This window comes from Malus domestica, chromosome 17 (assembly GCF_042453785.1).
Source record: "Malus domestica chromosome 17, GDT2T_hap1".
Taxonomy (NCBI): Eukaryota; Viridiplantae; Streptophyta; class Magnoliopsida; order Rosales; family Rosaceae; genus Malus; species Malus domestica.
Window position 1 is genome coordinate 25,850,710 of NC_091677.1, and position 71,839 is coordinate 25,922,548.

The following is a 71,839-nucleotide window of genomic DNA, read 5'->3' on the forward strand; positions in this document are numbered from 1 at the left end:
GAAGCACAGAGGTTGACACACAGGGACTTTCCAATTATCCAGCAGTGGTACTGTTCCTTTACAGTTGTGGGTAATAATATGGTAGCTAGACCTTCAAAATTTATGTGTTTAAACTTTTGTTAGTGCTGTTTCTTTGCTATTCTTTTACCTTTCTTGGTCAGAGCGATGTAGTGGGAGCTGCAAGCTTCACGTGCTCAACTTTGGCAGAGAACTTTGGCAAAGTTATTTGTGGTACCCATGAGCTATTGTTGCGTGTGGGAAGTGGGTGATTGAACAGTAAGATTCATGTGCTTTCTACTTCACCAGAAGTCTTCGACAGAATGCCCATAATTTCTGCAAAGCTGAGTGTGCGTGTGACAGGTGCTGACAAGGCTAGAAAAGTAGGTGCCTCTTCGATTTCTGAGATCGGCCCTCGTGGTCTCTGAGCAGCCCAGCTTTTGAGAAAGCGAGCGCCTCTTCGATTGATTCGGAGAACGATGCCTCATCGATTTTTGAGAAAGCAATCATGCTGGGGGTCTGGCTCTCGAGATTCGGGGAGCAGTGTCTCTTCGATTTTTGAGAAAGTAATCATGTTGGGAGTCTGGCTCTCGAGATTCGGAGGGCGGTGCCTCTTCGATTTTGGAGCAAGCAATCTTGTTAGGAGTGTTTTCTCGAATGTGAGTAAAGGTTGGGCATGTTTGCTAGTCTACCTTGCCACGAAGCACAGAGGTTGACACACAGGGACTTTCCAATTATCCAGCAATGGTACTGTTCCTTTACCCTCTCTTCGATTTTTAAGAAAGTAGTCATGTTGGGAGTCTGGCTCTCGAGATTCGGAGGACGGTGCCTCTTCGATTTTGGAGCAAGCAATCTTGTTGGGAGTGTTGTCTCGAATGTGAGTAAAGGTTGGGCATGTTTGCTAGTCTACCTTGCCACGAAGCACAGAGGTTGACACACAGGGACTTTCCAATTATCCAGCAATGGTACTGTTCCTTTACCCTCTCTTCGATTTTTAAGAAAGTAGTCATGTTGGGAGTCTGGCTCTCGAGATTCGGAGGACGGTGCCTCTTCGATTTTGGAGCAAGCAATCTTATTGGGAGTGTTTTCTCGAATGTGAGTAAAGGTTGGGCATGTTTGCTAGTCTACCTTGCCACGAAGCACAGAGGTTGACACATAGGGACTTTCCAATTATCCAGCAGTGGTACTGTTCCTTTACCCTTGTGGGTAATAATATGGTAGCTAGACCTTCAAAATTTATGGGTCTAAACTTTGTTAGTGCTGTTTCTTTGCTATTCTTTTACCCTTCTTGGTCAGAGCGATGTAGTGGGAGCTGCAAGCTTCACGTGCTCAACTTTGGCAGAGAACTTTGGCAAAGTTATCTGTGGTACCCATGAGCTATTGTTGCGTGTGGGAAGTGGGTGATTGAACAGTAAGATTCATGTGTTTTCTACTTTCCCAGAAGTCTTTGACAGAATGCCCATAATTTCCGCAAAACTGAGTGTGCGTGTGACAGGTGCTGACAAGGCTGGAAAAGGCTGGAAAAGTAGGTGCCTCTTCGATTTCTGAGATCGACCCTCGTGGTCTCTGGGGAGCCCAGCTTTTGAGAAAGCGAGCGCCTCTTCGATTTTTGAGATCGGCCTTCGTGGTCTTTGAGCAGCCCAACTTTTGAGAAAGCAAACGCCTCTTCGATTTCTGAGATCAACCCTCGTGATCTCTAAGCAGCCCAGCTTTTGAGAAAGCAAACGCCTCTTCGATTTCTGAGCAGGCGCCTCTTCGATTTCTGAAGCTTCGTCGAGTGCAGATTTTTATAGGGGCTGGCATTAAGTTCCAAAGCACACTTGAATCTCCACCAGTAGAAGCTTCATTCTTGCACTTCTAAGATCTTGATTTGTCCGACCTCTTCTCTCTTCAACACCTTTGAAAATGTCTGGCCCCTCCGACCGTCGTTTTGACTTGAACCTTGTTGAAGAGGCAGCCCCGCCTTCTCCAGACAACATATGGCGCCCATCCTTCGTCTCCCCTACTGGTCCTCTTACCGTTGGGGATTCCGTGATGAAGAATGATATGACCGCTGCGGTGGTGGCCAGGAACCTTCTCACTCCCAAAGATAACAGACTACTTTCCAAACGGTCTGATGAGTTAGCTGTTAAGGATTCGCTGGCTCTCAGTGTTCAGTGTGCAGGTTCTGTGTCTAATATGGCCCAACGCCTATTTGCTCGAACCCGCCAAGTTGAATCATTGGCGGCTGAAGTGATGAGTCTCAAACAGGAGATTAGAGGGCTCAAGCATGAGAATAAACAGTTGCACCGGCTCGCACATGACTATGCTACAAACATGAAGAGGAAGCTTGACCAGATGAAGGAAACTGATGGTCAGGTTTTACTTGATCATCAGAGATTTGTGGGTTTGTTCCAAAGGCATTTATTGCCTTCGTCTTCTGGGGCTGTACCGCGTAATGAAGCTCCAAATGATCAACCTCTGATGCCTCCTCCTTCTAGGGTTCTGTCCAGTACTGAGGCTCCAAATGATCCCCCTCCGGTGCCTTCTCTTTCTGGGGCTCTACCGACTGCTGAGACTTCTCCTAAGCAACCTTTGTGAAGGCTCCCTCTTGTGTGCTTATTTTGACTCATGTATATGTACATATTTGTAGCTTATCGGGGATATCAATAAATAAGCTTTCCTTCATTTCGACGTATTGTGTTAAATACACCAAAGCCTTCTTCGCTAAGTTCTTTGAATTTTCTTTTGTTAAAGCTTGTATGTTGAAGCTTTCTGAGTGGAGCATGTAGGTTGGGGTAGTGTTCCCTTAATTTCCCGAGTGAGGAAAACTTCTCGGTTGGAGACTTGGAAAATCCAAGTCACTGAGTAGGATCGGCTATATGAATCTTAGAACGCCATTGTGCTCGATCCTGTGTCATGTCCTTCGTTAGATCTAAGTACTCTAAGTCTTTTCTTAGAGTCTCTTCCAAAGTTTTCCTAGGTCTTCCTCTACCCCTTCGGCCCTGAACCTCTGTCCCATAGTCGCATCTTCTAATCGGAACGTCAGTAGGCCTTCTTTGCACATGTCCAAACCACCGTAACCGATTTTCTCTCATCTTTCCTTCAATTTCGGCTACTCCTACTTTACCCCGGATATCCTCATTCCTAATCTTATCCTTTCTCGTGTGCCTTGTGGAAATCCCACTTTGTCTTCAAGTCTCAAGAAAAAGTTTGAACGGTGCATCTCACGAGGGGCTGGGAGTCCCACTTTATGTCTTCAAAACTACTTAAGGAAAAGACAAAATAAAACCCTTATTTCACAAAGCCTATTAGGCAAATACGAAGGTCATATGTGGGTTTTTAATAAATCCAATTGTCTTTTCATTTAGCCAAAGTCTGAACACAAATCCAAATCAAATATCAACAAACCATATGAACTACGCCGGTTTGATTCCATTAAGGATACGTAGGCAGTCTGATATCAAATTATAGACGCAACCGTGAAATCAAGACGAATCCCTGATTTATATAAACTAAATTCATTTCTGTTACTTTGACCAAGTAATTACAAATTCTATGAAGAGTAAAAGAGAAGCGAGCCGGTTCAAATTATGAGCCGCTTCAAATGGTACAAAGCCGTTTCACATTACAAATGGCACGAAGCCACATCAAATTTCAAATGGCATGAAGCCGCATCAAATCCCAAAAGGCATAAAGCTGAAGAAAAATCTCAAATGGCATAAAGCTGAATCAAAAGCTCCAATGGCTTAAAGTCCTTAACTGCAAGAGCCTAAACTGCACAAGGCACAAACACTTCAATGGCGCAAAGTCCTTACCCGCATGAGCGAAAATTGTACAAGGCATCAAATCCAAAAAAGTATCAAGTATACAAAGAACTACGAGTAACTTGATCCCTCAACGAGGGTACGTAGGCAATCTAGGGCTCTACCTAGACGTAGTTACACAATCAAATAAACACCCAAATCCCCAAGTTACGATTTATTCATATTAGAATCAAAAGGTATTCCTTTCCCAAAAGAAAGGTTGTAATTAATAGGCGCGTAGTCTAGAATGGGTCGAACTCGAATTAATAAAACCCTCTTCGAAAAAATGAATGAGGGTGAAATTGTGTCGAAAGAATTATGTGTTTACATATTATGTACAATTTTTGCTCAATAGTAGTTTACAAAATTAAAATTATCAAAATAAATTTTTTCTTATCATGTCGAAACAGGTTACCAGCGTGTCGCTCTCGTGTAAACTTGTTAAAGACCCGTTATTAAAGGGTTATTATCGTGTGACCCGATAATGACCCGAATAGTTATCGTGTGACCCAAAACTTGTTATTTTTGTGTCGTTTACGTGTTGTGTAAGAAATTGCCAGTCTAATCTTCCCTGTCCTTGAAAGGGTGGACTATTGTGGCGAAGCCACCAACTAGTCCCCTTTTCAAAAAAAAAAAACTATAATGTTGGAATTGTGAACCATTTGCCTTTTTGAACAAATGATTTAGGGTTTAATTGGCGCACTTCAAATATCAAAATGTTTGTACATTTCAGGTAAAAAGATTAAAACTCATTTTCCTTTTTGAACAAATGATTTATTTTTAATTTTTAATTTTATTTGAGGGGATGGAGTTGAAATCCGATTAACAAATGGTCTTTCTAGGGTTAACTTAATCGTCTTCTTCAATGAAAATTTATATAAAGTTGAAATTCGAAGGGGATGGCTGAATCTCAAATACATTGGGCTTTGTCTAAGATTGGGTGGTCATGTGGGCCTTGTCTTGCATTCCATTTCAGCCCATTATTATATTTATTTTTTTGTTAGAAAACCCATCTAGTTTTAATGACAAATAGGTTTTAAATTACATTATTTTTTCTCTGTCTTGATAAAAGGGTAGCTTCTAGAAGCAATAGCGTAGGTAGGTCAGTTTAAAAACGTTATCCGTAACGTAAGCATCGCGAACACGTGACAAGTCGCCCCTCGTCACATTAGTTAAATCCAAAACGAGATTATTAAAATAAAAATTATAAATTATAAAAAAATAATCATATTTATCCAAAAAAAACCCAGAAAAAAGTTAACCATTTTGATAGGGACAGGAAATTAATGAGAGAACTTTAATGAAAAACTTTCAGTACTGTTTACTTTAACGAAAAAATCATATTTTTACACTAAAAAGTCAATCATAGTACTATTCACTTTATCTTTGATTTTATCATTATTATTAAAACTTAAAATTTTCAAATTATTTTTATTAATTTTCCTAATTAATAAAGCATCACTTATCTAACTTTGGGAAAAATTTATACGAAACGCTTACATAACGATACATTGTTGAATCAAAACGCTATTTAACGGTAATTTCCTTTTTTGTTGTGGCTGGATTTTCTGACAGTTTCCTTTTTCTAGTTAAAATTTTCATGTCGGTTTTAATACCGAAAAGAGAAAAATAAATAAAAAATTAGAAAAAAAGGAAAGCGGAGGGACAAAGGAGGTGCAACCGGTTTTTCTCAGAGCTTCTAAAGTCTTAAAGACACACGTCCGTAGTCCGCACAATACACGAACAAACATTACAACTTCAAGCGTTTTAGAGAGAGAAAGTGTGTATTTAGAGAGAGAAAGGGAGGGAGAGGATAGGGGTTGAGTATTTGGGCGAATTCTGGGTTTAGGGTAGAGCAGCGGCAGACATGGAGAGCAAAGTGGATGAGGTTTCTGTTGAGCTCTCAGCTCCTCCTGCTTGGAAGAAGAAGGTCTCTCTCTCTCTCTCTCTCTCTCTCTCTCTCTCTCTCCTGTTTACTCACTCAAATTTTATATGTAGCTCTATTTGAATGCTGTATAATTTTGTTGTAGCTCTTTTTTGCTTCGAATCTTAGGGTTCTGCCTCTGGTTCTGCTTGAGCTGCTTCAATTTTTAGCTTTAGTCAGAACTTTGTTTTTGAATTGCTTGGTTTTCAAAGTTAGGGTTTTCACTTTAGCATTTGAATTTTTAATTCATGGAAGTAAAATTTGTGTGCCCAAATAAGTGCAGTAACTTCAATTGTTAAGATTTCCTTTGAAGTGCTCTGCTTTCAACTTGGTCTGTGCTGATTGTTGTTTTATAATTTTGCTCTTGTTAGTGTAAATTAGTAGCTAATTTTGGTGATTACCCAACAATTATATGTTCAAATATAGGAATTAGGAATATATAATTTTCTTCTGTAAGATCATATTTTTGTTGGCGGTTTGTGGGAATCTCTGTTAATTTGTTGGAAAACTTACTCTTGTAGAAGTAAAAATCGAGCGATTTCCAGATAAAGGAAGTGTAACTCTGTAAGTTCACTAATCTAAAAAGCTAGGAGAAATTATTAATAGCTGAATGTTATTAGCTGCTAATAGATCCTGGCGGTTTCCTTCACCGTTGCAAATTGCAAGTGTGATAGACTTGCTAGAGGTGGTTCTGAACTTAAGAGTTGTTAGTTTTTCGTATGATGAAGGAACCCCTATGACCCATTCCCTTGTCGGGTACAAGGTTTGAGGGAAATTATCCAAAAACCACGTATCCTTCAAGCTATAAATTTTTCTTCAAATTTAGGACCCTCCTGATATTACTGAACTCAAGAATTTTCTTCAACATTTGCACCCTGGATTCCATTTATATTGATAGGTGCTGTGAATGTTTCCAAAAGAAAGTTTAAACTATTTCCCGCCCCGACGGGTTTCTTTTTGTTATTTTTAGGTAGTTTTGATTCCACTAGGTCATAACTGATTTTTCAATCTGTTAACTGTTGTCCGTTAATGAATAAACTAGTGAGGTAATCTACCGTTAATGAATAAACTAGTGAGGTAATCTAATCACATCAAATCTTGTTTAGTTACTTTCGACAAAAAGAAAAAATCTTGTTCAGTTACAGTTGGCTCACTTAAGTCATGAATGGCGTTTCCACATGTCTCTGTTTTTTTCTTAGTCATTCTTGTCTTTGAATCATGTACAATGATCAAGTATGGAAATAATTTGTAGCCCCCCTTTGTAGAAACCGTTCTAACCCTACAAACCTAATGTTGCACTATCACACAGGTTATTTTACAAATTTTAGGCTTGGGGCAATTCCAATTTTTGTACACATCTCTATACTCTGGGTTGTTTAACTGCAAGGTCAGATAGAACCTTAACCTGGTCAGACATGCTTTGATGAGGAATCCCATTTTATTAGTGCACTAATTTAGTTTTTCAGTTGTATGCTACACTAACTTCAAAAGCGGTTTTGATTAGGACTTCCATCTGGTAGCCCTAGCTAGCAGCTTTAGCTTAACCTAATATCTGCTTTATGTTACAATTGCTTCTGTTAAATTTGTATTAGTATTAGTAGAAATTTGATGTGGGCCCTTTAGGTTGTGGACCTGAAGTTTGTAGACATTTGATGTGGGCCCTTTAGGTTGTGGACCTGAAGTTTGTAGACATTTGATGTGTGCCCTTTAGGTTGTGGACCTGAAGTTTGTAGACATTTGATGTGTGCCCTTTAGGTTGTGGACCTGAAGTTTGTCTACCAGTGTTCAGTGAACCACCAATACTGGATGATTTGGGTCCTATAAAAATAGGTTGTGTACCCTTTGCGTATATCAGAACTTGATTTATATTTTGTAATCAACTTCATATAGGATGTTTTAAAGGCAATATTCTGTAAGCATGGGAAAATCACAGTATATCTAATTTATGACACTGTTTTGTTTTGAACTAGCTGTGTGTTCCACTTTCTGCTGCAACCATCGGCTATTACAAGCTTGCTAAAGATAATAAACATTGATTTTGGCTGAGCCTTTTCCTTCTGCCTTTCATTTGTTTGTTTAAAAGTAAGCACATGGAATTCAAAATTTCTTCCTTCAAACTGCATTCCAAGCATGCTATTTTATTTCTAATATTGATAACTTATGCTGCTGCATGACCAAATTTTCTCTTGATTTACTTTCGGTAAAAAATATTTTGTTGTCAGAAAGTAATCAATTTTTCAAATGTTTAGCAGTTGGTAGTAAAGGGCTCTCAGTTGTGATTCCTAGTCTACTCTTCCTCTTCCTAAGGACAAGGAATGGGTAATATTGACATGGGGCAGAATGTGTCTAGGTGCGGAAATTCTGGTTTTTTTTTCTTTGGGTGACCGACCATATATTTCATTAAATTTGAGATCTATAACAGACAAACCGCTGCTACATTCTAACCATCTGGCAAAGAGTATTTTCTGGTTGGAAATATGACAGTGCTTATACCCAACACTGACCATTTAAAATAGGAATTTCATCTTGAACACCACTTAATTATTTACGATGTTGGAGAATGTGTTCAGTTGAATTTTTTTTTCCTTTTGGGTTAGAAAACGGGCACAAAGCGCAAACAACCACAACACAAAAAAGAAAAACTCAACCCCTAGAGCTAGATCATACAGCTCTTGGCTCCAACTAAATCATCCAAAACAGCAGCAGAAACTTCAGGACGAGAATCCTTAAAGAAAGAACAACCCAGTGTGGTAACCTGAATTTGAAATGAATACTGTTCTAATGTGCTGATATTTCCTGTTCTTTTCTTTCCTTTATATGTTTTCAATATGTACTTTACACTTGCACATAGATGCACATGTTTGATACAATAAGAAGAGGTGAAAAGTATAGCCAGTTATTTTAGTGCTAGATAAAGTGTGTGTGTCTATATATATAGACAAAAAATGAATGGTTTTCAGTTTACTGACATTTTTATCCTATAAACTGCACGCTTTATCATCATTGTTCTAGTTCTATTGATCTCAGAAGTTCCCCCATACCTTTATCCATATCATTCTTGAAAGTATAAAAAATACATGTGCAAACTAATCCAAACCTAAAATGGCTATGAAGTCTTAAAACATAGAGAAGAAAGATTTAGATAACCTTTGAAATTATTGAAGTTTATCCCGGTAAACCTACTCAAAACAGCTTGTGAAAGTTGAATGATATTCTGGTGACAATAACGATGTTCTGTTTCACATAATCACTTAGATTGCATTCCGCAGAACTATTTGCCTAAAGGATGTGGGCTTCTCTGAATCCTTTAATATGGTACATGCAAATATTGTTGGTAATATCAAGGACGGTCAATTGAATTGAGTCCATGTGGTTATTTTACATAATTCTTGGATATGGTCTTTGACAATTTACTTTCTTTGTTCTGCAGTTTTTGCCCAAGAAGGGAGGCACACCAAGGAAAAATGAAATCATATTCATTTCTCCGACAGGAGAGGAGTTTAATAGTAAAAAACAATTGGAGAAATACCTAAAAGCACATCCTGGTAACCCCGCAATATCAGAGTTTGATTGGAGCACTGGTGAAACCCCTAGGAGATCAGCTAGGATCAGTGAAAAGGTCAAGGTGGCTCCATCACCAGAGAGCGAGCCTCCAAAAAAGAGAGGCCGAAAATCATCAGGTTCAAAGGACAAAGTGGAAGCTTCTGGTGGAGAAGCTGATGCTACAAATGAAATTCAAATGAAAGATGCAGAGGTAGATGAGAAGAAAGATGCAGAATGTGAGAAACAGAAGGATGCAGAAGCCGAGAAAGGGAAAGATGCTTTGAAGGAAAATCAGGTTGGCAATGGAGGAAAAACTGAGGAAGAAACTGACCAGACTAAGCCAGAGGATGGTAAGGATAAGACCCTGACTGATGCTAAGGAAACTCTAGGTGAGGAGAAAAAGGAAGATGCAGTAGAGGAAAAACCCGCTGAGGAAGCAGCTGAAAACAACAAAGAAGATGTACCGCAAGCTGAGGGAGGAAAAGCAGATGGAACTAGTGACAAGAAACAGGATGACATAGCTACTGTGACTGTTGAAGCAAATGGGGCAGCAGAGAAAGAGAATCTGGATGGAACCGCACCTCCTATGGGCGGAGAGATCAAAATGAAACATGATGCAGCAGAGAACGATGGGAAATGCAATGCTCAAGCTGAAGAGAAAGTCAAGCCCAAGGATGGGGAGGTTGTTGAAAATGGTAAGGTTGAGCAAGTGGCGCAAGCGGATGCCCCTCTATAATTGAGCAGCTGAACATGCTCTACCACCTCTCCGGTGAGTTGTTGAATGTTCTGTACCATTTATTGCAGTTGGGATTCTGTTACATCTCTTGAACTTTGTTTCGCCCCCTTTGTTACAGTGACTCCGGGAGTTATGGATGATTGTAATGTTAATGTTGTTAATGTTAGACTTAACTGTATCTAGGGAACCAACCGGTCTGGTAGAATAGGTCTTACTTGTAGATTCTGCAACTATGGTTATGGAGTAGCTTAGATTGTAGAATGTAAGAGGTACTTATTGGACCGGTTGCGTTTTAGTCATCAGTAGATGGTCACTTGGTACCATTTGTTTGTTAACTTGTTCCTTTGTTAATGTGACTAAAGTTTTAATTACCTTGTTCTGCTTGTGTTCTGAAAATTGAAAATGTTCGGCTGCCGGAGTTTTTGTTTGAGGAGCGCTGTTCTCAGCTGTTTCCATTTTTTGGAAAGGAATTTTGTTTTTGCAAATTTTGATAAAAAGGCGAGGGAACATTAGGTACCATTAGGTACTAGATTTTGCAGTTTTGCTCTGCTGTGCAGTTTGTAGGGGTTCTGAGAACCACATTCACCCTAGATTGGATATTGTACAAGTTTATGCGATCGCATAAGGAGGGCAGGGGAAAAAAAAAGGTGTGTTGGACATTTTATCCTTTAGTTTGAGTCTGGCATTTCTGGTACAGTGGACATGGACTTACATGAATGTGTAAGCCCATTTCCATTAGGCAGGAAAATTTTAGACCCAAAGCATGGTGAGGGTCAAATGTAACACAACATTATGCGTTTTGTAACGCAAGACTTACACACATAAATTAGTTTTGCTATTTGAATATGTGCAAATATGTGCATTGGAGGAGAAAACAAGAAAACTCAAACAGACCAGTTTTTTTAACTCGTACGAGTTTGATCCGATTTGGAAAACCAGGACCACCATGAAAAGTGGCATTATTGTTTTTTCTTCCCTGCTCGTTATTGTCCAGATCTTTTATCTTTCTATTACCCACTTTTTCTTCTATATTTTCTACCAGCTTGTGCTTCAGCTTAGTAAAGTGAGCGGTCTTAAATTCAATGCACATGAATGATGATGGCATATTAAAGCTTGTGTTGAGTTAATACCCAATTAGTGAATGACTCTATTGTGTGACCTAACGGTCCTAACCTAATCTCATTCCCTCCTCTTAAGGTAGAATATTGTTGTAGCGAAACAAAGCCTTGATTTGTAATACATTTCCTATATTTTTGTTTCACTCTATCCGCAATATAATTTTGGAGTACGGACACCTCCAATTTAGAGAAATGTCTTTCGTACTCTTTTTTCTTCATTCACACTCATATTTGTTTCTGGCCTGTAATTTGAATAAAGGGATATTTTGGATGCGGTCCCTAATCCTTAACATTCTTTGACTAAAATCTTAATGGTATTCAAAGTTTGATCAAAGTCCCTTGACTTTATACATCTCATTATATTACAATTAATATTAATATTTTTATAGTTTTGGCAATAATTGTTTGATATTTTATGTGATTTATAATCCTATAAATTTAAAATCCCTCATTATAATACTATTAGAAATGGTTACAATAAAAAAATTCAAACATTTTGATTGAATAAATGGATAAAAACTGTGTAAAAATAAGAAATAATAAATGGCAAAAGAATGTATCCATAGTGTTAAAAAAATTGGTACATTTTACAAAAAAATTGGTACATTTCACATATAACAAAGTGGTACATTAATAATAAAGAATGGGTACATTATAAATAAATTAGGGTACAGATAAAAGATTAAAAAATTATGAGTACAAATGAATTTTTTAAAAATATAGGCGCTAAAAGAAATTAATACATGGGTACAAAATAAAACTAAAAAGAAAATACCACAAATTTAAAAAAAATGGTGCAAATTAAAAGTGGGTACAAACTAAAAATATAAATATATGATACAAAGTTTAGGCATAAAACATAAATATACCATATGTAATTTTTCTATCATTGATTAAATATACAATGTCACGTGACCGTATACACATGGATACAAACACAAATAAAACTTTAAAAAATATGGGCACAAAAAGAAACTAATATATGGGTACAAATTAAAAATGAAAAAAAAAATTGGTACAAATTAAAAATAGGTTCAAACCAAAAATAAAAATATATGATAAAAATTTAGCCATAAATATAAATATACTAATTGTAAAATTTTTAACACTAAAGGAATATATTTAAAAATAAAAATATTTTATTATTCAAATAATTAATGATGTTATTAATACCCAAGGACCTTGATCAAAAATTGAAAAATGAATAGAATTTTAATCAATAAAGTAGTAAAAAGAAGGATGTGAACCTAATTTTTCCTTAAATAAATTACAAGAAAATCGACTAAAAGTATACATGGTGTGCAGAAGGTGAAAATGAATTTGGAAAAAAAAAGATCATTTTCCCAATTTATGGTTATGCTCCTTTCCCACGAAAGGTACTACCATTCATCCCAAAGCATATCAAACAAAGAAAGATCCTTTAGAGAGAGACAAAAGCTCTCCGATGGAAACAAGACCAGAAAGGGGAAAAGGCATACTTACAATTTGAGATAGATAGTTTAAAACTCGAAAAAAAGTGAGAGTAAAGTAAGAATCTATACCATGCCCGCCCCCCACCCCCCAGAAAACATTTGTCACCTTTGTAGTAAAATTAAGGTTAAGAATCTTGGTATTCTTGTTCACAAGAATCACAGAATTGTTTGGACGTCATCTCTGGACCTAGAGAAGGCTAAGAATCTACCCTCTTATGGCATGCCTGAAGCAAAAGTATTGCATCATCCAAAGGATCGCTTATGGGCGGGGCGGTTTCTTGACTGAGGTTGCCGTCGTTGTTGGGTTACAAGATATTATTATTAGGTCATCTCCAACATTCATTTTCCACAAAAGGAATGCTTTCATTGTTAATAGATCATTCACAAATCAAATGGAGCTCTCTTTCTTCTGCTTGCTTCTTCTCTTCTCCACCACTACGTTTCTCAATGGTAATTTCTTCATCTTCTGCATGAATTTAATGTATACTGTGGTCTTTGATGAACTATATGGTCGCATAGAAATTATTCTGTGATAATGCAGCACGATCACGTAGTGTAACCAGTTCGCTTGTTATAATACAGGTTCCTCATGCTATATGAAACTCTTGATCTTATGTGCTTCAAAGATAAATCTTGTAGATGTTAATCAAATGGAATTTACATTCTTCGAATTATTTTTTGGATTCCAGTGCTCTATTGAACTTACATGCTTTGGTTCAAAGATCTTGTTTTCATGTCTCATGTCTGTTAAATGATGTGTGTGACCTTCTCTGGATCATGAATTTTTCTTTGTGTTTAGTGGATGCATCTTTTACCGGAACATACGGAGTAAACTATGGCAGGCTCGCTGACAATATACCGTCGCCTCACAGCGTGGTGACGCTTCTCAAAGCGGCAAAGATAAAAAACGTCAGGATATATGACGCTGATCATGAAGTCCTCACCGCCTTCAAGGGATCGGGAATTGAAATAATTGTAGGGCTTGGAAGTCAGTTCCTGAAAGATATCAGCGTGAACGAGGATCGCGCCACGGATTGGATAAAAGAAAATGTACAGCCATACATTCCGGGAACGCACATTACTGGAATAGCAGTGGGGAATGAGATATTGGGGGGAACTGATATAGAACTCTCCGAGGTCTTATTGCCTGCCGTGAAGAACGTTTACAATGCGCTTAGCAGGCTTAATATGGCGACCTCCATTCAGGTGTCGAGTCCACATTCGGAGGCTGTGTTCGCGAATTCTTACCCGCCATCTGCCTGCATTTTCAAGGAAGATGTTGCTCAATTCATGAACCCGCTTTTGGAATTTTTCTCACAGATTAATTCCCCTTTTTACATAAATGCATATCCATTTCTGGCATATAAGAGCGACCCCGAGCACATTGACCTCAACTATGCTCTCTTCAAGAAAAATGCTGGGATTCATGATACAAAAACCAACCTGCATTACGACAACATGTTTGACGCAATGGTTGATGCGGCGTATTTTGCTCTGGAGAAGGCTGGATTTGACAAGACAGAGGTCATAGTTTCCGAAACTGGTTGGGCGTCTCGCGGGGACGAAAGTGAAGCAGGAGCCAATGTCCAAAATGCCAGGACGTACAACTACAACTTGCGCAAACGGCTGTTGAAGAAGAGGGGGACGCCACATAGGCCAAAGATGGTTGTGAGAGCTTACATTTTTGCTTTGTTCAATGAGAATTTGAAGCCGGGGCCGACGTCTGAGAGGAACTTCGGATTGTTCAAAGCTGATGGGAGCATTTCATATAACATTGGCTTCACTGGACTTGTTGGACCTTCTGCAGCATCATCATCTCTTCTTAACTACAAGGTATGAGTTTCAAGACTACTCCTATCTTTAGTAATTCAAGCTTTATTTTTAAATTTTGTTTCTCATCTGCCTGAAAATTTGGTTGTTTTTCAGGTTTTCACAAGTTGTGCAGCTCTTCTGCTTCTATTGTTAACTTCATAATTAGTCTTTTAGGGTTCTTCGATTAACACATATTGTTGTAACATGATGTCCATGTATAGCCAATTCCATTATTTTTACGTTATGATTCCATTATCAAGTTAGATAACAGCCAATATTGCTCACTGTTTTCTAATAATATTCCAGCTGTTTACAATACCTTGTCTCTCTTTTCGTTTTTTTTTTTATATATATTTTTTCATAAAATAACTTAATGATTGAAAAATTCAACGACTGCATGCAAAAGCAATAAAGCCAAGCTTGGCATGCCGTATAAAGTATTGAATAAGACTAATAGTATGAAGCCGGTTGTTTAGTTCATTTTTGTATTAAATAGTCACCTGACTAAATAATTCGAATTCACTTGTTTTGTCTGGTCCACACCTGCTACTCCAAAAGGCAAGACTCGTCGAATTCAAATGTGAGATCTTTTAGCAATCCATTGTTAAATAGCCCAGCCTTGGCTTGTCTTTCTCAAATCCCTTCATCTGATTTTCTAGCTTCACCATGGAACTCTTCCATCCCTTTCATGCCTTAGTTCCCAAACTCAATTTCCACTTTGAGCCTTCGATGATTAGGATTTGGAACCAAGAAACTTACCATATCCATATATATCATTACAAACAAAGTCAAGTGAAATAGGGATAAGCCATAACCTTTCAATGGTCACCTTTATTTCCTTTAGAGCAAGTCCACCGAAGTGGACTTTGCCCAGGAGGGGGAGGGCGTCAGGTAGTCGACAGCTGGCACTCCATGATCACGTCGAATCCTTATGAAAATGAATCCAGAACAAAATCGCGCTAAAGCTAGGGCGTCACCCGTAAGTGGCGCGCTGTGTGGCCCGAGCACAGTGATAAGTGAGCAAGGGTCGCTGTATCTCCATCGGCACCCGGATGCAGTGTTAAATGAGCAAGGGGGCCATAGAAACTTCTTTTCGAACGACTCCACTCAAAGTTGTTTGGGAGCATATGCTCCTATCAACTTTACCCGGGACACACAAAAGAAGTACTTTGATCCTATTAGACGGGGGAGGGTGAAGAAGCTAGGACAGAAGGGTAGAGTTCAAGAGAGCAAAATGCGTTTAGGAACGTGGAATATAGGAACCTTAACGGGAAAATCTATGGAAGTAGTGGAAGTTATGGTGAGGAGAAGGATAAATATTATGTGCCTACAAGAAACTAAGTGGGTTGGTAGCAAGGCAAAGGATCTAGAAAACTCAGGGTTTAAACTTTGGTATTCGGGCACAAATAGAACGAGAAACGGTGTTGGCATCATCGTGGACAAGACCTTGGTACAAGATGTTGTAGATGTCAAGAGGGTAGGAGATAGAATCATGGCAATCAAGATTGTAATAGGACAAGAACTTATCAATGTGATTAGTGCGTACGCACCTCAAGTAGGGTTGGATACGAGTTCGAAGGAGAAATTTTGGGAAGACCTTGGAGACTTGGTGCAAGGAATTGCTCAGACGGAGAAGTTATTTATAGGAGGAGATTTAAATGGACACGTGGGCAGAGAGACAGGCAACTATGGAGGTTTTCATGGTGGCCATGGTTTTGGGGAGAGAAACGAGGATAGGGAAGCCATCTTGGATTTTGCAATGGCATATGATCTCTTCTTAGCCAACACCTTCTTTAAGAAGAGAGAAGAACATGTGATCACCTACAAGAGTGGGTCGTCAAAAACACAAATAGATTTTCTTCTAATGAGGAAAGGGGATCGTATAACTTGTAAGGATTGCAAAGTTATACCAGGAGAGAGCGTGGCTAATCAACATCGCTTATTGGTGATGGATGTACATATCAAAAGAGTAAGACAAAAGAACAAGACTTGGAAGTGCCCAAGGACTAGATGGTGGAATCTAAAAGAAGAAAAACAAGCCATTTTCAAAGAGAAGGTAATCACCTAATGTGTGTGGGATAGAGATGGGGAAGCTAGCCAAATGTGGGATTCCATGGCTAGTTGTATCCGAAAAGTAGCAAAAGAGGTATTAGGAGAGTCCAAGGGCTTTGCCCCACACCAAAAGGAATCTTGGTGGTGGAATGAGGAGGTACAAACAAAGGTGAAGGCTAAGAAGGAATGTTGTAAAGCCTTATACAAGGAGAGGACCGATGAAAATGGTGAAAGGTATAGAAAAGCGAAGCAAGAGGCGAAGAAAGCTGTCAGAGAAGCTAAGTTAGCGGCTTACGACGATATGTATAAACGACTAGATACCAAAGAAGGAGAGTTGGATATCTATAAACTATCTAGAGCAAGGGAAAAGAAGACAAGGGACCTAAACCAAGTGAGGTGCATTAAGGATGATGATGGAAAGGTTCTTGCTACAGAGAACGCGGTTAAAGACAGATGGAGAGGTTATTTTCATAATCTTTTCAATGAAGGACATGAAATGAGTGCTTCTTTAGGGGAGTTGAGTAACTCAGAAGAGTGTAGAAACTACTCTTTTTATCGTCGAATCCGGAAGGAAGAAGTGGTTGTAGCTTTGAAGAAGATGAAGCATAAAAAAGCAATAGGCCCAGACGATATACCAATTGAAGTGTGGAAACTTTTGGGAGAGACAGGTATAACATGGCTCACTGACCTTTTCAATAGGATTTTGAAAACGAAGAAGATGCCAAATGAGTGGCGAACGAGCACTTTGGTGCCTATCTACAAGAATAAGGGCGACGTACAAAATTGCATGAACTATAGGGGTATTAAGCTAATGAGTCATACAATGAAGCTCTGGGAGAGAGTCATTGAGCATAGATTGAGGCAAGAGACACGGGTTTCGGACAACCAATTCGGGTTCATGCCAGGGCGCTCAACCATGGAGGCAATCTATCTCTTACGAAGATTGATGGAAAGATATAGAGATGGGAAAAAGGATTTACACATGGTCTTTATAGATTTGGAAAAAGCGTATGATAGGGTCCCAAGAGACATTCTTTGGAGGATTTTAGAGAAGAAAGGAGTACGAGTAGCATATATCCAAGCTATAAAGGATATGTATGAAGGAGCAAAGACTGCCGTAAGAACTCATGAAGGACAAACCGAAAGCTTTCCCATAACTGTAGGATTACATCAAGGCTCATCCTTAAGTCCTTACCTTTTTGCGTTGGTAATGGATGAGTTAACAGGACATATTCAAGATGATATTCCTTGGTGTATGCTTTTCGCAGACGATATAATGTTGATAGATGAAACTCAGGAAGGGGTAAATGCAAAGCTTAACCTTTGGAGAGAAGTGTTGGAATATAAAGGTCTTCGCCTAAGCCGATCAAAGACAGAATATATGGAGTGCAAGTTCAGTGCAAATGGAGGCCAAAACGAGTTAGGGGTGAGGATCGGAGATCAAGAAATACCAAAGAGCGACCGTTTTCGTTACCTAGGATCTATCTTGCAAAAGAACGGAGAATTAGATGGAGATCTCAACCATATAATACAAGCTGGATGGATGAAGTGGAAGAGTGCATCCGGCGTGTTATGTGACCGCCGTATGCCACTGAAGCTCAAGGGAAAATTTTATAGGACGGCAATAAGGCCGGCGATGCTGTATGGCACAGAATGTTGGGCGGTGAAACATCAACACGTACACAAAATAGGTGTAGCGGAGATGAGGATGCTTCGTTAGATGTGTGGGCACACGAGAAAGGATAAGATTAGGAATGAGGATATCCGGGGTAAAGTAGGAGTAGCCGAAATTGAAGGAAAGATGAGAGAAAATCGGTTACGGTGGTTTGGACATGTGCAAAGAAGGCCTACTGACGCTCCGATTAGAAGATGCGACTATGGGACAGAGGTTCAGGGCCGAAGGGGTAGAGGAAGACCTAGGAAAACTTTGGAAGAGACTCTAAGAAAAGACTTAGAGTACTTGGATCTAACGAAGGACATGACACAGGATCGAGCACAATGGCGTTCTAAGATTCATATAGCCGATCCCACTCAGTGACTTGGATTTTCCAAGTCTCCAACAGAGAAGTTTTCCTCACTCGGAAAATTAAGGGAACACTACCCCAACCTACATGCTCCACTCAGAAAGCTTCAACATACAAGCTTCAACAAAAGAAAATTCAAAGAACTTAGCGAAGAAGGCTTTGGTGTTTTTAACACAATACTTTGAAATGAAGGAAAGCTTATTTATTGATATCCCCGATAAGCTACAAATATGTACATATACATGAGTCAAAATAAACACACAAGAGGGAGCCTTCACAAAGGTTGCTTAGGAGAAGTCTCAGCAGTCGGTAGAGCCCTAGAAAGAGAAGGCACCGGAGGGGGATCATTTGGAGCCTCAGTACTGGACAGAACCCTAGAAGGATGAGGCATCAGAGGTTGATCATTTGGAGCTTCATTACGCGGTACAGCCCCAGAAGACGAAGGCAATAAATGCCTTTGGAACAAACCCACAAATCTCTGATGATCAAGTAAAACCTGACCATCAGTTTCCTTCATCTGGTCAAGCTTCCTCTTCATGTTTGTAGCATAGTCATGTGCGAGCCGGTGCAACTGTTTATTCTCATGCTTGAGCCCTCTAATCTCCTGTTTGAGACTCATCACTTCAGCCGCCAATGATTCAACTTGGCGGGTTCGAACAAATAGGCGTTGGGCCATATTAGACACAGAACCTGCACACTGAACACTGAGAGCCAGCGAATCCTTAACAGCTAACTCATCAGACCGTTTGGAAAGTAGTCTGTTATCTTTGGGAGTGAGAAGGTTCCTGGCCACCACCGCAGCGGTCATATCATTCTTCATCACGGAATCCCCAACGGTAAGAGGACCAGTAGGGGAGACGAAGGATGGGCGCCATATGTTGTCTGGGGAAGGCGGGGCTGCCTCTTCAACAAGGTTCAAGTCAAAACGACGGTCGGAGGGGCCAGACATTTTCAAAGGTGTTGAAGAGAGAAGAGGTCGGACAAATCAAGATCTTAGAAGTGCAAGAATGAAGCTTCTACTGGTGGAGATTCAAGTGTGCTTTGGAACTTAATGCCAGCCCCTATAAAAATCTGCACTCGACGGAGCTTCAGAAATCGAAGAGGCGCCTGCTCAGAAATCGAAGAGGCGTTTGCTTTCTCAAAAGCTGGGCTGCTTAGAGATCACGAGGGTTGATCTCAGAAATCGAAGAGGCGTTTGCTTTCTCAAAAGTTGGGCTGCTCAAAGACCACGAAGGCCGATCTCAGAAATCGAATAGGCGCTCGCTTTCTCAAAAGCTGGGCTACCCAGAGACCACGAGGGCCGATCTCAGAAATCGAAGAGGCACCTACTTTTGCAGCCTTGTCAGCACCTGTCACATGCACACTCAGCTTTGCGGAAATTATGGGCATTCTGTCGAAGACTTCTGGGGAAGTAGAAAACACATGAATCTTACTGTTCAATCACCCACTTCCCACACGCAACAATAGCTCATGGGTACCACAGATAACTTTGCCAAAGTTCTCTGCCAAAGTTGAGCACGTGAAGCTTGCAGCTCCCACTACATCGCTCTGACCAAGAAGGGTAAAAGAATAGCAAAGAAACAGCACTAACAAAGTTTAGACCCATAAATTTTGAAGGTCTAGCTACCATATTATTACCCACAAGGGTAAAGGAACAGTACCACTGCTGGATAATTGGAAAGTCTCTGTGTGTCAACCTCTGTGCTTCGTGGCAAGGTAGATTAGCAAACATGCCAAACCTTTACTCACATTCGAGAAAACACTCCCAATAAGATTGCTTGCTCCAAAATCGAAGAGGCACCGTCCTCCGAATCTCGAGAGCCAGACTCCCAACATGACTACTTTCTTAAAAATCGAAGAGAGGGTAAAGGAACAGTACCATTGCTGGATAATTGGAAAGTCCATGTGTGTCAACCTCTGTACTTCGTGGCAAGGTAGACTAGCAAACATGCCCAACCTTTACTCACATTCGAGAAAACACTCCCAACAAGATTGCTTGCTCCAAAATCGAAGAGGCACCGCCCTCCGAATCTCGAGAGCCAGACTCCCAACATGATTACTTTCTCAAAAATCGAAGAGACTGCTCCCCGAATCTTCGAGAGCCAGACCCCCAGCATGATTGCTTTCTTAAAAATCGATGAGGCATCGTTCTCCGAATCAATCGAAGAGGCGCTCGCTTTCTCAAAGCTGGGCTGCTCAGAGACCACGAGGGCCGATCTCAGAAATCGAAGAGGCACCTACTTTTCTAGCATTGTCAGCACCTGTCACACGCACACTCAGCTTTGTAGAAATTATGGGCATTCTGTCGAAGACTTCTGGTGAAGTAGAAAGCACATGAATCTTACTGTTCAATCACCCACTTCCCACACGCAACAATAGTCATGGGTACCACAAATAACTTTGCCAAAGTTCTCTGCCAAAGTTGAGCACGTGAAGCTTGCAGCTCCCACTACATCGCTCTGACCAAGAAAGGTAAAAGAATAGCAAAGAAACAGCACTAACAAAGTTTAGACACATAAATTTTGAAGGTCTAGCTACCATATTATTACCCACAAGGGTAAAGGAACAGTACCACTGCTGGATAATTGGAAAGTCCCTGTGTGTCAACCTCTGTGCTTCGTGGCAAGGTAGACTAGCAAACATGCCTAACCTTTACCCACATTCGAGAAAACACTCCCAACAAGATTGCTTGCTCTAAAATCGAAGAGGCACCGTCCTCCGAATCTCGAGAGCCAGACTCCCAACATGACTACTTTCTCAAAATCGAAGAGAGGATAAAGGAACAGTACCATTGCTGGATAATTGGAAAGTCCCTATGTGTCAACCTTTGTGCTTCGTGGCAAGGTAGACTAGCAAACATGCCCAACCTTTACTCACATTCGAGACAACACTCCCAACAAGATTGCTTGCTCCAAAATCGAAGAGGCACCGCCCTCCGAATCTCGAGAGCCAGACTCCCAACATGATTACTTCCTCAAAAATTGAAGAGACACTGCTCTCCGAATCTCGAGAGCCAGACCCCCAGCATGATTGCTTTCTCAAAAATCGAAGATGCATCGTTCTCCGAATCTCGAGAGCCAAATACCACAGACCACTTTTTTCAAAGTGCTTTGACAGAGTTAAAACATGTGAAACTGGCAGCTCCCACTACCGTGCTATGACCAAGCAGGGTAAAGGAATAGCATTACTACTTGTTGTTAGGGAGACTCCTATATATGTCGACCTCCATCCCCAACGGACAGGCAGACCTGCAAAAATGCTCAACCCTTCATCATATCTGAGAGGGCACTCCCAACGAAGCCTTTCGAAATATTCAGCTTTCTTTCCCCCCGATAATACCTCTGCAAACAAGCTATACTAGAGCAAGAATATCTCATATCATCAGGGTTAAAAGCAAGAGTATCCCATATCATGCTTTTTCCCTGTCTTTTCCTTTGGCCTTGTTTTTACCTGCAAGACAAGGAGAAAGAGAGCAATCAGTCAGCACTTGGAATCAAGCTTCCAGCCAGGAACGGACTGCCTGGAACCCCTTACCTGATTACTTACCTGGCATTGCTCTCGAGTACTCATCTTCAACATCTTATGTTTCCAGGGAAGATTCCGCATCTGCTTGAGGAACAGATAGGGCAAGTGCGAAGGATACAAGGAAGCATGTGGAGACAAGCGTAACAGCACACGTGCCGATACATCCATTACTCTGTCAAAAGCAAAAGTATCCCATATCAGCAGGGTGGAACGTACTCTAGATTTGATGGACTTGTTTTGACCCTCAAATTCTTCAGTCGGCCTTATACTCTGGAGGAAACCAGAAAACCCTTCAGCTCAGTTCAAGAATAAGCCTGTGGAAAGTTACTTCTTCAAAAGCAAAAGTATCTCATATCATCTCTTCTCATTTTTCTTCTCTTTATCCTTCATGCTGCTGCAAGATAGGGAGAAGGTGAACAATCAGTCGGAGCTCTGATTGCTTACCTTGTCTGTCACCTCTTTCAGCAGACCCCCTAGCTCGGCGACTTGGGGGACTCCTACTACATGGTTTGTATCGCGCTTGACCAAGCCTGAAACTACAAGTAAGCTTCAAGTGAAATTGATACATTACCTTGTGCATCTCCACCAGTTAAAGATACCACCCCTGGATGGAGGAAGAGTACTTCCAGAGAAGATGCCACATCTACCTATGAGACAGATAAGGCAAGTCAAGACGACACCACACTCCGATACTTAGAAGTTTTGTGATTACGAGATCATTCTCCCATAATATTTCCTAATGTCATTTGTACTAAATCATTCACTTGTACTCACTAAAGGAGAGCTTGAACCTATGTACTTGTGTAAACCCTTCACAATTAATGAGAACTCTTCTATTCCGTGGACGTAGCCAATCTGGGTGAACCACGTACATCTTGTGTTTGCTTTCTTATCTCTATCCATTTATATACTTATCCACACTAATGACCGGAGCAATCTAGCGAAGATCACAAAAAGCGACCGTTTTCGCTACCTAGGATCTATCTTGCAAGAGAACGGAGAATTAGATGGAGATCTCAACCATAGAATACGAGCTGGATGGATGAAGTGTAAGAGTGCATCCGGCGTGTTGTGTGACCGTCGTAGGCCACTGAAGCTCAAGGGAAAATTTTATAGGACGGCAATAAGGCCAGCGATGTTGTATGGCACAGAATGTTGGGCGGTGAAGCATCAACACGTACACAAAATGGGTGTAGCGGAGATGAGGATGCTTCGTGGGATGTGTGGGCACACGAGAAAGGATAAGATTGGGAGTGAGGATATCCGAGGTAAAGTAGGAGTAGCCGAAATTGTAGGAAAGATGAGAGAAAATCGGCTCCGGTGATTTGGACATGTGCAAAGAAGGCCGACTGACGCTCCGGTTCGAAGATGTGACTACGGGACAGAGGTTCAGGGCCGAAGGGGTAGAGGAAGACCTAGGAAAACTTTGGAAGAGACTCTAAGAAAAGACTTAGAGTACTTGGATCTAACGGAGGACATGACACAAAACCGAGCGCAATGGCGTTCTAGGATTCATATAGCCGACCCTACTTAGTGGGAAAAGGCTTTGTTGTTGTTGTTGTTGTTGTTGTATAAATACCTAACCCTCATCTTCCACCTTACACCACATTTCAATATTTTCTACACTTTCTACCAAAGCTTTCATATACTTTTTGTGTGAAAAAAAATACCAAAAAGCGTGTGGTTGAAGAATAAAGAGTATTTGATGAGTTTATGTAATTTCATTTTAGTGTTTTTTTTTTATAGTTTATTTGATGAGTTTATGTAATTTTATTTTAGTGTGTTTTTTTTTTAAGTTTATTTGATGAGTATGTAATTTTATTTTAGTGTATATTTTTTTTTAAGTTTATTTGAAATTTTATCCGAAATTGGTTAAAAATCTTATCTGAAATAAACTTAAAAAAAAAAAAAACACACCAAATAAATGCGCTGGGTGCCAGCGCATTTTTTTAGGGGTGGAGATGCCTTGGCCTATTACTGTTCATTGGAGTCTGTTACTGTTCATTTGAGTGGATAAATGCGCTGGGTGCTGGCGCAAAGTCCTTAGGGGTGGAATTGCTCTTAATGTGTTCCATAGCATTCATCCCTTACTGAACCATCGACAATGTTCTCCTTGCAATTTTAGCATACGTGTTCAACTTTAGGACAGTGTTGAGATTCTTCAGTGGGTTCTTCTCCATTGGTGCTCTCTTTGCTCTTCATCAGAATAGAGCTTCTGATGACAGATTGAACCTTATTAGAGTTGATGATCCTGGTTGAATCAACTCCATAGCATCCTTAAGAAAATTTGCATGCTAAAGGGTGGGGGTTTGTCTCCCCCCAAAGAATTGTACTCATTTTGCCTGTTCACGGAACTTTGATAATTTACATGTTTTATGAGAAATTATAATTTTATTCAAGTCATTAATCTTGTTAGAATAAAGCACTTGAAACTTTTCATTCTTTGCTTCCTAATCACGGAATAATATTTAATTCGACAAAATCTTTCCAAAATAAATCTAAATCTTTCCAAAATAAATATAACCCTGGAGTAATGAGTAATAGAGTAAAACACGAACAAATTTGCAGGCCAAGGACAGAGCTCAAAGCTCCCCTAGGTAACATTGATTTGAAAAAATATTACCTCCTAGGCTTGGTGTTCATAAGGGTTTTCATTGTGATAATGGAAGAACCACATTTCTTTGACACCAAGTCTAAGCCCATAAAAAATGTTTTGCTCCATACTCACCATTGTGCATTGGTCGAATTAAGGATGAGAAATTATGAAACCTTGTTTGGAATGTTCTTTGGAGCTTTGACTTAGATGACCCTTTCTTCTTCCAAATGACATGTTGCTTTGTTCATTCACCTTACCCCATTCTAGAGATGAAGATTTTAAAGATGCAATGTGTTGTTGAGAAGAGGCTTCCTTCCAGTTCGAATTGCGTGTCCGTCATTAGTGAATTTTAAACAAAAGTTTGTTAAGGACTTGGTCGCTTACATGTGGGTTTGAAACACCTTTGGAATGCGTCAAAGTTGAATGTTGCCGATTGGACTACACTTAGCTGGCTTGGCTAAGGCACTTTCGAGTAAGAAGCTTCGTTGGAATAAAATTCCACATGAGGATTTCCTAGTCTGGGTGCCTTTTTCAGACCTTGTCATGGTGTTGCATAATGCACTTGACTTAGTACGGTCGTCCGAGATAAAAGTAATCGTACTCAGGGTTGGGACTCAAAGCCACCCCTCGGATGATTCCCGATTCCATATTGCCATTTCCATCATTCCCTCGAATGGTGTAAAGCCCAGGTTGAATGTTATAACCCACAACCCTTAGGTTGTATAATCTTTCCGAAAGCCGGATGGTGCATTGGACTTTCGAGTCAAGGGGTCATGTCCCCATGCCTGTAGCTCGCCGATCGTAACCGCACTTAATATGACTCGAGCCTCCCAAGCTGCTAACCAAACACTACATAATGGGCTAAAGGAGACACCTATGACCCTATTAGTTTGAATTTTAAACTTGCGATTACATTAAGTTTCAAAGTTGTGTGTTATTTAAGGAATTTTAGGGTATTCCATTCAATGCAAAAGAAAATAACGAACAAACATGTAGCATATGTGAGTAACTCTGAAAACTCTTTCATTGAATAAAAATGGGTGTTTACGAATGGGGCATGATTGAATCCGAAAAGGATTACGTATCCGCGAAAAGGAGAATCAAATAACTAGTGTAGTTTCAAAAAATATGAGACAAAGTAAAAAATTGTCATGGTGAAGCGATAAAGAGATAAGGGGAATCAAATCGCAAAGCTTATTCTAGAACGGTTTGGCTCCACTTTTTATGAAAACAACTTTCAAATGCAAATACATGCTACTTTTAAAAACTGTTGTATGAAAGCTATTACGTTTAAAATAAGCATGATATTTTATTTTCATCAAAAACTTTTTACTTCTAACTTATGTATAAAGCATCTTTTTAGCTTACCAAAAAAAAAAAAAAAAAAAAAAACCATACGGGTTTAAGCCAAGAATTAAAGTTTTGAAATCTTGGAATTTTGAAGTTTGGGAGGTTCACCAAAATTTTAGTGACGTTGAATTATACCCTGTACATATTCTTGAAACCAATAATTAATTAGGATTTATTACTTAAAAGAACCCTTAATTTTGACGTACTAATTAGAGAAGGTCAAGCATCATTAAACAGAAACAAGAAAAAGAAAAAGTGGGAACTTTCCACTTTGTAACTATGTTCCACACGGAAGACCGACATGGACCAAGCAAACAAGCAAAGATGACCGGCTTCACAATATGCATGTTCTCATTGTTCTTTCTCAAGGCAGCCGCGTAGACTGCAACAAGTCTAACTTGCTTTTTCTTTACTCGTCAGCTTTTCCTTCTCTATTTATAGGCTTCAATTCGAGTATCCTTGCCACACACTCTCATCAGTGATCACCTACAACAACAATACACAATTTCCGTAGAAGTAAAGAAATTTAGTCGATGGAGAGCAAGATGGTGATTGTTTTTGGATTTGTAGTTGCAGTATTTTTGCAGAGTGCGGCAGCGCAGACAGGACATGTGGTGGGAGACAGCATAGGTTGGACCATCCCTCAATCTGGTGCACAAGAGTATGTCACTTGGGCTGCAAGTAACAAGTTCGTAGTTGGTGATACTCTGGGTATTTTCTCTTCTCATCTATTTTCCATCTCCGTCTTCATTAAATTAATTACTTCATGAACTCATTAGTGTAATGCAAACTTCAAATAAACGAGCTGGACCAATCAGTTGGTACTAATAGTGTGCAACTGTGATTGTTTCGAGGTAACTATCCATCAATTAAGTTTTCTCACATTTGATGTTTCTTAATAATTTTCCAGTTTTCAACTTCGCCACCAACGCACACGATGTACAAGAAGTACCCAAAGCATCTTTCGACTCATGCAGTTCCGAAAACCCAATTGGCACAGCCATCACAACTGGCCCAGCAAACATCACTCTCACCTCCGCAGGCGACCACTACTACATCTGCACTTATGGCCGCCATTGCCAGTCGGGACAGAAACTAGCCATCACCGTCTCAGCTGCCTCCCCAGGTGCCGCACCTTCTGTGCCGCCACCGCCCTCTACAACTAACACCCCTCCAACTACCCCTTCCCCCACATCAAACGACCCTGCTGCTTGTGAACCTGTCCCGGCTCCATCGCCTTCCATGAGTGGAGTACCCACCGTGAACACCACCCCTGGGTCGCTGCCTCCGTTGGGTTCTTCTTCACATGTTGTTTTAGCTAGCTTCGTTTTATCCTCCTTGGCTCTTGTCGTGGGTTTGTTCTTTTAGGTGCAGTAGACATCCGCATTTGGTCATCCAATATTTTTTTGGGGTCTTTTGATATGGGTCCAATTGGACTAAAAATTGGACCTATTTCAAAAGATGGGCTATAAAATTGGGTCTCTTTCAAATTTTTCCTATTTTTTTTTATTTTTTATATATTTTCTTTCTTGATAGGGCAGGGTAAATCGTTATTTATTTTAATCTCTTTTTTATTTTTGTATCGGTTTTGTATAACAGAACAGTGATGATTTTTTGGAGTGTGCTATTAATAAAGGAATTCTTGTAGTTGAAAATATTGTTATGCACTATGTTGGAACTTCGAACGTTAAACTTGTCTGTATGGTGTTAAAAAAAATCATTATACAAAATACAAAAAAAAACGAGTGTAAAATGTCTTTGATACCTTGGTTTTTAAGAACAAACTCATAAAATAAAAATAAAAACTAAAGACAATATTTAGTTTTAGTAAAACATCAAGCAAGACATGTACACTTAATTATTAAACAAAATTACTGTTTAAGAAGAAAGTTCATATACACAAGCACCAATATTACCATGATGGTCACACCTATCGTCTTACTCTTAACTGCTATTGCTGTCACTATTTTCTCAACTCCCACTATTCATTTTACAAAATACAAAAAACGAGTGTAAAATGTCTTTGATGAAGAAATTAGGGTTTTACTATAAAATCAATTGATAATATGGAAAATAGCTCAATATCTTATCAGCCCTTGCCTTGGTCTACACCTCATCGGTGTGGGTCATTTTGTCCTCACATTATTAACTCTCAATAGGCCCCCTTATGTGTGACTAATTTTTAAGCCTACATGTGGACAACAAATTGGGTGATGTGTGAAAATGTGCGGCCCTTGAGCTTTCACATAAGGGTCAACTTGACTTTGATACCATGAAAAAGTCGGTGTTCTACCATAAACCAATTGACAATATCAAGAGTAGCCCAACATCTTATAAGCCTTTGCATTGATCTATCCCACTGATGTGGGACATTTTGTCCTCACATCATCAACTCTCAACATTTGATATGTTGGTTTTTAAGAACAAACTCATAAATGGAAAAAACCAAAGACAATACTTAGTTTTAGTAAAACATCAAGCAAGACATACTTAGTTATTAAACGTTATTGTTTAAAAAAAGAAGAAAAAAAGAAGAAGAAAGTTCATATTCACCACCACCATAGTTATTTAGTACTACGGTTTAGTGGTATTCCTCTTTATTGGTAAGTGAGAGGTCTTAAGTTCGATTCTTGCCAAAGACGAATTTGAACCATATTATTGCTAGCCCATTGTGAGGCTTAACCCATTCTCCCACCCCTTAGTGTAGATAATATCGTTGTTCAAAAGAAAAGAAGAAGAAAGTTCGTATAGACACCACCACCATATATATTCACCATATTCGTCAACCTAACATCTTAACTGCTATTGCTGTCACTACCATTATTATCTCAACTACCACAATCCCCACCACTATCTCACCACCGCCTTCACCATATCTCCGTCGCTATCATCCACACCACCTCTCAACCACCATTGTTGCCACTACCATTCTTCGCCACCATCATCACCGGTGATGTGAGCATTCCTACTACCATTGCCCCTCCCATTCATGGACGGAGTTAGAGTTTTTTTTTAGTGGAAGAGACCTTAACATCTACTTATACTTAAGAAAAAAAAAATTATCATAATAAAATATCGTCTATAATTTCATTTGCTTTTTCTTTTTCCTTAAACTGCACAAAGCCACAACTTCACAACTTGGAGAAATGCTTTTACAATGATGGGCTATTTCAGAATATAAACTGAAAGTAGTGCAATTATGGCAAGTTCAATCTCCACATGTCTTTTTATATGTGTTTCATTAAAAGGAGCATAAATAATATAATCAATATGTTATTTGCATGTCACTTAGTACTATGGTCTGGTAGTATCCTCTTCACTTGGAAATGAGAAGTATTAGGTTTGAATCTCGTGATGACGAATTCGATATCAAATTAGGTTGTCCATTGTGTGGCTTTGTCGAATTCTCTTTTTCCCTTAGTGTAAAAATATCGATGTACTAAAAAAAAATTTATTTGCATTGCACCTTCTATAATATCATAATTTTTTTTTCTCACTAAACTTAGGTGCCTCCAGTGATCCTTAGCTGCCACCATTCATGTCCCCACCCCGCTATTATCACCACTCATATCCCACCATTATTGTTACCACCACCACTGTTTCTAATTGCACAACCCTCGTTGCAATCATCTCCACCACCATCCCATCATCTTAAAATATATATTACAAAACATTATCATCAAACACGAATTTCTTTTATTGACATTTATATATCGATAAACAAAGACGTCTAATGTCTTCCTTGTCCAAATATAATTCCCAGATTAAACTCCTAGACGAATTCTCGATGTCTTTTTACTGCTACATTTTCAGTTGGCTGGACGGGAGCTGGGCCATGTCACCTACTACTTTAACGGGCTTTGTTTGTGTTTGAATTTTTTATCCTGTAAGCTGAATGGAAAGACATGATATGATGTGTTAAAATAATGAGTTAACACGAACCAACATCACGACCCATTTGTCAGGTCCATGTAGAGGAAAATGTGATTTGACCAAATTTATTGTTGTTAAAAATTAAAATCTCCGCGCTTTTGAAGATTACAATATTGAAATAGGAATGTAAGTTTTCCTAGTTATGGAATCCCTTTCTATTGAGTGATCTCTCAAAAAACTTATTTGATGAGCATAGGTACATTTTGAAGAAATTTAATTTGTTTTATGGTGGAATTTTATCTGAGTATGTTGTCATGTGTAAGAAAGCCCAACAGCCTGGCGTGCTTCAGGTCATCCGATTTGTGTTGTCCATGTGTTATACTTGAAAATTTGCCATCCATAAGGTGTTATCCCACATTGGAAAAAAGAAGACCTTGCATGTGCTTATAAGCAAGTTAGGCTATTCCCATACACCTCCTATTCATTTTACCTCAACTTCTTCACATTCTACATTGTATTGCAATGATTCAAACAAATTATTTTTCAAATTGTTGTTGAAAATTTGTTAGTTTGTTCAGTGAGCGTGGAGGGCCAAAACTGTTAGTTTAAAACTCGGTAGAAGTTGGTTAAAAGGGAAGCATTGTATCAGAAAGCTTGTTCATTTGTTGTAGATTGATCTTTCGTAATAATTTCTATTTTTTTTTTTTTACATAAGAGTGAAAATTGAAGCCAAGGAAAGCTCCAAAATCCTGGAATTTGGAAGTTTAGGCGGGTCCCCCAAGTTTATCACGTTAGACTATACGACCATGTACATCACAAGAATTCTTCAACCCGATAATAATTAGGTTATTACTTTAAGAACCTACTAATGAGAGAAAGTCGAGCATCATTAAACAGCAAAAAGAAAAAGAGAACAAGTCTTTTCATGAAATGTAGTATGATATGAAAGAAGGTTGGAACTTTCCACTTTGGGTCTCGGTACAACATAATAGACTAGAATAGTCTAACATGCACCAGAAATCAAAGTTAAGATGACCGACTTCCCATGCATCTTCTTATTGTTGTTCAAGGCAGCCGTGTCTAAGACTCTACCAAGTCTTGCTTTTTCATTACACTCTTCAGCTTTCCCTACCTCTCTATTTATAGGCTTCAATTCATGTATCCTTGCCATACACTCTTATCAGCGATTACCTAAAACAAATCAATTTGCTTTAGTAATCACAGCCTCCTACACAATTTTCCTAGAGAGATATAGAGAGAAACAGAGCTAGATAGATGGAGAGCAAGATGGTGATTGTTTTCGGTGTAGTTGTGGCTGTGTTCCTGCAAAATGTTGCAGCACAGACGGGACATGTGGTGGGAGGAAGCATAGGTTGGACCATCCCTCAATCTGGTGAACAAGAGTATGTCACTTGGGCTGCAAGTAACAAGTTCGTTGTTGGTGATACTCTCAGTAAGATTCGCTTCTCTTCTGATTTCCATCGTCTTCTTCATTAAGTTAATAACTTCGTGAACTCATTAGTGTAACACTCTTCTTCAAATGAACCAGCTAGACAGACCCAGTTAGGACTCCGCATTTACTGATCACATTAATACATATATATATATATATATGTATATTTGAAGTGAATCCACGAGTATTTCTGTAAAATAAGAGCACATGATCGACAATAATTATCAAATAAAGTTTCAATTAATTTCCTCTAGCCTTGAAATTATTCCAAGGTAAACTATCCATCACTCATGTTTCTCACATTTGATGTTTCTTAATTATGTCTCCAGTTTTCAACTTCGCCACCAACGCACACGATGTACAAGAAGTACCCAAAGCATCATTCGACTCATGCAGTTCGGAAAACCCAATTGGCACGGCTATCACAACTGGCCCAGCAAACATCACTCTCACCTCTTCAGGCGACCACTACTACATCTGCACTTATGGCCGTCATTGCCAGTCGGGCCAGAAACTAGCCATCACCGTCTCAGCTGCCTCCCCAGGTGCCGCACCTTCTGTACCACCACCACCCTCTACTACTAACACCCCTCCAACTAGCCCTTCCCCTACATCAAATGACCCTGCTGCTTGCGCACCAGTCCCAGTTTCATCACCATCCATGAATGGAGGAGTACCCACCGTGAACATCACCCCGGGGTCGCCGCCTCCGCTGGGCTCTTCTTCACCTGCTGTTTTGGCTAGTTTCTCTTTGTCGGCCGCTGCTCTTATCGTGGGTTTGCTCTTTTAGTTACCATGAAGACATCGCCGGTCCTAATTAATTACTATATTGGTGATCCAACCTTTTTTATATTGTCTATCTTGATAGTACAAAAGTAAATGGAATTTGATCTTAGTCTCTCTTTTGTTCTAAATAATTTTGTATCTGTTTCTTATAACGAACCCGTACAGGGTGATTTTTTTTAGTATACTATAAATAAAGGAATTCGTTTGTTCAAAATTCTGTTCTGCAATGAAGAAAGAAGGAATGTTTTTCTGCCAAATGGTCCTATAGTCAATGCTAATCTTATGGCACATGTAATATGATCGTCCATTTAACTCTTAGAACTTTTTTGTGAACGTCTGTCCTCTCAATTTCGTATCCATAACATACATGCACAAAAAGAGATAAAGTTCACATGTAATGTAAACTCTCATAATAAGCACGTCCACCTTTCCTTTCATGGATTTGATCTTGAAATTGTCTCTACAAACTGTAATGAAAATAAAAATTCCCGAAGTATTGTGACATCATGTGCTTCGGACCTCAAGTTTGAGATGTAAGCGTACAACAAGGGACTAACAGAAGTTTTTGAACATAATTTGGTTAAACCCATGAACTTTTTGATCAATAAAGCAGCAAGAAGAGAACATTAAAGAATTTCTATTCGTCACAAAGATTCCGTTAATCGTCTCAGTTCCTAGAGCTTTTAAGGAGAAAGCTTTGATAATCTCTTCGCTGTTTCGAAAACTTCTGCAAATTGTGAGGGGGATCTGAAACCATCATTTGCCGTAGTAATAAATTCTCCAACATAAAGGTAAATATATAGGGCTACAAAATGTGCTAAGAAATATGAAATACAATAAAGAATTAGAATAGGACTATACAATGGGTAATAAGTTAGGCCATCTCTAACCGAAAATGCTAAACATAGCCTTATTCAGAATTATAGTCCTGCAAAAAAATATTTTTAAATGAATAGTATCAGAACATACTCATATACTATCCAATCCAACCGAATGGAATAAAACATAGTCTCCTCAATAATTTATTAGTTTTAAGTTTGTACCTTAAATTTATTAGTTAATTTAATTAAACTATCGTTGGATATTTCAAATATAACAGTTAAATTTGAATAAATTATTACAAATGAGGAATTGGGCTCCAAAAAAAGGGCTAAAGCCATCTCCAATGGAGAGGGTTAAATGGCTAAAGGGCCAAAAAATGGCCTGATTTGAATAAAATCCAACTCTAACCAAAGGCTAAGCTAAAAATTAATAGAGCCCACCAGGCCGAAACATAGTCAAAAGGGCATCAGGCTGGCCAAGTTTGACTTGACAACCGGCCGTTTGCTGGGCCAAGCAGCAAATCCTGAGGCCACTTTTGGAAGAATCCAACGGCTACAAATTATATGGGCATCAGGCTGGCCAAGTTTGGCCTGATAGCCAGCCTTTTGTTGAACCTAGCAGCAAATCCTGATGCCACTTTTGGAAGAATCCAACGGCTACAAATTATATTATACATCTTTCAAGAATATGGATGTCATGTCTGGGAGATACGTATACGACCATTAATAAAAAACTTGGTCTGTTATTATAATCATGAGGATTAATAATTAATCTTTTATATTATTACTGATAAATTGTTGAAATTCTTGTGAAAAATCTTTTTAAGTGTCATTTAGTGAAAGAAGTTGTCATTTGCAGGTGGTCCTTTATCACAGTTGTGAAGCCTAAAATAATTCCAAAATTTTTTAAAGGCGACGCGTGAACTTTTGCTCAAGAAAGACAAGTTGCCCTCAATAAATGGGCATGCTTCTCAAATGCTCCCACGCGCAGCTCACACCCCTAAAGGTCCCAACAGCTAAATACGATTGCCCACAGCTCACATGCCCTTGGCAAGGAAAATTCAAAGCATTAAAGATAAGAATTAATTACCTAAATCTTATCTTTAATACATTCCCAATTAAAGATTGACTCTAATCAGGTAAGTAATCCCATTTAAAATCAATTAGGGATAATTACTCCATATCTCAAGATATTATTTTCTATTTAATATCTTGATAATATTTCTCCATAAACCCTAACACTATGGCCGACCAAATACCTATAAATACCCCATATTCTACCAAATTTCGGTAAACTTTTGCTACCTTATAAAAGCCTTAAACACTTTATTCTCCTCAGAGAAACTGACTTAGGCATCGGAGATCCATTGACCTAAACCCCCTAACTTGTGGGCGCGTGAGGCTTAGGTCCTTGATCAAAGGTGTTAATTGTTTTTCAAGTGCAGTTTCATCTAGACTGAAGGTGGAAATTTGCATCGACAAATTGGTACTTTTATTGAGAGCTGATTCAAATACTCGAAGAAGCCTCTTGCATTTGGTTTCTTGAATTTTCTATTACATTGAATTTTTCACATGTCGTATCAATTAATTTTCGTAGAAAAGTTTCGTGATCAATCCCTAGAGAAATGATACAATGGTAGGAAATTCAGAAACCACGACGAACGGAACGCCGTACATACAAGGATTTGGATCGGAGAGTGGAGACGATGATGTAGCCCTACGACGGAAGTCTTTAAGACTCAACGCGACGGCAGGAGGGGCCCTACCGCCGCGGAGCCGCATCACCACCACCTTTGTGACCCAACAGCCACGAAAAGGCCACCAGGCCACAGCCTAAGTTCCACCATCGCTGCCCTCGAAGCGCTGCAACCCACAAAACCCTGGTCAGGAGGCCTAGGTCTAACCAGTGGTCCACGAGCATGAGGCTCAAGGCTTGGCAACTATCACAGCAAGCCCAGGGCAGAAGGCTTAGCCCACTGCAGCAACTCAGTTGCCAACTAGTGAGCATAGGCACTTCAGGCCCAGGCCGATTCTTAGGGTACCTGGTAACCCAATGAGGAATCGAGGCTTATCCAAGGTAAATTAGAGCAATCTTGGACATGAAGTCTCCTACAACTTTGAAGGAGATCCAAATTCTGACTAGACGAGCAGCCGCACTTAATCGTTTCCTCTCGTTATTCATTAACCGATGTAAGCCATTCTTCAAGGCAATCAAAAGAGTGCAGAATGACAAATGCGACGATGAGTATGAGAAAACATTTTAGAACCTGAAGTAGTACTTGACATAACTTCCACTAGTATCTAAGTCGGAAGTAGCAGAGAACCTGTACATCTATCTGGCAGTATCAGAAGTAGCAGCAAGCTCTGCCCTCATACGAGAAGAGCTGGGGGCCCAACTGCCTGTATTATATACATCCAAAGCTCTCCTCGATGCAGAAACCAGATACCCGAAGATTGAAAAACTAATTTTGGTGCTAGTTGTTGCATATCGGAAGCTTAGACCTTACTTTCAAGGGAATCTGGCCATTGTCATCACCCAGTACCCACTACGATCAGTTTTGCATAGACCAGATGCTTCTCAACGAGTGATGAAGTGTGCGTTGGAACTTGGCCAATACAGCTCAACCCCACACATGGACAAAAGCCTAAACATTGGCAGACTTTACAGCAGAATTCACCCTAAGCCTGAAGGATGTAGCAACTCAACCCAAAAGCATCCCGGAAGCAGCCAAGTACACTGTAGCCGCACTAGCCCCACCTGCATGAGATTTTTGTTTTTTGCACGTCGATGGATCATCCAACTACCAGGGATCGAGAGTAGGCCTAGTTCTTACTACCCCGGACTGTTCGATGCTCGAGCAGGTGATCATTCTAAGCTTCAAGGGGTCAAACAATGAAGCAGAGTATGAAGCCCTACTTGCAGGTCTCCGATTAGCAAAAGACCTAGCGATGAAGAAGCTCACGATCTATTCCGATTCCCAGCTAGTCACCAACTAAACCTCAAGGGAGTACGTAGCGAGGCATCCAAGGATGGCTCGATACCTCGAGAAGGTACGAGAGCTGCTGGCGACATTCCAGGCGTACACACTTACTTAGGTTCCACAAGAAAAAATGCCCATGTAGACACACTAGCAGGCCTAGGCCCCGCCTTAGACCATCAGCTCAAGCGCTCTCTCCTAGTCGAGTACTTGGAGAAGTCGACCATAGATAAGGAACCAGCAGTCGAGGTGGCGTAGATCAACACAAATTTGAGTTGGCAAGATCCCATTATTGACTACTTAGTCAATGGAACGCTCCCCGCAGACAGACTGAAGTCCAAGAAACTCCAGATGAAGGCAGCACGCTACTACATGTGGAACAACATGCTCGTTCGAAGATCCTTTTCAGGACCGCATCTCTGTTGCTTATCGCCTCCTGACGACCTAAAGATTCTTAGCTAAATCTATGAAGGCGTTTGTGAAAACCATTCAAGAGGCCACTCCCTGGTGCAAAAAGCTTTTAACTCTGGCTACTACTGACCAACCATGCATCAAGACGCCAAATAGTATGTACAAAGGTGCAACAGCTGCCATCACTTCAAGCCCGTGCCTGCACTACTTGCCAGCAAACTTCACCCTCAAACGAGCCCTTGGCCATTCATGTAGTGGGCGATGGACCTGGTAGGACCAATGCCACCTGCCACTGGGGTTAGAGGCATGATGATCGTAGCAACCGACTACTTCACAAAATGGGTCGAAGCCGAACCCATGACTGCAACTATAATACCCTGAAAATTTTAAAATATATGATTATATGGAAATTTTTTATCGGAAAGTGAAAAGACGAAAATGTCTCTCGTTGACTAAACGTAACTTTATAAGGATGTATTTTATCCTCATATACTTTATCATATTTCTAAGTATATTTGAATAGAGGACGACCTTACGAGCGCGTAGGTGCAAAAGAATCCTAATTCCGAGTTAGAACGGAAAAGTTACGAGCCTCGGAAGTAGTGATACTTTTTAGACATGTGGACTTACTATTAGTAGGGAGTCTATAATTAGTTAGCCTGAAATGAGAAGGTTTCCACTTCGGGAAACCTGGTGAAGAGGCCCAAATAACCTAGAAAAACCCCCATTTGACCTCCTGCGACCTCCCATATTTCGAGGTCGATTTCGGCCAACTCAGGTGGAATTTTTCGACGACACCACCACCATCTCCAAGCTCTCACTCCCCTCTACAAAATCCAACAAGAACCACCTTGATTAGCCACCATATGCGGTGGTGTGAGACCATAAAAACTGATGAAAACCAATAGTGCTCCAGCCACCCTTTTCATTTTTTCCAGTGAATCAGCAAAGTGATGGCCGATGCCACTACTTGGGTTTTGTAGCCCATCATCCTAAGAGTAAATTCTGACCAGCTTTGATCCCGTTGGACCACTGTGGGCGACGAATCGGCACAGGGAAGCTTTAGGCACCCACCGGTTTTATTAGCGTAATTGACCCTCTTTCATCCACTTTGGGACTTCGTGGCAGGTATAAAAATTGTTCCTCTTGTTGAGCTCTATCTTCCTGTAAATTTTGGTAGAATTTGGAGTTAGACAAAAAAGTGGGTTTCCGATCGTCGGAAACCACTACGCACGGTGGCGCGTGGGGGAGAATATGTTTATATGGATTTTGGACAGTGGGACATCCTTGATGTCCTGAGTCCATATCCAAAGTCCGTTTGTTGAAATTTGATGGTATGATTAAAATATTAAATTTTTTTAGATAATTGTACCGTTGTACGATTTATCGTAATTGACAACCATTCAATCGTTGGATCGTCACCAAACTTTGAGACGTTATAGTACATAATATTGAAGGACCTTAGGAACTTACGGATCGAGAATCCTCAGTATGGATCTTCCCGAATTGGATTTGTAAGTTAGTAAATTAAAACGTCGACCGCCATTCGAATGTTACGATTGGCGGAGATCCAACCGTTGGATCGAAATGAAATTCTAGTATGTTGTTCTAGAAGCATAATGTGAACTATGAATGACTTGATCCCTTAGTAAGGTAAGTAGACAGTCTAATGAGAAGGTTACATGCAACCATAATAAAATACTTGAGATTAATCTTTTAGTGAAATTTGCTAAGAAAATGAATTTGGGGCCTATATTAGTAATTAGCTTCCGAATTAGAAATTTCGGGTCGTTACAACAACTACCCAGACGGGCATAAAGCACTTCATATGGAAGACCATCATCTGTTGCTTCGGCATCCCGCACTTCATCGTCACCGATAATGGTTTGCAGTTCGTGGGTAAAGACTCGGTGAAGTTTTTCAAAAAATATGGCATCAAGCAGCACATGTCCATGCCTCGGTATTCATAGGGAAAAGGGTAGGCCGAGTTGTCTAATAAGACCATCCTCAATTGTCTCAAGAAGTCCCTTTTAGACAAGAAGGGCAAGTGGCCAGACGAGCTTCTCGGTGTTCTGTGGGCGTATCGCACCACCAAAAGATGAGCAACCTGCGAAACTCCATTCTCCCTAGCGTATGGCTTTGAGGTGATTATTCCTCCCAACATCATGATGCCAAGCATCAGCACTATATTGCTGAATTTCAAGCAGAACGAGAAGGAGATGACCACAAACTTAGACCTGGCAGAGGAAGAGCATGAGAAGGTTATCACCTGCATTGCGGCCTATCAGCATCAGCTCATCTCCAACTACAACAAGGGGAAAAATTCAGAAGTTTCAGCCAGGAGACCTATCCTTAGAAAAACCTTCATCACCGCCCGTCGGGAAGGCTCCAAAAAGATGGCTCCTATCTGGGAAAGTTCGTATAGAATCAGCTGAGTAGGCAGAAAGGTACCACCATAAGCAACAAAAAAATCGACAAGCAATGGAATGCCTACAACCTGATAAAGTACTACGTGTGACCTTTCACCATTCCTTGGACCCTGTTTAAGATGAATAAAGTTTGAAGACTCAAGCAGTTTGATGAACAAGATCTTGCATACCGAGGATTATCAGTTGTTATGCCATTACTGATTATCAACAAAGTTAATAAATTTCTCTATTTTCAATGAAGATTAAAGGAATTATTCACAAGCCTGATCGAATGCATAAACAAACTGACCAACCATGTGACAAGAAGAAGGTGCCCTTGCCCTTGCAGACATGGCATGTGCTATCTAATTAGGAGATGGTAAACTAATCCGGAATGTCCAAACTTGGATGAGTGGTATGACTGCTCAGTTTCCCCTATATACAACGACTACCTGAGCCTGATGACTCCCATAATTGGCCAAGATAGTCATTATCTTAGAATAGATTTAGCCAACTAAAGGATTCAACTCCGCAGGATCATGGGTTTTTAACCGGAAAAGATGTTAAGTGCATGACACCTGCCCATGAAAGAATTCGTGTGACTAGATGATCTGTCCTCAACGTGCAAGTCTTCATGAAAGTAGCTTGGTTTTAAAATGTTGCAATACTAGTTAAGCGACTTGCGAGATCAAGCTACCACTCAGAAGGATATGGCCTCTAAGGTGCGGTTCTGCTTACACCTTATGCCTAAAACGCCTCCAAGAGCCAAAGACGACATCTGAAGTGGTCATGCGGGTCGTTTGCTTCTGTAAGGAAAACGCCCGAACGACGACCTAACGGCTGGTAGCCCAAGCCAATCTGTAAGCCGAGACTTACATCTGTTATGACTACGTGGACCTGTCTGCTTATTTAAAAACAGTGTTTCTGATCGACAGTTTATGGTTTAAGTTTTGTAGGAAATAAAGCTGAAGTACAACTATAGTGGCTATGTGAACTTCCTCTGCTTTCTACGAGAAGCAAGTGTCCGACCGCCAACCCTATAAGTTAAAAACTTCGCAAAACGCCCCAGGAGGGCCAAAGCTCAAAAAGCCACTAAAATCGAAGTACGACTGTAGCAGTTACAAGGACTTCATCTACTTTCTACGAGAAACAAGTGTCTGACCGCTAGCTCTATAACTTAAAAACTTTGCAACACGCCCCGAAAGGGCCGAAGTTCATGAAGCCATTAAAGTCGAGATTCACGACTATAGTAGCTACACGGACTTGCCTGCTTCCTACAGAGACAACGAGTTTGGCCACCGGCTTTATAAGTTAAAAGTCTTGCACCTTTTTTCCTTTTGCAGACAAAGCTCTAGAAGCCCCAAAGCCAAAACTGAAGCCTAAAGTGACGACGAGGGATCGACTGCTCTATCGAAGTAGTTAACACAACCGCCCATCTTACGACAAAGTTTTACAGGTCGCCTCAAGTAGGCAAGTCTCTTGAAGCCTAGAAGCCGAAACTGAAACCTAAGTAATGACGTGGGATCGATTGCTTCATTGAAGCAGCTCACCCAGCCGCCTATCTTATGGTAAAGTAGATGAACTGGAGAAATGGAGAAAGTCTCGAAGTCATTCTCGAAAAACTCATAATCCGACGGCCTGCCTTGAAGATGGTCTACATAGCTAAACTTGTAGAAATCAGCCTGACAAGATGCAAGCGCCACTTCGTGACCAACCTTCTCATTCTTTAGCTGCACATTCTCTTCAATAAGCCTAGTGTGAGCACCCTACAACTTATCCAGTTCCTTTTTCAGGTTCTCGCTAGCAGACAACACACTTTGCAGATCCACTTCCTTAGACTCAAACTTATTGGCAACATCCTTGAGACAAGACATTTCAGCATGCATGAAGACAAACTCCCTGTCCTTGGCAAAACAAGTGGATCATAGCTTAGAGTTGACACACTCAAGGTCCTTGACCACCAGAAAAACACGATTGACTTACTTTTTTGCAACTTCCAAGATTGCATGAGTCGCACTAAGCTTAGCCTTCAAATGGGTGACCTCCTGATGCGCGGTCTCCAGTTGCATAGAAGTGGGGGTAGAGACATTAGACCTCTTCAAAACACCACTTCGGCCTCCTTAGCACACTTGACAGTATCCTAATCAACATGCATAGACTCAGCTGCCAGGATCAAAGTCTTATGCATCGTGGCAATCTGGGAGGACCTCATCGAGTAGTTGGGACGCTTCGCAAAAGAGTTTGACTGGATGACAACTTTCTCGACACTGTCAACGAACTTGGCACATGCATTAATGTCCTCAAGCAGGTCAGCCTTTAGAAGCGCACAAACCTCGGGAAACTTTCCAGCCTCAAACTTTGTTGACCTCTCACAACTGCCTGTGTGAGCATATTTCCTTATCTCAGCAGACACAATCACAGCAGAGGGAAGAACAGGCCCAAGCGACACCTTAGCAGCATAATCCACCTTTCTGCTCTTCATAATGACGAGCCTTTCAGAAGCTAAACCGGACTTAGCTCCCGATGTGCGCTTCGACATAAACCCAGACACCGGGGCACCACCGAACCTTTTCACTAGGCAATCTTCTCAGTAATGGTTGTGGCCACCTTCAGAGAAGCAGGTTTCATAGGCTCAGACTCAACGAAATTTTTTGTCCGGGAGGTCAGATTAATGATAAGCTTCTCAGTAGCAAACGAGCTTGTGAGAGCAGCAAAAGAAGTCATTGGCTTCTTCTCGGCCGAAGGCTCATGAGCAGGTGAAAAAGATTTCTTCTTTCCACCCTCATTGGCAACAGGCTCTACAACAGTGATCAGATGAGCAAACGCTTCATCATTTATTTGTTTTATCTCTTCATTTGGAGGCAGCCTACTTTTCTCCCAACGAAGAAGGCTGAGCAACCAACGCCACTCACGGTACTTAGCAGGAATGCCCAAGGCGATATGCACTTTCTTCATATCTGCTGAAGTTCTTGGAGTTGAGCCAAGAATGATCAATAAACTAAAGTCATATAGCTGCTCAACAAAAATTCAAGCAGGCCAAGGATGAAGCAATTCACTTACCACTGATAAAGACAGTCTGAACGTGCAACTCAAGAGAAGAGTCAACCTCCTAATCTCCATTTACCTCCAAGGTGTCCCTCACCCACTCGTGATCACCTTTGCAGGGAGCATCAAGCAACCTATGGCGAGATCTCAGCTACCCCACGCTTTCTCTGTGGCTGATTTCAAAGAAGTACCAGAACTCACTTATGGTCAAGCTAAGATCAAAGAACCTAATTAAGTTTAAGAACCCCACTATTGCACGAATTGCATTTGAGGAACACTGAGCAGACGCGCATCTCATGGAGCAGATCACCTCCTGGAAAAGACGTGGCATAGGAAAAGTAAATCCCAACACGAAGCAATACGGATGGAATTTGATAGCCCTCTTCCTAGTAGTGGCATATTCGCCGCACGGTTCATGGTCGCTATCATCATTCACCTGCTTGACGCAAACCCTAGATGGAATCTCATGCTTGTACGCCTTAAGAAAATCCCGAAACAGCTCATCAAAATTAATCTTGACATGCGCAGCCTTGAAATAGCCCACCTTGCTGGAAGAACCACCTTGACTGTACAAAGGTGGATGATACTCGTCCCTTTTGTGATCGAAGGAAGACATCTTAAAGTCCCTGTAAAAAGTATGAAGAAAACTATTTAGAAGGTAACTCGCGAGAAAAGAAAAAAAAATATAAAAATAAAAAGGACCATAGAGCCTAGCGCCCTAGCGCTAGGTCCCACGACCCAGCTAATCCACACGGCCAAGCCACAAAATGGCCCAACCCTCAGTCTCTTTCTTCAACACGTGGCCCAAACCGCTCCAGCCCAAGATGGAAGGAGGCCCACGCTTCCCTAATCTCTTCCTCTTTCGAGTGCCCAGCACTCCAAGATAGGCCCAGGCCTCTCGACCCAAGCCACCAAGACCCAAAAGCTGGCCCGAGTTGGTCTCTCCTACTCTCTTACCTCATGCCCACACGGGCCCAATAGCCCACGGCCCAGTCCACTTGCGAGTGAGGTGAGTGCCTCGCGCTTCTTTCCCTCTTTCTTACTCTCTAGCGGGCCCGGGCCTAGCATTGCGCCCCTGCACCCTCAGCCTTTTTCAAGCCATCGTTTGGCCCACACCAACCATGCACCAAGCCTACCTCGCGCCACCAGCACCTTGGCCCAAGCCGAGTCGACCCCATGCCACGTTGGCTACTGTGCATAACAGCCTCGTGGCACCCTTGCCACGTGTTTCACACCTCCTTGGCCCCTGATTAGGCAATTTTTCAAGTCCCAAGACTCCCAAAAAAATTCAAGAAGAAAAAAATTCAAATTTTTCTTACCGTGGAACGACACGGAGAAGAAGAACTACAACGAGAGACGACTCTTTGCAAGGGCAATGGAAGAAGAAAGCTAAGGGAGGGGGAATAACATTTCCTCTAACTTCTCTTCCTTGTTAGAATAATGATTGTTCTCCAAATTTATTTAATCCCCTGCTTATGGAAGAATTCAATAGGTATTGGGGACAATTGGTTTTCTTTTCCTTGAAGAAGTCAATCTCTAAATCAAGGAAAAAGATCAAGATCAAATTGGGAAACAACTCTAGAAGCCTATGCAGCTTGGGATTTCTACACCTACTGCCCTTTTCCGACATGCAGCCCAGCAGGTGTAGGGGCATTTGTGGAGCCTAAAATAATCCCAAAAATTCTAGAGGTGGCACGTAGGTTTTTGCTCAAGAAAGACAAAATTGCCCTCAACAAATGGGCAAGCTTCTCAGATGCTCACACCCCTGAAGGTCTCATTAGCTAAATACGACCGCCCACAGCTCACCTGTCATTGGCAAGGAAAAGTCAAAGCATTAAAGATAATGATTAATTACCCAAATCCTATCTTTAATACATTCCTAATTGAAAATTGACTCCAATCAAGTAAGTAATCCTAATTTAAATCAATTAGGGATAATTACTCCATTATCTCAAGATATTATTTCCTATTTAATATCTTTAGAATATTTCTCCATAAACCCTAACACTATGGCCGGCCCAATACCTATAAATACCTCATATTCTACCAAATTTTGGTAAACTTTTGCTACCCTATAAAATGCCCTAAACACTTTATTCTCCTCAGAGAAACTGGCATAGGCATTGGAGATCCATTGGCCTAACCGCCACCCTACCTCGTGGGCGCATGAGGCTTAGGTCTTTGATCAAAGGTTTTAATTGTTAATTTGCATCGACAAATTGGTGCTTCATTGAGAGCTGATTCATATACTCGAAAAAGACTCTTGCATTTGGTTTCTTGAATTTTCTGTTACGTTGAATTTCTCACACGTCATAGGGGACAGCCTATAAACACTTTTATTTTTAATTTTTAATTTTTTAATATTTATGTGGGCACCTATGACACGTGGCGCCTAGTCACTGTCCACGTGAGTGCCACGTCACCAATTAACGGCTAATTTAACAGCAAACTTAACGGATGTATGAAAGTGTCCCAAAATTATGACTTTATGTACAACTCTGGGATGAAAAAAAACGTCATGTGTTAAATGTTGAAAATCAAGAAACTTCAGGGTAGTAAACTGAGATTTACCCTAAAGGTAAATATATAGGGCTACACAACGTACTAACAAATATGAAATATAGTAAAGAATTAGAATAGGACTATATAATGTGTAATAAGTTAGGTCATCTCCAACCAAAAAGACTAAACATAGTCCCATCCAGAATTATAGTCTTGCAAAAAAAAAATTTATTTAAAATAAATAGTGTTAGGTCATTTCACATACCATCTCCAAGCGAAAGGGCTAAACATAACCTCCTCACTAATTTATTAGTTTTAAGTTTATACTTTAAATTTATTAGTTAATTTAATTAAACTATCATTGATTGTTTTCAAATTTAACTGTTAAACTTAAATAAATTATTACAAATAAGGAGCTGGGCCCTAAAAAAGGGCTAAGAGGGACTACATTTGGCCAACATGATGCCCCCTTGGCTAAATAGTGGTTTGGTGGGTTCTAGAGAATTATAGCCCCAACCATTGGTTGGAGATGAGTTTTTTAGCAAATCAGACCATTTTAAAATGTAACTCAAAACGTAACAAAAGGAATAGATTCAAACTGATTGTGTGCTAAGAAAATGACTCCTATCAAGTTGAAGAGAAAATTTTCAAGTAGCTGGTAGCTCCACATAAGATTGATAGCTAGTGTACCCGAGCAACAAGAGATGGACACATGACTTTTAACATTTTTTCTTTAAATACATATGAACACGTATTCCAAAACCAAGAAAACTTCAGTCAAATGTCAAGCATTCATCACCTATTTCCTTTCCACTATCCATGGCATCGTCGGACCCACCCCAAATCCCGACGACATCATCGGAATACAAAGCCTTGCCGACTTCTTCCTCTTCACCTGCATCACTAGACACCCTGGACCCGAACGCGACAACCGATCGACGGCTCCGGGATCTGAATTAGAGAAACTCTGTCAAACTGCTGCCGACGATGAATACCTGTCTATCCTCGGTTTTGTCCTTGCTCCGATGGACTTCCACTGCCCTTTTATGGAGATCCAATCAGTTGAGAAATTAAAGGAAAAAAATTGCATTTTCTTAAAAAACTCACTGCAATCTGCTGCCATGTATTCTTCTTAAAGATCAAAACATTTATACTATGCATAAATTCATGAATGTTTGAAATTGTGAAAAACCCAGCTAAAAAAAATTAAAAAATTCGAGCAAAATGCTAAAGGGAATTGAGAAGATCTACTCAGAGGCCATGATACCCGTTATCTTCTCAGTCATGGAGCCCACCGTTTTGGAAGTCACAGAAATTGTTTTAATTGAAAAAGAAAGCAAGTCACGTGCCTGCCTGTAATTGGCTTGGTACTCCAAGTCAGGTTGGGTTCCCAGAGTCCAGAAAAATTTCAGTGAATTAAGTGGAGAACTGGCATGATATTGGTTCTTTTTTTATGCCTAGAATTTAAGGATTTTATATATTTCAAAGGGCATTGGTATTAATTAGTTAGGGATATAATAAATACACATTTTTAGCCTTTTTAACACCCCTATTTAATCATGGGCGTTGTTAATGTATAAAATTCGAGTAATGTTATTCATACCATGTTTTTATACCATATTTCTATACCACCTTAGGTGGCATCTTATGTGGATAACCACATCATTTGAAAAATTTGCAAAACCTAAGGAAAGGAAGGAGAAAGACTCATCGTATATCACAATCATCATTTAATTAACTAGTTTTTCTTAATTATTAGTTCATTAAATAATGAGCTAAATTTAAAAATCTGATTAATTCAAATGATGTGGCTATCCACATCAAATGCCACCTAAGGTGGTATGAAAAGGTGGTACAAAAACATGATATGAATAGTATTACTCATAAAATTCACTTCCTTTTATTAGTTATTGTATTTTTATTAGGTTAATTTCCTACCACTAGTGGGGAGTTGGAAATGGATGCAGACATGGAAGGCATATTACTGGATGTGCACCATATGGCTAGACAGTTGGAGTGTATCGAGTTCTCTTACTGTTGAGAATGAATCTCACATTGATGAGAGGAAGGATCTTGCATGTGCTTATAAGTAGTTGGACTATTCCTCCTATTGCCAATTGGTTTTATGATATGATGTATTATAAACTAGCACTCAAATTAAACCCTCTTATTGACAATTGTAGTACAGATGTAAGTAGGGATCGTTCTAGGCCAGAGATTAGGAGGGATTGCTAATCTACTTAATACTGACTCAAAAACACAAAACTAGGCTTGAAAACACTTAACTAGACTCAAAGAACTCGAAACAAACTAAAGAGACTCAAAACAACACAAAATAATCAAATAGACTCAAACTAGACACTAAAGGGTGATTTGAACGAAAATTAATTTTAACTTGACTTAAAACACTTAAAAACACAAGTTTGGATAGATTCTAACTAATTTGACACAACAAAGTAAAGGGGATTAGATTTTTGACGAATTTAAACTAAAGACAAGTAGATTAAAGACTTAAACAAGTTTGGCATGAAATTGGGGGAAATTATGGGTGATTGGCTAGCTAGAGGGTTCTTCTCCACACATGACACACTTGCATACAAATCGATTTCTAGTTGCTTTTCCAATAAACCATGAACCTCAACGCCCCAGATTAACCATGAACAACACTAATTAACCCTCAGATTTTTCTTAAGTCATTGAATTGGATGGATAACGCATCAGCAACCAAATTATTCTTCAATAGTTCCCTACATGAACAACATAATAGAGATACAATCAAAGATCATTAAGTTTTGTGAAAATCATAAGCGTTGACAAGACATTCGTAACTATGAACAACATGATTCTCCTGCCAGGAATTTACTTAACACGATTGTGACTAGCAACCTCTACTACTTATGAATATAAGTTCATAACAATTAGGTAAAACTCCCTTATATTCTAGCATCAAATTCATGCATGCAAACTAAGTATGCATCCTTAATCAACAAACAAGAATAAGTTCTGAATCAAACAGTTAAATAAATTGCATTCATGATTTATGAAATCACAACTGGAAGTAATCAATTCATATTGCAAATGTGTTCATGGCTTTGAATTCTCCTCTAGCTAAAACGAGTTTAGCTCCTCATGTTCACAATTAAACAAAGATAACTTAAATTAAACATTGAAAACAAAAGATGGATTACACCTAAAAACGTTTCAGCAATCCAACAATCTTGAATGGCAGGCACGACTCTAAGCTATCCTCTCATTCCTTGCAAAATTGTGGCACAAGGGTGTGAATGAATGGTTCTGTGGATTGGATGATTGGTGTGAACTATGATAAAGGATGGGGGGTTGGTCCTGAATGGTGCGGCACAATGTTATATTTAAAGGGAAAGATAGCTAAAATCCTAATTAATTTTGGAGACAGATTTGTACACCAAATCCTCAAAGAAGAAGGGTAATTAAATGTCAGAATTCAAGGGAGAAAGGGAAAGAAGATATGCGGCAGGATCCTAGAGGGAAAGGGACAAGGCTTGCACGGCAAGGAAGGGTTTCTAGAAGGGGAGATGCGGCACCTTTTTAAGATTAGGGAAAAGACCTTCTAGAAGCCTGATTTAGGTTTCCCAATGTCATTTAGATTTCCCCCTTTCAGCTGGAAATTAGGAAAAGCTAAGGTTTGGATAATGTTTCCTTTTTCTTGCTAATTCCTTGATTTCTTTTGTCTTGAATTTATTTCCTTCATTTCCTTGCTCATTCCTAGCCTCCTTTGAACTTCAAATTCGTCCATCCACCTTGCTCCAAGCATGTGTTATCCATTCCAAGCCCAAAACTACTCCAAAATGCTCCAAATTGCACTTTCTTGCTACTTTAGCCCTTTGGACCTACAAACACACGAAAATAGCTTAAAATACTAAAATAACTAGGAACTAACAACATAAATGCAAGAAAACAAGCTAACTAAGTCGCAAAAATATGCTCCTATCATGATAGAACCCCGATTTCTTCATGGTTTCAGAGCAAATTGTCCCACGTGTGAAGTCTAACGGCCACACGTGCTATACGTCGCCTGAGTTGTGTTGTACACGTGTGAAGCCTAACAACCACACATGCTCCACGTCAATGAGTTGTGTTGTTCACATATTAGACTTGGAAATTTATCACACGTGAGGCGACGCATTGAGAATGAAACCCACACTGATGAGAAGAGAGACCTTACATGTGCTTATAAGTAGTTGGGCTATTTCCCATATTGCCAATTGATTTATGGTGGAACCCCAACTTCTTCACTTACAATTCACGTAATCGAGTTCTCTTGCTCAAGATGTAAACATTTTAATAAAACTTAATAAAATTCCGTCGTTTGACAAAAAAGCTCTTTTTAAATGTTTTGTAATTTGATAGAGTGAGAAGTTTTCTTCTTTACTTATTTCTCTTTACTCAAAATCCATAAGAATTAACAAAGCCATATACTCACCCTAAAAAAAATTAAAAAAATGCATAGCCATATACTCGAGGAGAAGAAGTCAACAGCAAAGGAAATTATCAATTTTGAAGATTTCTTTCATTTTCTAGATCCGCAGCACATTACGCCAAAGTACGAGCTAGCATTGTACACACCCCATAAGTCCACCCATACCACCGAGATATTTTTAATGTACCTGAAGCACAAGTTGGTATCTCATGTGTATCATAATATAAGTGGAGAGATAATCTATTTTTCAATGTCTTTCTACTTGTATTATGACACATAGTGTATTAGTTTGTGTTCTCGGTACATTGAAAAATTTCTCCGTAGTACCATAGCCAGACTCACAGCAGAGAGTGTATATATATGAGCTACCATTGAAGACTTCCGCCTAAGTGGGGAAGCATCAATTGTTTGGTTTTCATTCCAAGTCTTATTTACATTAAGCCAAAGAATGTTTCAAAATCCCGGAATTTAGATGGGACCACGAATTCATTACATAAATGGACTAAACACGCAAAACACTACGTACAAATTCTTCAAACCATATGGAATTTCCAAGCTATTGACTATTACTCATATGAAAGCATAATTCATCACCTTATTATTTGAATTAAACAAAATAATTCTTATATTCAGATGTGAAATTCAAAGTGTGATCCTTTTCCCATAAATGTTGACTTACCAGTTATAAAAAGTCAATCACGATGGGATAGACTCGTTCGTTCCTCGTCAAGAGGCCGGGCCGACGCGTCAAAGACTCCATGCCAACAAGTCTTTAATTTGTTGCTCTTTCTTTACTCTTGAGCTTTGGCCTTCTTTATTTATAGGCTTCAGTTCTTGGTATATCCTACAACAATAACACAATCCGGTAGAAAGACAAAGAGAGATGGAGAGCAAGGTGGTGATTGTTTTCGGTGTGATTGTGGCAGTGTTGTTGCACAGTGTGGCAGCGCAGACAGTACATGTGGTCGGAGGTAGCATAGGTTGGACCATCCCTCAATCCGGTGCACAAGAGTATGTGTTGAGTTTTGGTTTCAATATTTGTTGTATATTTCATTATGAAGATTACAAGAGAGTGAAGGCAACTCTTATAGAGAGCCAAAAGAAAGCTACAATAGATTGTAGGATAACTACACAAACACAATCTCTAAAATCTGCCCTAACAAGTGGAAAAGCAAAAACCAAATTACAAGTAAAGAAGCTTTTACAAGCAACTAAGAAAGGTTGATGTAAGGTGAATAACAAGCTATGGAAAGTGACTGGTGAATGACAAGCTATGGAAAGTGACTTTAGCCTATGACTTAGCTAAAGTGAGGATGACAACTCATACAAACAACTCATCCATACAAAACCGGTTTCAATACACCCCCTCAAGCTGGATCAAGGGGATTGATTGATCCAAGTTTGCACAACAAACGTTGAAACTGAGTAGAGTCTAGTGCTTTTGTGAATAAATCAGTAAGTTGATCGTGGCTGCGTGTGAACACGGTGTCTATCACCTTGGATTGAACCTGAGCACGAATATAATGGCAGTCAACTTCAATATGTTTGGTCCTTTCATGGAATATTGGATTGGAGGCAATGTGCATGGCAGCTTGGTTATCACAATACAAGGACATAGGTGCCATGCTTGTGAATCTGAGCTCGGAAAGAAGACCTTTCAACCATATGAGTTCACATGTTGTTGCTGCTATAGCCCTATACTCAGCTTCAACACTAGATCGAGCAATAATAGTTTGTTTCTTGCTCTTCCAAGTGACAAGGTTCTCTCTAACAAATGTGCAAAAACCTATTGTGGATTTTCGATCAAGGGCATTTCCAGCCCAGTCATCCATTGTTCCTCATAATTATCCCCCTTCCTACTAAGCCCTTAAGATATCGAAGTATTCTCTTGACGATTTCCCAGTGAACTAGAGTAGGAGAGTGCATGAACTGACTGGCTAGGCTAACTGAATATGAGATATCAGGCCTAGTAATGGTGAGATAAATAAGTTTCCCAACCATTCGCTGATAAACACTAGGGTCCGAAAGAGGTTCACCTTTTCCATGCCATTGAAGTTTGCTAGCTAGGGGTGTCCGAGCTGGTTTACATTCCATCATGTTAGCTTCATCTAGAAGATCAAGAACATACTTTCTTTGATTCAAGAACAATCCCTTTGAAGAGGTAGCCACCTTAATTCCAAGAAAGTATTTCAAGGGCCCCAAGTCTTTAATGGAAATTTTTTGGTGAAGTGACTGCTTAAGCGTCTTGATTTCACTTATATTGTCACCTGTAATAATTAGGTCGTCAACATATATAAGCACAACCAATTTGCCAGCAATACTACTTCGAACAAATAAAGAAGAGTCAACATGACTCCTTTTGAACCCTGCAGCTTCAAGGACTGAACTAAGCTCTGAATACCAAGCTCGAGGGGACTGTTTGAGACCATATATGGCTTTGTGAAGTCTGCAGACCTTGTTGGGTTCATTTTCTCTTGGGTGACCAGGAGGCAACTTCATGTACACTTCTTCTTTAAGATCCTCATGAAGAAATGCATTCTTCACATCCATTTGGAATAAGGGCCATGCATTATTGACTGCCACAGACAACAATACCCTCACTGTGTTCATTTTGGCAACAGGAGCAAAGGTCTCCTTATAGTCAATGCCATAGGTTTGAGTAAAGCCTTGAGCTACTAACCGTGCTTTGTGTCTTTCAATGCTTCCATTGGAGTTGAATTTGGTCTTATATATCCACCTACTTCCCACGATCTTCTTGCCATTTGGAAGATCCACCACACTCCATGTCTGGTTATCATTAAGAGCTTGAAGCTCTTTAGTCATAGCATCTTGCCACTCAGGCATGCATGTGGCTTCATGAAAATTCCTTGCTTCGAAAGTGTGAGACAATTTGTTAAGGAAAGAAGTATGAGAATATGAGAATCTGTGATAAGAAATGGCTGCAGAGATATGATGCCTTGCAGTGTAAGTAACATACTTTTGTAACCTCACTGGTGGATGTCTATCTCGTGTAGGATTTCTTCTTGGTGCACTTATAGCTTGCTGATTTGGTTGAGCTTCTGATGGTCCAAAGGAGCTTGGCACTGCATCAATTACACTCTCAGTGAGTTGAGAATTATTAGTGCTGATATGAGCAGGAGTGACTTCATGAATTTCTGCTGGAATAGGTAGTGGAAATAGGTCCATAAGATCTTCCATATTAACATTAGTCTCCAACCCTTTGTGGAAATAAGGTGAATATTCATCAAATCGCACATCTCTAGAGACTGCTAGCTTCCCCGTGTTAGGGTTGTACACTTTGTAACCCTTTTGAGAACTGGTATATCCCATAAACACACATTTGGCAGCTCGACGGTCGAGTTTGTCACGATGGAGAGCTTGAATGTGCACATAACAAGTACAACTAAAGGTCCTGAGGTGAGACAAGTTTATAAGCCTGCCCTTCATGACTTCAAAATGAGATTTAGTATTCAACACCCGAGTTGGTAGTCTATTAATGATGTACGTGGCAGTGAGTAGGGCTTGAGACCAAAATTTCTTAGGAACATTCATTTGGATCATAAATGATCAAGTCTTCTCCAATAAGTCTTGATTCTTTCTCTCTACCACACCATTTTGTTGTGGTGTACCAACACAGCTAGTTTGATGCAAAATGCCATGATTGCTCAAGTAATTACTCATGTTATTAGAAGTGTACTCAGTACCATTATCTGATCTTAACATATATAACTTAGATGAAAATTGATTGGTGATTAGATTGTGAAAGTCCTTAAAAGCATCAAACAAATCACTTTTAAGTTTTAAAGGATACAACCAGGTTACTCTAGAATAGTCATCAATAAATGTAACATAATATATATACCCATCAAAGGATTCTACACGAGAAGGACCCCAAATATCAGAGTGAACAAGCTAAAAAAGTTTACTAGTTCTAGAATTAGAGGAAACAAAAGGAAGTCTAATGGCTTTTGACATTTGACAAGTTTCACACTCTAGTGTGTTTTTACAAAAAAAAGGGAAACAACTTGGTCATCACATGTTCTGAGGGATGGGCAAGGCGTTGATGTCATAGTTGGTGTTCCTGAACTTGACTTAAGTTGACACTGAGCTTTTTGAAAAATTGGACTCCTTTGAGAGATAGTAGAGTCCATTCAAGAAGAACCCTTCACCAATCTTTTTCTGAGTAACTCGGTCCTGAAACACAACAGTGTGAGGGGAAAATATGGCAAGACGGTCTAAGGTTTTTGTGATTTTTCCTATTGACAAGAGTTGAAAAGGAAAAGAAGGTACATAGAGAGCAGTGGAATCAGTATGCTCACTTAGCAATCTAATCTTTCCGTTCCCTAGAATAGGTTCCTCTTTCCCATTTGCAATAGATACATGAATTAGATCAATAGTTCTTTGAAAATTGTGGAAACTAGAGGGTTTATTAGTTATATGATCAGTGGCACTGGAGTCAATAATCCAAAAATCATGTGTAACATTTGCATTAAGAGCAGTGGAAATGGCATTGATAATACCTGGAATATTGCCTTTCGATGTGTTCTCCGAGTCATCCAAGAATCCAGCAAATTTCCCTAGCATTGCAGTAGGGTTTTCAGGTGTCATTTCATCAGGTTCAGTGCTTCCTTGCTTCTTTTGAAGAAAAACAACAAACTCGTTGATCAAGGACACATGATTTGTTGAGAAATTGGCCATCCCATCAGTTGAGGAACAAGCTGAATGAAATGCTTTTGGAGTGACTCCACCCTTCCCATCTTTGATCATCCTGCCTTCCCTATCAAACTTAGGCTTTAACTCCAGATGAAGAATCCAACATTTTTCTCTCAAATGTCACTTCATGTCGCAATAAGAACATTTCCAGCCTGCTTTCTTGCCAAGCACCTTATCACCAGTTGCTTTGTGATTTGTCGTGAAAACCCTAGCTTCAGAGTTGGATTTGGGCTCAACGTTCATCACTCTTTTTCGAGTTTCCTCTATCTGGACTGCATGACACACACTGGTAAAAGAGGGCAGCTCTTGAGTCATTAACAAGTGACTACGCAGGTCTTCATACTCCGCTCCCAAGCTTGCTAAGAGTTGAAACACCTTGTCTTCATCAGCCCTCTTCAGTAGCACAGTGGAATCAGTTGTGTGTGGACGATACATATCGAGTTCATTCCACATGGATTTCATACTTCCAAGGTGTTGAACATAGGAGTGATCACCTTGCTTTAAACTAGCCACACTCTTCTTCAGTTGAAAGATGCGAACTGAGTTGTTTTGGCTGCCATACATGTCTTTGACAGACTCCCATAGGAGAAGGGAAGACTCTGAGTAACTGAAAAGCTCAGACAGTTTTGGCCCTATGGAGTTAAGTAATCAGGACATGACCAGCTGATCAATAGCATGCCATGCATCATAAGTTGGTGAAGTGGATTCTGGGGGCTCAGAGCTTCCATTGATAAACCCTAGCTTTAATCTTCCTCCTAGAGCAAGTGACACAGCTCTTGACCAAGGAAGGTAGTTGAACTCGTTCAGTATCACCGAGCAGAGTCGTTAATTTGGATTGTTCTTAACCCTTTGGGTTAAGTTTGGGGAGGAGGATGAGGCACTGTCGGCACTAGACACATTTTCTTCTGCCATCTCTATCGATGATGAGCAAATGAAGAAGTAAAAAAAATGAACAGAGTCATGACCCTATAGTTCCTGCTCTGATACCATATTGAGTTTTGGTTTCAATATTTGTTTGTAGGATAACTACACAAACACAATCCCTAAAATCTGTCCTAACAAGTGGAAAAGCAAAAACCAAATTACAAGTAAAAAAGCTTTTACAAGCAACTAAGAAAGGTTGATGTAAGGTGAATGACAAGCTATGGAAATTGACTGGTGAATGACAAGCTATGAAAAGTGACTTTAGCCTATGACTTAGCTAAGGTGAGGATGACAACTCATACATACAACCCATCCATACAAACCGGTTTCAATAGTATGTCACTTGGGCTGCAAGCAACAAGTTCATGGTTGGCGATACTCTAAGTAAGCTTCCCATCTCTTCTAATTTCCATCGTCTTCTTTATTAAGTTAATAACTTCGTGAACTCATTATTGAACTCATGGTTTGCGAGTTTGTTGTCCCTAATTTGTGTCTTCTTTTATGTCTGCATTCTAATTTTTTTACATGTGTCTCTCAACTTAATTCCATATTTAACAAGCAGCAAACAACCATCTAAACTCCAACGATAAATTTTTCATTATGACCGGAATACGGGTTGTACACCACGTATATTTATATAAGTGGTCGAAAATTTTATATTTTAAGTTAATAATTTTTTAACATACATATCATACCATTTTTATAGTGAAACATGGTGTATCATCCCATGTTCTTGTTATATCTCAAACTCCAACGCCAAAACATGTCGACAACCACCCACACCAATCAGACCATCATGTCAGCGACGCTGCTCCTTATAGCTGTCAAAAAATAAAAATTTTCTATTTCTCTCGATCCTTCTACATATATAGTGAATCCACGATTATTACCATTCAACAAGATCACATGATTATAATTATCAAATGGAATTTCAATTAATTTCCGTTAGCCTTGAAGTTATTAAGTAACTATCCATCACTCAAGTTTTCTTACATTTGATGTTTCTTAAATATTTTCCAGTTTCTAACTTCGCCACAAACGCACACGATGTACAAGAAGTACCCAAAGCATCATTCGACTCGTGTAGTTCGGAAAACCCAGTTAGCACAGCTATCACAACTGGCCCAGCAAACATCACTCCCACCTCTTCTAGCGACCACTACTACATTTGCACTTATGGCCGTCATTGCCAGTCGGGCCAGAAGCTAGCCATCACCGTCTCAGCTGCTTCCCCAGGCGCATCACCTTCTGTGCCACCACCGCCCTCTACCAGTAACACCCCTCCAACTACCCCTTCCCCCACATCAAATGACCCTGCTGCTTGCGCACCAGTCCCTGCTCTATCACCATCCATGAATGGGGGAGTACCCACTGTGAACATCACCCCGGGGTCTCAGCCTCCTCTGGATTCTTCTTCACCTGCTGTTTTGGCTAGTTTCACCTTGTCGGTCACGGCTCTTGTCGCAGGCTTGTTCTTTTAGTTACCGTGAAGACATCGACAGACTTAATTAATTACTATATTGATGATCCAATCATTTTTTATAGTCTTTCTTGATAGTCCCAGGTAAATTGTATTTGATTAGTCTCTTTCGTTTTATAATTTTGTATCGGTTGTGTATAAGAATCCCCGTGATGATTCTTTTTAGTGTACTATCAATAAAGAAATTCTTCTGTTCAAAATTCTGTTATGCAATAAAGAAAGAAGCAATGTTTCTTTGCCAAATGGTCCCATAGTCAATGCTAATCTTATGACACATTTGTAATATGGCTTGGAATTCTGTTATGGCTAACTACATTTCATACCATTAAGGTTTGTGGAGATTTCTAAAATGGACCATGAATAATATTTTCATTTTAGTTAGAATACGATGATGCCTAAAACCCGAAAGGTTACAAATGAGTGACCAACCCTACTACAATGTAACAACTCGAATATATAAGTTACAAGTTGGCCTTAGATGGATGTTTGGATCGTTAGGTCTGGATCCATTGCCTTCTTGTTAAACTTGGAAAAACGAAATGTTCGAATCTTTTTTCTTTGAAAAAGAAGAAAAAGTCACAAAATTGTTAAGCTTAACTGACCATGGTATTAGTGGCAGATGTTAGCATAAACATAAAACCAAGAACAAGTAAGATGAACTACTATGAACAAAACACAAACCACAGTTCATAAACCAATGTATAGACAATACCTACAGATGAACTCGAAGAAGCAGCCATGTCTGATTTCTGCAAGGAGATTGCAGTGCACATTCTCCTCTCTTCAGTAATCGATTGTTCTCTTAACTGATAATATGTCTTAGTCCAGAATAAAGCGTATTAACTATGAGAGCAGAGGCCACTATATATACACAACATAATCCTTGCCAAATTTTATAAGGATTCCCCTATTAGAATCCATATAGAAAACTAATTCCTTCCAAATAGCAGTTCAGTATAATATAGATTACAAATCCATTCCGAATAAGACTTTCCATTCAATCTAACCAAGTTCACAATTCATACTCATGCTCATATTCTTACATTCTCCCACATGAGCAAGTATGAACCAAATAAACTAGTTCGATTAAGATGACAATAGGGTGATCACCAAGCCTTTTGAGTATCATCATAAACAATCTATTTGTACATTTCAAAACACATAATCTAAAATCTTAAAATCACAACCAACATGTAACTTATGCCTTCAGATTACTTATGTTCAATCTACTCGTATAACATTATGATCAAACTGACATTAGTGGACCTAAATATGTACTCCCACTATTTCTCAACTTAATTTTGAGACAATCAAGTCTAACACAGACAATAAAACTATCAACTTGTAATTCATTCCAACATAATGAATTATCAACATATGAATTCAAACAACTGCTCGAGTCAAATCACAGAGATTCTCAAAGCATTAAATTGAATTCAAAACTATATATATATGTCAGACCAATCAATTACAAAATTGAATCTCTGAATGCAATAAACTTAGCTAACAATTATACTAACGGATAATTATACTAGCTAAACATAAACTTAACTTTAGAGAAGAACATACTAGCTAAACATAAACTTAACTTTAGAGAAGAACATTACTTGCTACACCAGCTCTTCGAACTTCACAGTAGCATCACTTCTCAAACTGTATTATTGCGATTGTCTTCAATGCAACAATTGTTCTTTCTAAAATAGAATAACAAACTACTCTCACTGATCAAAAGATTCGAGCACATCCATCCTAAAGATTTGTACCCTGAATATACCAACTGGCAACGCTTTAGTTAAGGGGTCAACAACCATCAGACTTGTACTAGTATGCTGCACATCAATACATCTTTAAAGGCTTCTGTATTGATCTCACAATCTTCAATTCTGCCACAAAATTCTTTAACCAAACTCCCTGCTTCATTCCTTCAAAACATGCCACGAATTATGCCTCCATAGTGGAAGTTGCAATAATAGTTTGCTTGGCACTCTTCCAAGACACTGCACATCCACCAAACAAAAAAATATATCCACTAGTTGATTTCTTGTCATCTAAATCACCTGCCAAATCAGAATCCATGTACCTTTTCATTTCAAGTTCTTCTTCTCTACCATACACAAGCATATAGCATTTAGTTTGTTGCAGATACCTTAAAACTTTCTTGGCAGCACTCTAGTGAGCTTCCCTCGGATTAGATTGAAATCTTCCCAAAATTCCTTCAATGTATGCAATGTCAGGCCTTGTACAAACATTTGCATACATTAAGCTTCCAACTAGTGATGCATATGGCTTTTCAGACATCTTCTTCACTTCAAAATCGGTTCTTAGACATTGTTCTTTTGATAAATGATCCCCTTTGTTCACTGGTACATGACAACCATTACAGTTTTCCATATTGAACATGGTCAAAATTCTTTCAATATATGCTTTCTGTGAGAGTCCTAACAATTTTCTATTTATGTCTCTAGCAATCTCAATTCCTAAGACAAAATGTGCTTCACCAAGGTCATTCATTTCAAAATTTGCACTAAGAAATGTCTTTGTCTTTTTTAACAACTGAATGTAGGAATTAGCAAGTAGTATATCACCATCGTACATGACTAAGATTATAAACTTTGTCCCATTGAACTTGAGATAGATGAAGTCATCGAGTTTGTTCTCAACAAAGCCATTAGATGTAATCACTTGATCAAACTTTAAATACCATTGTTTGGAAGCTTGCTTGAGACCATATATTGACCTCTTTAATTTACAAACCATATTCTCCTTCCCCCTTTCAATAAATCTAGGGTTTAAACCATGTAAATATCTTCTTGAAGATCACCATTGAGGAAAGCTGTTTTTACATCCATTTAATGTAACTCGAGATTAAAGTGTGCAGTTATTGCTATAATGAGTCTCACTGAATCTTTGGAAGACATAGTCAATTCCTTCTCTCTGAGTGAACCCTTTAGCAACCAATCGAGCTTTATACCTTTCAATTTGTCCATATGCATCCCTCTTAGTTTTATACACCCATTTGCACCCTATAAGCTTTATATCAGACTTGCTCCACTAACAACCAAACCTGATTCTTGTACACTGATTCTAGCTCATTCTTCATTACATTGTTCCACAAAAATGACTATGAACTCTTCATGGCCTGTGAATAAGTTGTCGGATCATCAATGTCTCCAATATTGTAGTCAATTTCTTGAAGATAACAAAGGAAATCACTTGTAATTGCAAGTTTTCTTGTTCTTGTAGATCTTTTAATTTCAGGTTGAATTTGAACATTGTCAATTTGCTGAGAATTATCAATATGTTTAGTAGTTTGTTGACTCGACTCATACTCTATTTTAGTTACTTCTGGTTGCTCCATCACTTGATCAGTTTCTTCATTGTGATCAGACTCAATGTGTTGTTCCTTGGCTTGGGAGTACACCAAAACTGGGCAGTGTTCACTTGAAGATGCTTCAATTGATGACTGCTCAAGTTTCTCAAATATAAGGTTCTCAATGGTAAAATATGAGACATCTTGATCTTAAAAAAATCTTGCATTGTGGGTTTCCTTGATTCTTGTATGAGCCTGTGCACAATAGAACTTAAACCCTTTTGATTTTTCTGAGTAACCTACAAAATAACAGGACTCAGTCCTAGGATCCGATTTCCTTTCCTCTGGATTATAGAACCCAGCCTCTGTTTTGCTTCCCTAAATGTGGAAGTGACCAAAGCTTATCATTCTACCATACCAAACTTCAAAAAGGGTGGTTGACATTGATTTGCTAGGGACATGGTTTAGTATGTAATTAGCAGTCTTTAGAGCCTTACCCCATAAGAAACTTGGCAACTTAGACCTTGACATTATGCTTCTCACCATGCCAATCAATGTCCTGTTTCTTCTTTCAGACACTCCATTTTGTTGTGGTGTACCAGCAGTTGTGTATTGAGTCACAATTCCTTGTTATTCAAGGTAGAGAGCAAAATGACCCTTATGTTGTCTATACTCTGTGTACCTGCCAAAAATATTATTCACCCCTATTTGATCTAACAATCTTAATGGATTTGTTTAATTGTTTTTCTACCTCAGTCTTAAAGATTGTGAAACATTTAAGAACAGCTGACTTTTCACTCATTAAAAAGGTATAACTAAATCTTGAAAAATCATCAATGAAATTAGGGAAATTTTATTTGAACTCATATAACCTCTTTTTACACCCAACGTACTTTCTACACCCATATTACTTTGAACTAATCTATCAATATCTCTTTAAATGCAAATTCATGACCTAAACTACCCTCACAAACCCAATTTAATTGGTAAATTTACCTTTACTCCCATTTAGAAAATACAGATCCAAAATCGAGAACTATGGTAAATTTACCTTTACTCCCATTTAGAAAATACAGATCCAAAATCAAGAAGAACTATATAATACTTGAAATGAAGCATTAAGAACTGTACCAACTATGAAGAAAATCCCAGCAATTAAAATGGTCAGCCTTCGCCCTAACCTTTTGGTAGTGTATGTTGCAAAGAAGGTCAATACCAAATCAACAAGGTACATCAAAGAGGTGACGAATTGAACAATTGCAGGCCTTGATTGTTAAATCATAGACTGATGCCAAAGAAACTAAAATTTTTTAGTATAGTCTCCATCTCCATGTTCTTTGTTTGTTTTTATGCTTTAAAATACACAAAACAAAAATATTGTAAGTGTTGGTTGTCATGATCACATTCTGATAAGAAAAATGGAGTATTGACTTAAGAATTTAATTCAATTGGAGTTTTGGTTTTTAATTTAAGAATTAGTGAGTCATGGTTCCGAACTTGTATTAGTGTAGATCAATGATGTTTTTGGATAACTCAGTTAGAACTTAGAACTTTTTCTCTTGTAGCTTTTTATTTTAGCCAGAATGAACATAAGATAAAGATTGTGTGATGTAGGGTTTGATTATTGTGTGCGGGTTTATTGATAAATTTTAGTTTCATTGTTAATTTCATCTTGTACTTGATGTAATTATGCAATAGGGTAAAAAGGACTATTCACATTTAAAGTTTAAGTTGGGTGTAGAGTGAGATTATGTGGGTTCAAATAAAATTTCTCATGAAATTAACAAAGTACCTGTTTCCACAAATCGTTTTAGTTGGGAAATGACCACAAATATCAGTATGAATAATCTCAAGTAAATTTTTGCTTCTTTTGGCTTCAAAATTTTGAAAATTAGTTAGCTTTCCCTTGAAACAATCCACATATTCAGTTGCAGTTTCGAAATCAAGTGAAGAAATCAAGTTTGATTTTGACAGTTTAGTGATTCTTTCTTTTGATATATGAGCTAATTTCTTGTGCCAAAGAATGTAAGAAGTGTCAGTGTTTAACATTCTCTTAGTACTTGTATTTAGTGCATGATGTTCATTAAAAACCACAATACACTCCAACTGCCATAAGTTTTCAACTAATCTTGCAGTCCCCAAAGTGGAATTAAAATAGTTCTTTTGAAAAAGTTGCAAACATTCATCATCACCTAGGAAGGAAAAACCATTTTTCACAAGTTTAGAGGCTGAGATCAAATTTCTTCTCATCTTTGGCACATAAAGCACATCATTCAATTGTAAAATGAAACCAGAATTCAGTTTTAACCTAATTGACCCAACAACTTTGACTACAACTTTTGTGTCACATCCAAGGTATTAAATATCGATGATATCGGAAATATCGGTAGTCCAAAAACACGGAAATATCAATGGAAATATCGGGATATTATCGATATCGATAAAAATAATATGGAAACCACGGAAATTGTAAGAAAAACTTGGAAATTTTTATTGAAACTTTGCACGATGTTTATTTAGTCAATTATCTATTAGTTTATCACAAAAAAATGGAAGGAAATGCATTGCATGATGGATTTAATTGATTTAAGTTAATTATATAGCGAGCTGACAAACATTGTGAGTGTAAAAAATATGTAGTAATTAATGAAAGAAGTTTAAACACACCATAATCATTTATATATAATGAATTAGTACAATATTTTACACTTTATACATTGCATGGTAAGATACATGAGTGACTTAGTACCACATAAAGTTCATAAAAGGTTCAAAATTTTCACTATCTTCATCATCTCTATGAGTAGAGTAAGTGTATTGTGAAGAGTAGTCATCAAATGATAAATCCCCAAAATAATTTTGCATGTAATTGTTAACATGCCATCTATATGCAATTGTTAACGGCATTTTTGTCACATTTTTTAATATTTTATTTTTGTTTTATATAAATTTTTCTTGTTTGTTGTACCACAAATCATGTGGCTAGTATATAAAGAAAAGAAAGCACTGAGTTTCCAAAAAACATAATAAAAAAAAAAAAAAGAAGGAAAGCTACTGTTCATGAACAATAGTCATATCATGACGTATCATTTTCATATCAGAATCAGACCATATTGGTTAGAGAGTAAAATTGATGATCGATGCACGTGTTGATGATCACTGCACTCTTTCTTTTCCATTTGTTTTGGTTTTTTTTCTTGGGTTTCACTTCTCTGTCTGTCATTTCCTGCTTTTTTTTCTTTCTCCGGTTCTCCCTCATTCCTCTCCTTGTTTCTTCTCCGGTTCTCCCCCCATCTCTTCTCTGCAACTCTCCTTCCCGAAGCACAGACACACCACACACACAACCCACCGTGACCTCCACCACAGTGGCACACACTCTGCCGAGCACCATCACCACATGTGGACCGTTCCTCCTCCCCTTCTCACTTCCCGGCTGCGGCAAGCACCATCAGGCAAGGGGAGGCCTTGTTTAGGTCATACGAGGCTCTCAGATGATCAGATCCATCAAATCCGAGCGGGGATTGCTCATTTTCAGGGTCTGAGCGTGGATTGCAGAGAGAGGATTGCTCATTTTCAAGGTCTGAGCATGGGTCTAAGCGTGGATTGCTCATTTTCGGCTGCCGTTGCGACGATGACGACGGATCCGGCGCGATAATATCGATAGTATCACAATATTATCGATATTATCGCGATATTAGTACGATAATTAAGTGTAAACGTGTGAAAATATCGCTGTCTAAAAAAATGATATTATCGGCGATATTTCGCCGATAATATCGATTTTTCAGTCCTTGGTCACATCCTAGCCCGGGCCCCCACCACATCCTAGGCTTGACTCCACCGTAGCACGATATTTTCCGCTTTGGGCCCTAACCACGCCCTTACGATTTTGTTTCTGGGAACTCACACGAGGCCTTTTGGGAGCTCACTGACTTCGGGTTCCATCGGAACTCCGAAGTTAAGCGAGTTCGCGCGAGAGCAATCCCATGATAGGTGACCCACTGGGACCAGGGCCGGGATGTGACATTTTGCCCCTTCCCCCACAAAAACATTGAAATAGTTAAAGCTAGCATCCTTTTATTTTTCAAAACCATGCAGTGAGTTAGTTATGTGAACTGTGCAGCTGGTATCAAATCACCAAGAGTTAAAATGAGTTGAATATCAGAGTGCGGAACGAACAAGGCTAACAAAATAAGAATATTATTAAACAAACGAAAATGTCAGAACGGCTACAAAACCCTAAAAGGCTACATTGTGACTAACTTGTTCTCTAATGAACAACAAAGCACCCTATTTATAATAAACTAACCCTAATCTCTAACAAAACCTAATTCTAACGGGCTAAGCCTAGAAAACCAAACATTCAAATAAACCAAAATACTAATATTTTCCAACAAAATGAACCTCAATTAAGTTTGACTCTACACATACATTAACTATCTATTTCCCATTAGCTTTTAGATAGTCCTTAAATAGTTCACAATCTTTTCTTAAATGACCTCGAGTTTTGCAGAAAAAACATTTAAGTTTAGCAACATTTTTAACCTTTGGTTTAAGATTGTTAGATCCTTTAGAAGTTTCAAATATTTTAGCAGAAGCACCAGTCTTATCAGAAGGTTTAGGGTACTTGAAATTCTTACCTGGATTATTTCCAGCATTGTTGAATTTTCTTCCTTTCCCTCCTTGCACAAAGTTCACAGTTTTAGTGTCTTTGCCCTTCTCTTGCCTCTGTCGAGTTTCTTCTTAAACACACTGTGCAATGAGCTCATCTACATCCCAACTCTTGTCTTGTGTGTTATAGGACACCTTCAATTGAGAATACTTGTTTGGGAGGGCTTGCAGAATCATGAAGAACAATAGATCCACTCTGGATCCTAGTGTTCGGGGTCTAGAAATCAATTCATCTGAACCGCACAAATTGAATCCAACGATCTCCATTAACTTATTTTCTTGGCCCACCATATAAAATCAACAGCTCTGATTTTTTTTACACACCAATCAATAGCTCAGATAATTTGATCCCTAGGCTCCAGACACTAAGGTCCGGAACGGATCCAATTCCTTTGATAAGGCGGGGCGGCAGCTCTTTATTTGGCAGATTTGACAAGACGTTGGTATAAAATGTAGCATGCAAACAGAAAGAACGTAAACTTAGAGACTTCAGGGATCCGGGCCTGAAGAGCTCTTCAATTCTTAAGTTGTAACCAACATTTTACCTGTAGATTGTTTTGAAGTTGTATATGTGACTGTACCTTTTTTTTTTTTTTTTTTAATATAAGTGGAAGTATTATGTTAATTACACTAAAAGAAGGGGAGAGTATGAACTTAGTTGAAGTGAATTGGTGAGTAAAACTATAACCACTAGGAAACTTCACCCGTTGTATATGTGATTATACCTTGATGTAAGGTCGTCGATCTCTTCATATAAAGTGGTTTGCACGGTGATATAAGTTTCATGTAACTGATGTTAATTGCTCGGAACTGTCTTTTGCTGTTCTGAGACAAAACTGAATGTTTGATATTCAAATTATCAAGCTGTGTGTGCTTATTCGAGAATCGAGAGTTTGAGGGTAATTCTATTTGTGGTTATAGATTCATTTGGAAGGGTTTTTAAAATGATTGAAAACGTTTTGATGAAAATGTTCTTGAAACCAATCTTTAGTAAAAATCCAAGTACATATCTAGTGTTTCTTTCAAAAAGCACTTAAAGTGTTTTTAGAATCCATAATCAATTTCACCAAAAATTCTTTCAATCATTTTAAGAGAACTTTTAAATAAGCCCTACATAAGCTCTTCACAGCTGAATCGAGATCTTGAGTTGTGCTCGCATTCCAATTGATTTTGGCTATCTATGCACGTAGTAACCAAGGAAGAAAAAATCGATAATATCAGCGATATTTCGCCGATATTATCGTTTTTTTGGACATCCGATATTTTTTTAACTATCCAAAAGATTTTCATCAAAATATCGCGATATTATCGATAATATCGCGATATTTTTAAAATTATCGATAATATCGTATTATAATATTTAAAAATACTTTAAAATGTTGAGAAATCTCAACATATACTACACTTGATCAAAGCCCAAAGGCCAACCAAGACATGCTTTTCTCAGCATGTGAATGTGCCTTTTATAGGCGTTCTTGGCTTGCTCACTGCCCTCGCTGGGCGATGTGGGACTCGACCAAGGAAGAAAATAGGAATTTCGGCCGAAAATCCACACCCACTTTAAACGGCCATAACTTTGTCAAAACTCAACCAAATCAAGCAAGACAAAAACGAAAGTTGTAGCCCTCAAAGCGACGAAGAGAATGATACCTCACACGACATCTGAATTGTCGTGGTGTGGCCGGCAAATGCCTCGAAAGTCACTGAGGTCGCTGAAAACTGGGTAAGATTCAAATGAGTATAACTTTTTCAATACGCAACGAAATTGAGTGAAACAAAAAGGAAAGTTGTACTAATCGACGAGACGAAGAGATTGATACCTTTTACACTGGTCAACTCGCCGTGTTTTGGCCGGAAATTTCCTCGAAAGCCACTGAGGTCGCCGGAAACTGGGTAAGATTCAAATGAGTACAACTTTTTCAATACACAAGGAAATTGAGTGAAACAAAAAGGAAAGTTGTAGCCCTCGAAGAGACGAAGAGAATGGTACCTCACACGACGTCTGAATCATTGTGGTTTGGCCGGAAATTTCCTCGAAAGCCACTGAGGTCGCCGAAAACTGGGTAAGATTCAAATGAGTATAACGTTTTCAATACTCAACGAAATTGAGTGAAACAAAAAGGAAAGTTGTACTACTCGACGAGACGAAGAGATTGATACCTTGCACGCCGGCCAACTAGCTTTGGTTTGGCCGGAAAACCAAAACGTTTTGTCTCAAGGGCTGGTACATGTGAACTTGTGACTCCAACTAGGTAAGAGCCAGATCTAATTTGGGGCCTTCTATCCTATATCTGTGGACAACCATCAAATGCTAAAGATTAAACAAACATAATATGTTCTACTGCTTAGCAAAAAAAGCTACAAACCCTTTGCTTATCAACAAAAAAAGACAAGTCCTTACACTAGATATACTTTCAAATTACGTTGAGTAGCAACCTGATATATGTATTCGGACGAATTATAAAACAATTGACACACTCCTGACTTCCAAAATTCAATTCTTTTACTTTATATAAACTTGAAAAAACATAATCGGCATCCAAATTAAAGTTTAGTCTTATTCAATGTATTGATTTTCAATCGTTAATTGATATACTATAATTTGGAACTTCAACGCCTAGACGCATGCTTATCTGTAAGAAATTTAAAGTGTCAAATTCGGCACATTATTCTTCATCATTTTATTCACTTCCCTTTTTTTTTTTAATATCCTAAATAAAACCTCCAAATATTGTACTAATTCATTATATATAAATGATTATGGTGTGTTTAGACTTCTTTCATTAATTACTACATATTTTCTACACTCACAATGTTTGTCAGCTCGCTATATAATCAACTTGATAATGTTAAATCCATCATGCAATGCATTTCTTTCCAATTTTTTGTGATAAACTAATAGATAATTGACTAAATAAACATCCTACAAAGTTTCAATAAAAATTTCCAAGTTTTTCTTACAATTTCCGTGGTTTCCATGTAATTTTTATCGATATCGATATTTTACCGATATTTCCATCGATATTTCCGTGTTTTCGGACTACCGATATTTCCGATATTACCGATATTTTCTTCCTTGGTAGTAACACTACTTTGAACAAAAAAAATAAAAAGGAAGGAACCCTTGAAAATTGAGTTGAGATGCAAATTGTTTTTCATGCTACAATATTGCTATATTTTCAGAATTAATATATATTACACTAATTTGTACATAATTGTTTAATCTACCGACATATAACGTGGATCATACTTGATCATAAAAAATTACTGTGCATTATGATTGAAGTTTTCTTAGTCACACCCCACTACACATCTAAGTTTACCTGATAATTAAGTGTTTAAATTCAATTCTACCCTTACTAAAAAAAATTGAAAATCCAAGATTTTGGGAAAAACAACCTCGTCGTACCACCACGCCAGAGTCGTCCACCAGCCCGAATTCTGGCCTCCTCGCTCTCACTAAAGCATTCAAAGTAGGGCATTATTGCCATTGAGGAGCTGTTTGATCTCTTCTTTTTACTAATTAGTGATATAAAGTTTGGTGTTAGATAAAATGCTAAACCCACCACACGACATAAACAAGAAAACATAAAATTAAAAAAAGGAAGCAGCAAGAGGGAATAAAATTGAAGAACCCCTAATTCTAATTTCATATTAAAGAACTGGAGGGAGAGAGAGATGGGTGAGAACGAGAAGTCGACGGCGGGGCTTGTAGGGATTGCAGCTGATGGTTGGAAACATGGGCGAAGGTGGTGGGTTTCTTATCCTGGTCTTCCTTTCTTTTTGTGGTCAAATTATCTTGGTCTTCCTTGACTTTTGATTAATTCTAACTCAAATACTACAAATTTATAATTATAACGACTATGGATGATACATGTCCAAAATGTCCGCATTGTCAAATCTATGAGTTCACACATATATGACTGCCTAGCTACTCAGCCTAGTGAAAATATATGATACTGTATGGGATTCATGCATACTATAACGTGTATAATTTATAAATATATTCTTATATAGTAAACTGTAACTTAATTAGAAATCTTAGGAGCATCATAACTGAAACGTCAGCAGCATCGTGTAAATTTCAAGTTTGTGGTTCCAATTCACGGATATATAGGGTATGACTTTTGGAAAATATCTGCATAAGTCAACTCATTGGTGGCCTATATTTCGTAAGTAGGCTTCTAGTCGTATAATCTTGTTACAAGTTAGTTCTCTACCGATGAAAAATAACCTCAATTAGGCAAAGAGGGAAAATTTGTTAGAAAAGTCATTGTGTCATAAGTAGTGGCAGTTAAAAGATATACATATTCAAGAAATAGGGTATATTGAAGTATTTGATCTAAAATATCAAATTTACTTTTGGTATATCTTTTAATATTTTCAAACTGTGCCATATTGAATTTGAACTGTAGGCATTTATTCTAATTGGCTAGAGTAGTGTGATCCTCCAAGTTTGATTATCTAGCTCTGTGCAAAAGCTCTCTACTCTCATAGTTCATTTTTCTAGTTAGTTCTCTAGAGTTATCACTTTAGCCCTAGGTGCTGGGAGGCGAAGCTCTGTGGGGTAACTCAACATATTGTAGCCCACCCGACATCCTTCGAGTTCCTAGATGTACAAGGAGGTACTTCGCATCGATCGTGGAGCATTTGGTGGTGCTTGTAGGATAGTGTCGTGGTTCCTAACTTCCGCATAGAGGCAAGTTCGACCCTCTATTCTTGTTATAGTTTTCCAACAATGGTATTAAAGTCACTCACACACTCCTCGCATGATTACATGTTTTATTTATATAGAGTGAAGTGCCAATTTAGTCCCTGAACTATTACCTCAGTGAAAATTAGGTCCCTAAATTATTTTTTGGTAAAATAAGTTCCTCTATTCATTAAAAATTGCTAATTTCATCCTTACTATTATATTGAAAACAATTTTATCCAATTTTTAGTCAACTTAAGTCACTTGACACACTTTAGAGGTAATACCGTCATTTTCTTGCCTATAAGCCCTTAACATTTCATATATATTGCGAATCTAACGTTTAGCTTACCCGCAAAAGTGAACTCCATACACTATTTCCTTACTAAAAGTTACCAATCTACCCTCCAATGTGTATCACATCCAAGTAACATGACAAATTAAAGGAAAATTCAATATAGTACCTTCGAATATAATATTATGGATGTAACTAGCAGATTTTTGTAATTCAATGACTGCATGCAAAAGCAATAAAGCCACACTTGGCATGTCATATAAAGTATCGAATAAGACTAATAGTACGAAACCGGTTGTTTGGTTCATTTTTGTATTAAATAGCCACCTGACTAAATAATCCGAATTCACTTGTTTTGTTTAGTCCACACCTGCTACTCCAAAAGGTAAGACTCATCGAATTCAAATGTGAGATCTTTTAGCAATCTATTGTTAAATAGCCCAGCCTTGGCTTGTCTTTCTCAAATCCCTTCGTATGAGTTTCTAGCTTCACCATGGAACTCTTCTATCCCCTTCATGCCTTAATTCCCAAACTCAATTTTCACTTTGAGCCTTCGATGATTAGGATTTGTAACCAAGAAACTTACCATATCCATATCTATCATTACAAACAAAGTCAAGTGAAATAGGGATAAACCATAACCTTTTAATAGTCACCTTTATTTCCTTTAATGTGTTCCATAGCATTCATCCCTTACTGAACCATCAGCAACGTTCTCCTTGCAATTATAGCATACGTGTTCAACTTTAGGAGAGTGTTGAGATTCTTTAGTGGGTTCTTCTTCATTGGTGCCTTCTTCGCTCTTCATCGGAATAGAGCTTCTGATGACAGATTGACTCACATTAGAGTTGACGATCCTGGTTGAATCAACTCCATAGTATCCTTAAGAAAATTTGCAGGTGGGAGTTTGTCTCCCCCCAAAGAATTGTACTCATTTTGCCTGTTCACAGAACTTTGATAATTTACATGTTTTATGAGAAATTATAATTTTATCCAAGTCATTAATCTTGTTAGAATAAAGCACTTGAAACTTTTCATTCTTTGCTTCCTGATCATGGAATAATAATTAATCCGACAAAATCTTTCCAAAATAAATCTAACCCTGGAGTAATGAGTAATAGAGTAAAACACGAACAAATGCGCAGACCCATGACAGAGCTCAAAGCTCCCCTAGGTAACATTGATTTGAAAAAATATTACCTCCTAGGCTTGGTGTTCATAAGGGTTTTCATTGTGATAATTGAAGAACCACATTTCTTTGACACCAGGTCTAAGCCCATGAAAAATGTTTTACTCCATACTCACCATTGTGCATTGGTTGGATTAAGAATGAGAAATTATGAAACCTTGTTTGGAATGTTCTTTAGAGCTTTGACTTAGATGAGCCTTCCTTCTTCCGAATGGCATGTTGCTTTGTTCGTTCACCTTACCCCATTCTAGAGATGAAGATTTTAAAGATTGCAATGTGTTGTTAAGAAGGGGCTTCCTTCTAGTTCGAATTGCGTGTCCGTCATTAGTGAATTTTAAACAAAAGTTTGTTATGGACTTGGTCGCTTGCATGTGGGTTTGAAACACCTTTAGAATGCGTCAAAGTTAAACGTTTTTGATTGGACTACACTTAGCTGGCTTGGCTAAGGCACTTTCGAGTACGGAGCTTTGTTGGAATAAAATTCCTCTTGAGGATTTCCTAGTCTGGGTGCCTCTTTCGGACCTTGTCATGGTGTTGCATAATGCACTTAACTTAGTACAATCGTCCGAGATAAAAGTAATCGTACTCAGGGTTGGGACTCAGAGCCACCCCTCAAATGATTCCCGATTGCCTTTTCCATCATTCCCTCGAATGGTGTAGAGCCCGGGTTGAATGTTATAACCCACAACCCTTAGGTTGTATAATCTTTCCGAAAGATGGAAAGTGAATTGGACTTCCAAGTCGGGGGGTCATGTCTCGTGCCTGTAGTTCGCCAATCGTAACCGCACTTAATATGACTCGAGCCTCCTAAGTTGCTAACCGAACACTACATAGTGGGCTAAAGGAGACACCTGTGACCCTATCAGTTTGAATTTTAAACTTGCGATTACGCGAAGTTTCAAAGTTGTGTGTTATTCAAGGAATTTTAGGGTATTCCATTCACCGCAAAAGAAAAGAACGAACAAACATGTAGCATATGCGAGTAACTCTGAAAACTCTTTCATTGAATAAAAATGGGTGTTGACAAATGGGGCGTGATTGAATCCGAAAAGGATTACGTATTTGCGAAAAAGAGAATCAAATGACTGGTGTAGTTTCAAAAAAGATGAGAAAAAGTAAACACTTGTCATGGTGAGGCGATAAAGAGATAATGGGAATCAAATCGCAAAGCTTATTCTAGAACGGTTTGGCTCCGCCTTTTATGAAAACAACTTTCAAATGCAAATACATGCTGCTTTTAAAAACTGTTGTATGAAAGCTATTACGTTTAAAATAAGCATGATATTTTATTTTCATCAAACAGTTTTTACTTCTAACTTGTGTATAAAGCATCTTTTTAGCTTACAAAAAAAAAAAAAAAAAAAGAAAACCAAACGGGTTTAAGCCAAGAATTAAAGTTTTGAAATCTTGGAATTTTGAAGTTTGGGAGGTTCACCAAAATTTTAGTGACGTTGAATTATACCCTGTACATATTCTTCAAACCAATAATTAATTAGGATTTATTACTTAAAAGAACCCTTAATGTTGACGTACTAATTAGAGAAGGTCAAGCATCATTAAACAGAAACAAGAAAAAGAAAAAGTAGGAACTTTCCACTTTGTAACTATGTTCCACACGGAAGACCGACATGGACCAAGCAAACAAGCAAAGATGACCGGCTTCACAATATGCATGTTCTCATTGTTCTTTCTCAAGGCAGCCGCGTAGACTGCAACAAGTCTAACTTGCTTTTTCTTTACTCGTCAGCTTTTCCTTCTCTATTTATAGGCTTCAATTCGAGTATCCTTGCCACACACTCTCATCAGTGATCACCTACAACAACAATACACAATTTTCGTAGAAGTAAAGAAATTTAGTCGATGGAGAGCAAGATGGTGATTGTTTTTGGCTTTG

At 38.9% G+C, this 71,839-nt stretch overlaps 6 protein-coding genes across 6 annotated transcripts in view; 5 read left to right on the forward strand and 1 right to left on the reverse strand.

Moving 5' to 3' along the window:
• The first annotated feature begins 5,367 nt into the window (after nt 1-5,367).
• Nucleotides 5,368-10,356, forward strand: LOC103437267 (methyl-CpG-binding domain-containing protein 11). Its single transcript, XM_008375740.4, has 2 exons — nt 5,368-5,712; nt 9,137-10,356. Exons 1-2 carry the CDS (start codon nt 5,650-5,652, stop codon nt 9,983-9,985), a joined length of 912 nt encoding a protein of 303 aa, XP_008373962.1. The 5' UTR covers nt 5,368-5,649; the 3' UTR covers nt 9,986-10,356.
• A 2,324-nt stretch (nt 10,357-12,680) lies between these two features.
• On the forward strand, nt 12,681-14,703 carry LOC103409583 (glucan endo-1,3-beta-glucosidase 14-like). The gene is made up of 3 exons (XM_008348398.4): nt 12,681-13,025; nt 13,375-14,408; nt 14,502-14,703. Exons 1-3 carry the CDS (start codon nt 12,791-12,793, stop codon nt 14,547-14,549), a joined length of 1,317 nt encoding a protein of 438 aa, XP_008346620.2. The 5' UTR covers nt 12,681-12,790; the 3' UTR covers nt 14,550-14,703.
• An 11,608-nt stretch (nt 14,704-26,311) lies between these two features.
• Nucleotides 26,312-27,589, forward strand: LOC103437268 (cucumber peeling cupredoxin-like). The gene is made up of 2 exons (XM_008375741.4): nt 26,312-26,645; nt 26,845-27,589. Exons 1-2 carry the CDS (start codon nt 26,468-26,470, stop codon nt 27,300-27,302), a joined length of 636 nt encoding a protein of 211 aa, XP_008373963.2. The 5' UTR covers nt 26,312-26,467; the 3' UTR covers nt 27,303-27,589.
• A 3,247-nt stretch (nt 27,590-30,836) lies between these two features.
• On the forward strand, nt 30,837-32,260 carry LOC103409584 (umecyanin-like). The gene is made up of 2 exons (XM_029097521.2): nt 30,837-31,260; nt 31,590-32,260. Exons 1-2 carry the CDS (start codon nt 31,083-31,085, stop codon nt 32,048-32,050), a joined length of 639 nt encoding a protein of 212 aa, XP_028953354.1. The 5' UTR covers nt 30,837-31,082; the 3' UTR covers nt 32,051-32,260.
• A 20,502-nt stretch (nt 32,261-52,762) lies between these two features.
• On the reverse strand, nt 52,763-55,661 carry LOC139193432 (uncharacterized). The gene is made up of 3 exons (XM_070816452.1): nt 55,498-55,661; nt 53,555-53,990; nt 52,763-53,461 (listed from the first exon to the last, which is right to left on the reverse strand). Exons 1-3 carry the CDS (start codon nt 55,659-55,661, stop codon nt 52,763-52,765), a joined length of 1,299 nt encoding a protein of 432 aa, XP_070672553.1.
• A 16,050-nt stretch (nt 55,662-71,711) lies between these two features.
• LOC103409585 (cucumber peeling cupredoxin-like) overlaps nt 71,712-71,839 on the forward strand; it is a 1,234-nt gene continuing 1,106 nt past the window's right edge. Inside the window, exon 1 of the mRNA XM_008348401.4 lies at nt 71,712-71,839. This exon is cut by the window's right edge and continues 144 nt beyond it. Coding sequence (XP_008346623.2) covers nt 71,806-71,839 — 34 coding nt within the window. The 5' untranslated portion in view covers nt 71,712-71,805.

Bases quoted from the DNA above. Each gene is read 5' to 3' on its own strand.
- LOC103437267 (XM_008375740.4), top strand. From the start codon at position 5,650: ATGGAGAGCAAAGTGGATGAGGTTTCTGTTGAGCTCTCAGCTCCTCCT. The intron at 5,713-9,136 runs GTCTCTCTCTCT...TTTGTTCTGCAG, and splicing joins CTCCTGCTTGGAAGAAGAAG to TTTTTGCCCAAGAAGGGAGG.
- LOC103409583 (XM_008348398.4), top strand. From the start codon at position 12,791: ATGGCATGCCTGAAGCAAAAGTATTGCATCATCCAAAGGATCGCTTAT. The intron at 13,026-13,374 runs GTAATTTCTTCA...CTTTGTGTTTAG, and splicing joins CACCACTACGTTTCTCAATG to TGGATGCATCTTTTACCGGA. The intron at 14,409-14,501 runs GTATGAGTTTCA...GTTGTTTTTCAG, and splicing joins CATCTCTTCTTAACTACAAG to GTTTTCACAAGTTGTGCAGC.
- LOC103437268 (XM_008375741.4), top strand. From the start codon at position 26,468: ATGGAGAGCAAGATGGTGATTGTTTTTGGATTTGTAGTTGCAGTATTT. The intron at 26,646-26,844 runs GTATTTTCTCTT...ATAATTTTCCAG, and splicing joins CGTAGTTGGTGATACTCTGG to TTTTCAACTTCGCCACCAAC.
- LOC103409584 (XM_029097521.2), top strand. From the start codon at position 31,083: ATGGAGAGCAAGATGGTGATTGTTTTCGGTGTAGTTGTGGCTGTGTTC. The intron at 31,261-31,589 runs GTAAGATTCGCT...TTATGTCTCCAG, and splicing joins CGTTGTTGGTGATACTCTCA to TTTTCAACTTCGCCACCAAC.
- LOC139193432 (XM_070816452.1), bottom strand. From the start codon at position 55,661: ATGGATGGTGATAGAGCAGGGACTGGTGCGCAAGCAGCAGGGTCATTT. The intron at 53,991-55,497 runs GCAATGACGGCC...TGAGCTTTTCAG, and splicing joins GCTAGCTTCTGGCCCGACTG to TTACTCAGAGTCTTCCCTTC. The intron at 53,462-53,554 runs GTGCTTGGCAAG...CTGGAGTTAAAG, and splicing joins ACAAAGCAACTGGTGATAAG to CCTAAGTTTGATAGGGAAGG.